Source organism: Pimephales promelas, chromosome 3, assembly GCF_988280905.1.
Source record: "Pimephales promelas chromosome 3, fPimPro1.hap1.1, whole genome shotgun sequence".
In the NCBI taxonomy this organism is placed as follows: domain Eukaryota; kingdom Metazoa; phylum Chordata; class Actinopteri; order Cypriniformes; family Leuciscidae; genus Pimephales; species Pimephales promelas.
Genome location: NC_142771.1, coordinates 3,114,298 through 3,178,407, shown reverse-complemented (window position 1 = coordinate 3,178,407; position 64,110 = coordinate 3,114,298). Strand labels below are relative to the sequence as shown.

Genomic DNA, 64,110 nt, shown 5'->3' with positions numbered 1-64,110 from the left:
GAGCAAATGAGCTTCCCTCGGGAAACCGCTCGCTAGGACCGTCTGCGCCCACCCTCACAGGCAGGTTCAGCAGAACGGGTCCCTGAGGGAGCACATGTCCCAGGGACAGGAACCAAGGTTCTTTCCACATAGCCAGGGCACGGAGACAACGTCGCGTGACCCTGATCTTGCGGAGCGGGTTTCCCCTCGGGGAGAACCCCTTGGTCCTGAGCCACCACTTCAGTGGTCTCATGTACAACAGGACGCACGGTAACACGTTGGACGCTGCTGCCATCAGACCCAGAATTTGATATTCTTTTACAGTGAGCGACTGGCCTAACTTTGCTTGCTTGACAGCTGAGAGAATTGAAGCTATACGAGCAGGCGACAGATGTGCCTGCATCGTCTTCGAATCCCAAACCACGCCCAGAAAAGTGGTCCTCAGTACTGGAGAAAGCACACTCTTCTTGGCGTTGAGTCTTAACCCCAACCTTCTGATATGGGCGAGAACGACATCTCGATGCCGCACCGCCTGAAGCTCCAAATGAGCCAGGATCAACCAAACATCGATATAGTTTAAATGCGAATGTGCATTTCGTGAAGGTCCGAGGAGACAGCTAGGCCGAACGGAAGAACCCGATATTGGTGCGCTTCGCCCCCGAAAGCGACCCTCAGGAACTTCCGGAGTTGTGGAAGGATGGAAAAGTAGAAGTATGCATCTTTTAGATCTATCGTGACAAACCAGTCCTCGGACCTGATTTGTGACACAATCTGCTCGAGAGTGTAGCAGTTTGAATCTGAGCTCCTACAGAGCGATTTAATAGGCGCAGATCTAAAACTGGACGTAACCCCCCCCATCCTACTTTGGAACAATGAAAAACCTTGAACTGGGTCGTGTACCGTACTCGATAGTCTGCAGGACCCATTGAGATATATTTGGAAGACTCTTTCACTCCACCAAAAATTCCACTAAGGGTACCAGTCTCTCAAGACTGGCCTCTGGAGATGTTTGAATAACAGACACAGTGCCCTGTAATGGTGCCCTGGCAGGGAACAACTGGCCTGAATATTCTATATCGCTTCCTCTGAGCGAGTGAGCGTCCCTCGGGAAATACTCGCTGGGACCGTCTACGCCCTGATACGTAGGCGGGGTTGGCAGAATGGGCCCCTGAGGGCACCGAGAGAGAGCGGGCACCTTATTCAGCGGTGAACACCTCTCTCTCGCGGTGGCCACCCTCAGCTTTTTATTTTTTTTTTCCTAAGCGAGCGTCCCTCGGGAAACACTCGCTGGGACCGTCTACGCCCCACCTTACAGGCAGGGTTGGCAGAACGAGCCCCTGAGGGCACCGAGAGAGAGCGGGAGCCGTATTCAGCAGCAAACACCCCTCTCTCGCGGTGGGGACCACCCTCAGCATCCTGACGCCAATAACCGTCCTCAGATCGGTTTTGTCCCGGGAATATCTCGCCTGAGAGCGCCGCGTCTCGGCCCAGTTTTGCTGAGGAGGAGCGCGAGACGCAACACTCTCCTTCTGCTGCGCCCGACGGGCGGGGCTGCTCTTAATATCTAAGTGGCTTGGAGGGCAACGCCGGTGTTTTAAAAGACAATGCCGTATCAGGAGAAAGATGGCTCGCCAAAACTTCCTCCATCCTCGGCATCGCCTCATAACCCTGTCTCTTAGACTCCACGATATTAGAATACATTGATGTCTGATGCGTCAGAATTCTCGCTGACACCGGTCTAATCCACGATCTATACACCTCAGTGTGCAGATCGGGAAAGAAGGGCGAACACCGGCGTGGAGGTAGAGAGTGAGATGGTAAAAATCTCTCGCCTAATTTGCTCTTCACTCTAGACTCTTGTTTTTCAACTGGCCATTCAATATTTAATTTTTCTACAGCCCGAGTCACAACCTCCATAAGCTCTTCACTCGCGGGAGACTGATATGGCGAGTCCCCGATCTCCACTGAGTCAAAAGCCTCCATATCCACTTTCAACATCCACACTTTCAACATCCAGTTCCTCGGAACTGGATAGCTGAAGTGATGGAGCCTAAGCCCGGGCAGGAGAAACCGCAGCGCGGACCCCCGCACCGAGATCTGAAGCGCTGGATCTATCAGGTAAGGGCAGAGAAAAGGCAGAGCCCGTCTCCATCCCCGCTGATAGATCCATTTGCGATCCCCACGACGCAAGCCTTCGCTGTGCCTTGGCAGCAGCGGGACCTGAACCGCAAGAAACGCGCACCGAACCACTCTCCTCGAAGAGTGCCCGGCGGGAGCGGAGCGTCTTCATGGGCAGACGCTCGCAATGCTCACAGCCAGCCCCCTCGAGAGCCGACTGAGCATGCTGCACTCCCATACAGACAACACACAGATCGTGTGTATCCCCACCCGTGATGTAGCGAGGGCAGGGATGCACACACTTTCTGAACTGCTGCTGTTTGCTCGCCATAATACATTTTCACAATACTTTTTGGACAGACAAAAGGATTTTCATACATAGAGCGCTTGCTGAAGACTCAGAAGCTGTTGCGCTTGTGTTTTTAGGGTGCTTTATAGTTTCCTGGTCGATACGTCACCCCGCCTACGTTCCGTCTCGCCATTGGACTGATTTCATACGTGCTTCATGACTCATCACGCAGGGGCGTTCCCATTGCGGTTACACGCAGCTCGAAGTTCCCTGAATGGGAACACTGAATTTCTAAACGGTTTGCAGCAACTATAGCAAACATTTATTGGACAGGAAAAAGTTGAGCAATTCAGTTGTAGAAAAGAAGATGAGCTGTTTTCTGAATGTGTGAGAGCTCACACTCGTGAACCAGTGCGGTCAAACTAACTAGCATTAACACGAACACACACACGAAGAAGCTTTAGAGCTTAGATCTTTCCAATAGAGTCAATAGAGTCCAAACAAACCTGACTGACCGACACAGAAGACCATCATTACTGTGGACAGCAGGTTCGGTCCGACTACGGCATATTCATAAAGGAGTCTGGATCTGATCTATTTCTGAGGCTGGAGAGAGTAAAGCTCAACATTATAATCATGTGTAGAAACTCTTCCTGAAGGCATTTAAGATCTGCTTTACAGACACTCATGAAGTGTGTGCAAATACTTTCTGTTCCACAAAACTGGCTCGTCTCTTCACTGGTGTTGATTCGTCGAAAGAGACGTGATGAAACTCAGTTGAACTGATGATGATCATCAAAATACCTTAAAAACTGTTTAGAGTTCATTTTCTACGAGTGAGTCACGGATAGTGGAAGAAGAAAACTAATTTTATTACTAATGATGCCATTAATTTATTTCTAGATTTTAAAGTCATGCGGGAAACTGCTAAAATAAAGAAGTGAAACTAACAGTAATGCTCTCGTGTGCAAAAGTAGATATAAACTGTTCAGATCAGATGTGGGTTGAGCCAGTGCGGTTACCAGTGTATGCACTTCTCAGACATTTCACACACACTTAAAGCAACACGTCACTGTCACTATAGCAACTCTAGCAGAATTAATAACAAAAAAATAATAACCAGAGGAGGAGCTGATGATGTTTAAAGGAAGAGCTATACTTATATATAATAAAGAGGAAGACGGACAGAAACGGACAGAAGCAGAAATGTCTGATCAGTGTGATCTGTGTCTGCTGGGACTGATCATTCTCTCTTCACTTCTCACAGGTAAAGAAATCTGTATTTTCTCTAAACACATTTAGTGGAATTAGTCTGGAAAGAGTTGATTTGAACATGCTCAGTTTATTCTTGCACACATTCACGTTGTGATCTCAGAGTTGTGTATTGATACACACAGATCATACTGTATTATTCCTGATACTGGACATAGTGTCACTCAAACATCTGATGATGAAGAATGATCTTCATATTAAGAGTGTGTCAGTGATTTGAACAGCTCTCTGATAAACACTCATAGTTTATTCTGGAGAGTGTGTTGATTGCTTTAAATGAGGAAAAACACTGTGATTGAATCTTCTGCTTGTTTTGCTGGTATGGTTTATGTTTTAATTTATTAATAAATATCATAATGATCACTAGCCGCGTTTCCACTGCCGGGCCAGGGCCGGGCCGTGCTAGTGCGTGCCAGGGCCAGTCGCGTTTCCACTGTCACTTCCGGGGCTTGATCGGGGCTTCCTCAGGGCCAACGGCCAGGATTTCTGGCCCGTCGAATACCTTGGGCCAGAGGGGGCCAGCTCGGGCTAGAGGCGTGCTCAAGGTAAAAGGCGGAGTTTATCGGTGTTATGGAACGTTATGATCTGAAGCAAGATGCACATAGGGGTGTCCATGTTTAACCGATTAACCGTTTAAAATTGCATAACATTTTATTTTGAACTAAGGCCTATGCCAAATGCTGCGCAAAAATATATAGGCTATATATAGGCTACATATCGACGAATTTTCAGATATTTGTTTGATTTTTTGCCCCTTAAACATTTAAAATATTTGACAAATTAATATGAAAAAAAAAATATATAGTTTACTGGTTTTCTGAGGCCAAATTAGAACCTGGAAATGATATTTTCCCTGCAGTGCTGAATGAGAAGAGGCGTAACCACAGCCTACAGAAAGGGGATTATAGGTGATTTATAGGCTATAATAAATGTGTCTGATAATAAAATAATATAAAATAACGAGGCATTAATTGTTTATTAATAAACTATTGTTTTCTAAATGATTTTCGTCTAAAACATATCTCCATCTCCGGATGCACATTTAGAGAGAAATAATTAGCTACATAATTACATAGTCAGAAAGATATTGGCTTTCGATTCGAATTTGTTCGTTTTAAATTGGACATTTAAAGCTTTAATCTACAAGACTAAAGCTTTAAATGTCCAATTTAAAACGAACAAATTCAAATGCGGTGGCTGTTTCAGGTCTTGCGCTTCAGTTCACGGAGATCATGAAGCGCGCCTTGATTAATTGTTAAAGCACAACGTTTTCTTGTTATTGTGAGTTTACGCAAATAAATGTATTTGCGAATAATGTATTATTATTTTCTGTATGACCAGAAATGAAAGAGTATTTTAAGTTATTTCCACTAAAAGAAATGCAATGAAACTGCAAGTGTTCACATGGGCGTCTCGCAGCCATCAGTGCGTGCTCCACACACACTGGATATGCGCTGATATGCGTCAAAAATATTGTGTTTATTTGTGCTCTGTTCCTTTTTTGGATAAAGGCGTCTTCTACATATTGTAACGAGTAGAAATATGGTGTGACCCCTTTAAGAATCTGTGACGGGTGATAATAGGGTGTGGCCCCTTGAAGAGCTACGCGCTCCTGTTAGATAGTCGGCATTATTAGTATTCTATGTGATATATGCCGTGTGCCGCGAACACCCCATGTGTGTAATTTCTGTTTGATGCCGACTTTTATATTATTTTTACTTTGCTTGTTAAGTAACGATGTGGACGGGAGGACGTGCAACAGATAGTTATATGCACGAGTTCGATGTGGAATAAAGCACGAGTTTTCAGATGCATATCGACTCCGTGAATCTGTCTGACCTCCGCACGTAATATCTTCAGTCGTGAGTTATCCATCTCCTTCTTCCTGAAGCAGCGCGTTACAAGTGGCGCCCGAACATTTTATCTCTGGCCTTGGATTTAACGCGAGGACACGGACGACGGACCGGTTTGTAACGGACGGCTCCGAAAATGCTGTGAACATCCAGCCAGTCATGTGTGAGTTTATACGAGGAAAATTTCACTGCGTATGCGTGTAAGGCCCAAGTCGCTTGAAGCTGGAGCGGACATTTTGTGTTGCTGACGCAGTGGATTTCTTCACATTCAACTGGATTTAAGTCGTCACGGACGCATTATTTGTGAATTTGTACTGTGCACGTTGTACTGTGTTTCGTTGAGGAGGTAACGTTAACCTGAAATTCAACTGTTGGTGTACTTTGACTGTTTCAGTAATTCGGGCCTGGTTTCTACGTTCATTTGTGGCCATTTGCTGGAACTAAATGGTGAACTGGTTGAATTAAACATGGAAATTTCTTCGTTTTTTTTAAAAAAAAAAAGAGACATCCAATGGATTTTTCCTGAACTTCTGTATTTTCATTTATCGTTGGGTAATAACTCCTCGACGCCCACGCTGTGATTGCTCGTCAAAAAAAAAAAAAAAAAAAAGTGACTATATATGGTTATATGGTTAAATTTTTTTTAAAAAGAGTGTCCAATTGTTTATTACATTTGTCTTGCTTAGTTACTCACATACAGTAAGTTAAGGCAAGTTGGATTTATTGGTTGCATGATATTGCTGTAATTCATTATTTTGAGTTTCATATTGACTGATTTTGTTATAATGGCCAGACGTGTTGATGACGAGACTGATTTATTTGACCAATCTGCCTGCTTTGAATTTCCGGCCAGACGGAGAGCACCAGTGGCAGTGCCGGGGTCAGGAGAGCGCCTGGAGACACAAGTTAAGTCGTTGAAGGAGGAAGTGGAAATGCTGCGGAGGTGCCTGAGTGAGTCTCTGGATCTTCAAAGAGGTATTATTGACCGTTGCACAGAAAACTTGCATGTACCTGATTATTACCAAGTGCCTTCACAAGTCAGGCCTGTTGCTTCATCTACTCCACATGCTCAAGCACCAGCTGGTCACTTACAGGAGCCTTGGTCCTGTGAAGTAGGAATGAACGTCAGAAACGAAAATGCGTTTGGCCTGGCTCAAAGCTCTCACGATTTGAATAATGCCACCAGAACTTTGGCCTCCGTCTTGCACCAATCGAGACTGGAGCCCCCAGTGTTTGAATATGATGAGAAGATTCAACCTGATGATTGGCTTATTCTTGTGGATGCCTATAGAACTTCTTTGGCTCTCAGCGATGCTCAAATTTTGCTTGAATTACCACGGTTCTTGGCTAAAGAGCCCAGGAAGTGGTTTGCGGTACTGAGTTCACATGTCACATCTTGGACACAGTTCTGCACCCTGTTCAAGACTGTGTTTCTCCCAGCAGATATCCAAGAGCGTGTCTGGAGGGCTATTCTTGACCGTGTACAAGCTCAAGGAGAACCATTTCCAATGTTTGTAGCACACATGTTATCTGAATTCAAGAAACTAAAGTCCCCCCCACTAGAACAAGAGCAGATTAATCTTATCTGCAAGCATGCACTTGAGCGCTACAGAGTTGCACTGTACGGCGCACATATTACTTCAGTCATAGACCTTGTGATGTGTGCCCATGAGCTGCACTCCGCTCTCGGCCCTGCCAGCCGTAATGAACCAGTACTGCCGAAGAGCAAAAACAAGCAAGAGCCTTATTGTTTCAGATGTTCTGCGCCTGGTTTCACTTCAAGAAACTGTCCGAACTGTAACTTTACACAGCAGACTGTGTCTTTTACAGCCAGGGATATACGGACAAGTCCAGGCTCGAATGAGCCACAGAGCGCTGAGGAAGACACTCAAGCTAGGACATACGAGAACAGGGAGGAGCAAAAGCACAATTCGGTTCGGCAGAAGGTAAACTTCAAAGGGGGGAGGACGTTTCACCGAGGCAATCCTCCCTCCATGAAGATAAATGCGCCTCACCCTTGTCTTATGTCCCCACCTGAGCCGCTTGTCCTCGGCCATGTGGAGGACCGTACTTCTCCTTCATTTTGGAACACACCGTTTATGATCAAGGTCAATCTCTTTCATAAAGCCAGCGACGCAGCACTGGACACCGGTGCCTCACTGTCAGCTGTTCGTACAAATATGATTTCTGATGACTTACGACATTCTCTGAAGGTTCAGCCTTGGACTTTTCCCCCGATTCAGCTCGCCAACGGTGCTGCTTGCACTCCGACTGGTGTTGTGTGGTTGAACATTGGCCTCCAAGGGAAAAAGTTCTACCATCGGTTTGTCATTGTCCCTGATCTATCCTCTCCAATCATCTTAGGGATGGATTTTTTGCTGCGGGCGTCAGTCAGCATTCACATACCATCAAGGACGGTGACCCTGGGGGAATCTACACCACAAGAGGTTCTGAGTGAGTGGTTGGATGAACCTGAGCTCGGGAGTTTAATGTTCTTAAATGTCTGCCCGTCTGCCTTGGATGAGAAAGTTGAGAGCGCTTGTCTGAAAAGGGAAGAAAAAGGGAAATTGTTGGACCTTCTTAAAGACTTTTGGAGCCTGTTTGATGGACACTTGGGGCACACTTCATTGGGGTAGCACGAAATCAACACGGGTGACGCAAAGCCAGTTCACCTCCCACCGTACCGGAGCTCACCAGCTAAAAAGCAAATCATTGAAGATCAGATTCAGATGATGCTGGAAGAAGACATCATCGAACCATCTTCCAGTCCATGGGCTGCGCCTGTGGTAATTGTCAAGAAGCCATGTGGAGACCACAGGTTTTGCGTAGACTACAGAGGCCTTAATCAACTAACACGTAAGGATTCGTACCCCCTGCCCAGAGTCGACGAATCATTGGATTTCCTGGCTCGTGGAAAATTTCTTACTACACTTGATTTGGCTCGAGGGTACTGGCAGGTGTCGGTAGAGAAACAGTCAAGGCCAAAGACAGCATTTGCATCACACTGTGGCCTTTTTCAATTCAAAGTCCTTCCTTTTGGGCTTAGTAACGCACCAGCCACTTTTCAGAGAGTAATGAACAATGTCCTTGCTGGATTGGTATACAAGTGCTGTGCAGTGTATTTAGATGATATTGTCATCATGTCCCCAACCTTTGAACAACACTTGCAAGACCTCCGGGAAGTCCTTTCTAGACTTGAGTCAGCTGGTCTTACTCTCAAGCTAAATAAGTGTCAGTTCTGCTTGAGTGAGCTCATCTTCCTAGGATACAAGGTCACTCAGGATGGTATTTCTCCTGATCCGAGGAAAGTGGAGGCGGTCACAGAGTTCAGAACGCCGACAGACGTGAAACAAGTGAGAGGATTTCTCGGCCTCACAAGCTATTACAGACGGTTCATTCCAAATTATGCTCAAAAAGCTGAGTCACTTTTTAAACTCACAAGAAAGGAAACTCCATTCACCTGGGACAACAGTTGTCAAGCTTCGATGGATTACTTGAAAAACTGCCTAACGTCTGAACCCATTCTGTGCCTTCCGGATTTCACACGCCCATTCTCCATCCACACTGACGCTTGTGACTTGGGCCTTGGTGCGGCCTTGATGCAGAAGGATGACATGGGGCGAGATGTGGTGGTAGCTTTCGGGAGCAGGACGTTGCACAAAGCGGAAAGACCCTACTCAACACCTGAGAAGGAGTGTTTGGGAGTGATTTGGGCTCTGGAACATTTCAGACCTTACATCGAGGGCCTTCAAGTAACCATTTATACAGACCACAACAGCCTGAGGTGGCTAATGAACCGTCCCAACCCCTCTGGACGACTGGCGAGATGGTCCTTGCGCCTACAAGATTTTGATTTTAATATTGTCCACAGGCCAGGAGTTCAGAACAAAGTTCCAGACGCTCTATCACGCAACCCACTGCCGCATTGTGAGGGCCCTATTGACATTCTTCCTCCGCATGCAGTCATCGCTGGGTTGGATCTGCGCAGTCTCTCCTCAGTCCCGATAACAGACAGAGAACAGTTGACGCAGTTACAAAAAGGCGACCCAGTGGTTGGCAATCTTCTTCGAAACCTTGAAATGGGCGGTACGGACGAAGAACATGTCATCCATGATGGTCTGCTCTATTTCAAGGACCCTAAGATAACCTGCAGTCTCCACCCAATGAAGCAGCTTAAGTTATATGTCCCAACAGTAATTCGATCCACTGTACTCAGATATTTTCATGACCATCCTACAGCTGGACACCTGGGGGTGACAAAAACGCTGGCCAGGCTGAAACAAAGGTTCTTTTGGCCCAAAATGGGGACAGATGTGAAAAGATACGTTATATCTTGTCCTGTGTGCCAGTTGACGAAGACGAGCCAAAGAAAACCAGCAGGGCTGATGATTCCGATCAGACCGATGAAACCCTGGGAATACACAGGAGTGGATTTTGTTGGTCCGCTTCCACGTACTCAGAGTGGCAATGAACATTTGATTGTCTTTGTTGATTACTTTTCGAAATGGGTGGAAGTGTGTGCAGTGCGGTCAGCAACAGCTCAAGTGGCAGCGAGCAAGTTTTTGAGTGAGATATTTGCTTGACATGGTGCACCAACCTACCTCATATCGGATCGTGGGACACCGTTTGTGAGCAATCTTTTTGAGCATGTGCTTGGGGTCCTTGGTACTGAACACCGGCTGACAACTGCGTACCACCCACAAACGAACGCCACTGAGAGGATAAACCGCACACTTAAGACTGCCATACGTGCTTACGTGGAGGACAAGCACACTTCGTGGGATAAATATCTTCCACAGCTCTGTTTTGCTCTTCGAACTGCTTGCCATGAGAGCACTGGACCATTTCGCATCTCTAAGAAACTTTCAAGTGTTAATTACAGACTTGCGAACGTGGACACTGGAGAAGATGCTGGCGTGTTTCATGTAGTAAATCTGCAGCCTTTTCATTCATGGGACACGGCCGTGCCCACAACAAGTTCCTATGCTGATGTTGAGATATCACTACCTTTGGGTGAGGACTTTGATTATCAAACAGGCAGTGAGGAGTCGGGTAATGCTGACCAGAGTGTTGGTATTGACTACTCAAACGAATCTTTGAATCGACACTCAGATGAAAATTCGCCGGAACGTTGTACTGGACACTCACTTGACCTTACTCCTGACATTATTGACGGGGTGGGGGTTTCTGACTCTCATGACTTGACATCTGAAGCAGTTACTGCAGAACCCGCAAATCAGGGTCTGAGTCGTTATGTGCTGAGACCGAGAAGAGTCCCTAGGGTTACTTCTGACTGGACGGTGAATAAGTGGACTAATCCCTACCATGTTAAAAGGTTTGACTTACATTAAGGATGACAGGCTGCATTAGACTGTTGTTCCAGAGTGTTAATTGTTATTGTTCCTGTGTGTTCGGGGGTCTCAGGGAAGGAAAATTGAGCGTTTCATTTTTGGGTCGTGATCAGACTTTTCTCATGTGTTACTGAACTAAAGTAAACTGTGCTAACATGTATGTTCGTACTGTTTGTACTTTATCTATCCCTATGTCTTGTTAACTTTTCAAATCAGTCATGTATGAGTGGTTGTTAAGTAGAAGTCTTCCTTTGCTGTGTACGGCTGAGGACAGCCTTTTTTTGGCCGGGGGAAATTTGTAACGAGTAGAAATATGGTGTGACCCCTTTAAGAATCTGTGACGGGTGATAATAGGGTGTGGCCCCTTGAAGAGCTACGCGCTCCTGTTAGAGAGTCGGCATTATTAGTATTCTATGTGATATATGCCGTGTGCGGCGAACACCCCATGTGTGTAATTTCTGTTTGATGCCGACTTTTATATTATTTTTACTTTGCTTGTTAAGTAACGATGTGGACGGGAGGACGTGCAACAGATAGTTATATGCACGAGTTCGATGTGGAATAAAGCACGAGTTTTCAGATGCATATCGACTCCGTGAATCTGTCTGGCCTCCGCACGTAATCCATCTCCTTCTTCCTGAAGCAGCGCGTTACAATATGCAGCCTAATAAAATGTTACAATAATGATGATGATGGTTATTATTATAAATTTGCAGACACGGAGTTTTTGTGAAATGGACGTTTTGCTTATTTTCAATTGGCAATTTCAGTTTAAGGATGATGGAAATGCGGCTTTAACTGCTCCGTACTTGCTGCGTTTTATTTCTATAAATTAATTTCGTTTCAAATGGGGTCCAATCAGTTATTAAAGGTGTTTAAAAATTTAACTCTGTATCTCGAGGTTGCGGCGTTTGTTATTTGTTAACAGGCGGCGTTTGTTAACAGGCTGCGGCGGTTCCGCAGCCTGTTATATCGCGCAAAAAATCGCTGCTTGAAATGGAGAATCGCCTGTACTGGTCTCGTGACACTATTGCAGCCACTACGGCAGGTGAGTTAATAATATACATGCTATCTTCCTAATTTAAAAAATAAATGAATTCATAATACCCGCTGAAATGGGTTGGGTTTTATGACGTTTGATCCAGAAAGGCGTGTTAGGGGTGGGGTCTGGGGCAGCGCTGTGGGGCTACTGGCCCGGCAGTGGAAACGCAAGCCCGGTGCTTGAGGCCCGAGGCCACTAGCTCGGCTCGCTGTTAGCTCTGGCCCAGCCCTAGCCCGGCAGTGGAAACGCGGCTACTGAGATCTACTGTGTTTCAGGCACCAGTGGAGTGGATTATGATCATGTGTTCATCAGTTCTGGTGTAAATGTCCGTCTGTCCTGTAATAAAACTCTTTCTGACTGCAAATCAACTACATGGATCTACAGCAGATTCAGTAATTCAACAGTTGAACTGATTAATTTAGGGATAAAGAATGAAGACACAGAGAGACATGAGAGACTGAGTCTGGAGTCTGACTGCTCTCTGAACATCAAGAACGTCACAGAAGAAGATTATGGATCTTACATCTGCCAACAATGGATGGATGTGAATGGAGTACACCAGAAACAAGGAACTGATACACGTGTTTATCTGCATGTTCTTCATGGTAAGTTTATGATTATATGGTCAATTAAAAATTCTCCCTTTAAACTCAGATGATGATTTATGAGTCAAGTCATCTTCATTTATATAGCGCGTTTAACAATATACATTGTTTCAAAGCAGCTTTACAGTGATAATAGGAAATTACAGTAACAGATTTAGACTTTACAGCAGATCTAGAATAAAGTTATTGTCCAGCTGAAGTTAGATTTGATTGATTCACTTCCGTCACTTCACTTCCTTAGGGACCGCTAACATGACACCGTTTTAACAGAAAACCGGTTTTAATGATCTGTTCATCCGCACAAGCGGCTCGAGAACGCAAACCTTGAAATAGTTTCCAGGTACAAGTGTGTGTGAGTGTGAGTGAGTGTGTGTGAGAGAGAGTGTGTGTGTGTGTGTGTGTCCAGGCGCAGGTCCTTCATCAGATCTGGATACGGCCTGCAGTAAACCTCAGGATAATCAGAGAGACTAATATTAACATAGACGCCATCCTCCTTATGATGAAACGAGTACATCAGGATTTACGGGACGTGTTCCCACTTCCGGCTGATCTAAACTATGCAGCCGAACATTGAGTTATAGAAGTCTATAGTGTGTTATGTGTCTAATAGACCATAGAGATGTGTTTTTAGTCTAGATTTGAACTGACAGAGTGTGTCTGCTTCCCGGACAATGTTAGGAAGATTGTTCCAGAGTTTTGGTGCTAAATAGGAAAAGGATCTCCCGCCTGCAGTGGATTTAGATATTCTAGGTATTATCAACTGGCCGGAGTTTAGAGATCGCAATAGACGTGAAGGACTATAATGAGTTAAGAGCTCGCTCAAATACTGCAGAGATAAACCATTTAGTGCTTTATACGTAATTAATAAGAGTCTGTGATTTGTGTCTTGTGTTCAGTTTCAGTGTCTCCATCATCATCATCATCTTCATCATCATCATCAACATTACCATCAACATCACCTTCATCATCATCTTCATCCTCACAGACTGAGATCAGTCCAGGCCACTCTGTGACTCTCTCCTGTCAGTTGTATTCATATATTAGATACTCCTGTGATGATTTGGTTCGTTATGAGGGAGTTGAGCTGTTGTGGGTGAATCAGGCTGGTGTTGATCTGAAGACAGACTCCAGATATCAGATATCATCATCATCATCATCATCATCATCAGATCAATATCACTGTATCATCACTCTGACTACAACACTCCTGGATGAAGATAACAACAGAGAGTGGAGATGTCGGCTTACTCTCAAAAATCAACTCCAGACGTCAGTCACATACACTGTCAAGTATTCAGGTGAGAAACACTGTTAAAGATCCTCATGATGTCAGGAACACTGAGGTCTATCAGTATCACTGAACCAGAAAAAACTGAGGGAACAAAAGCTGCTTTGACTCTCACAGAAGAGAAACTCAAAGCTTCGCTTCAAACTAATGAACTGCAGTGAAGTCACAGTCCCAAAAGTGATGCTGGAATAATAAAGGAATTGAAACTGGACAGCAAAAATGTAACTTTTTATTATGTGACAATCAAATTTATTAAAATAAAGTTGACTTTTTAATTTTGTTTCTTAAAAGAAGAGCAATGAACAATAAATAAATCTTGGCGCATTAATCTACAGTCAGAGGAAGATCAGAATCATTTGAAATGTCATTCGGTGTCGATGGCTTTTGCATTTGTCTATAACTGTCCTTAATCATCCTTTTCAGCTCAAGCTGATACACCAACAACAGGCACAAACTCTCAGGATATTTCGACTACAATCACAGGTTCATAATCACAGTCTTTTGTCTATAATTGTCGTCAGTCTGGCCTGTCCGTCTCTGACTCTGAGCTCGATCTCTTCTTCAGTCATAGGGATTTCTGTCGCTGCAGTCGCTGTTCTCCTTCTTGCTCTTCTCTGGCTGATCTGCAGAAAAACAGCTGGTGAGATTCAGATTTACTCCTTTACAACAATTAAAAACAGTTCAGATGAGCAAACAAACACATCATGTTCAGACTATAAGTACATGTGGATTATATGAAATTCTCAAACAGAAGTTTATTCCTGATACTGGTCAATCTCAACAAGTTATCAAGTCAATCATTTTTATCATTCATTTTAATGCTTCAACAAAATCTGATTTAATTTCATGATGCACTTGTTTTCAGATAATAAAAGAGGGACTGGCGACTCTGCGGTGAGTTCAGTAATGCAGTGATTTAGATTTGATTAGTCTTTAAAGCTCAATAAAGTGTCATTCATGAAGTTTTAATCGTTTGTTGTCTAAAGGTCAAAGATGAGAATGAAGATAAAGGGACGTATGAGACGATCAACATGTCCATTCCTCCTGCTGCAAGAGCCGATGTGAGTCTCTAAATCATCAAATATTATGTTCACGTTTGTGTTATTCTACATATTTTAGTGAGAGAAATGTCTGTTCTGTGTGTTAAACTCGACTCTCTGCATGTTTGCATTGATGTTTAGGAGCAGACAGATGATGTCACTTATTCTGAGGTCACTTCTTCCAACACAAAGCCAGTAAAAGCTCTCGATGTGAGTAGATACAGCTCATGCTCTAATAATAATAATAATAATCGCTGTGGTTCAAACATTGATGGACAGAATCTGTTCTTTCAGGATCATAATGATACAGTGACTTACGCTGCCATCAGAGGAAGAGAAGATAAACCGCAGGATCAACTTTACGCCACTGTGAACAAGAACAAGTAAATGCATTTGCGCCCATGGCCTGGTCTGAGTACGAGGTGTGTGTTCAGGCGCATTGTTATTTTGAGGAAAATGAAATAGACTGAGCCGTTGACCAACAAAAACCTGTTTAAAGTCAATGGCGCAGTATTTTTTTATTATTTAAAGAGTCCGTTAGTAATGTGTGCCTACAGGAGGGTCCACAACACACACACAATCTGCTTATTACACACACAGGGACGGCAACAGCACACAAACATGCCAAATATTACAATTAAAGGATTACAATGCAAAAGATTATTATTGTGTAGAGAAAGTTACGATGGAATCCGGCTTGTCCCGTAGATCGTCTGCTTTAACCTTACAAAACACACACTCACACACACACATGCACACACACAGAGAGACCTTATCCTTGCGCACACACACACAGAGCTTTATCTTTGTACACAAACACACACACAGAGCTTTAACCTTGTGCACACACACACACACACACACACACACACACACACAGAGCTTTAACCTTGCGCACATGATCGTCCTGCGTTCAGCTTGTATATCTGCTGCTTCTTTTATCGAGAGTCGTCCGTCTGAGAATTACATCAATGTTTGCTCACATTATATTTTCATAAGATATTCGAAACTTTGACTTTGTGTTTTGTATACAGTATATGTCACGAAATTAAATATCAGTATTTTCTTTATTTTTTTTACATGTGACAATAAAGAGCATGAAAAAGGGGAAAGTTTTTGTCTCTTCCATTCCTGTAAAAAACACACATAACTAAACTTGCTCTTGTTAGCTGAAAGTTTCACGTTTTAAATGAATACTTGTATGAAGGTTCAAGATTAGCAACATTCGAGAGCTTGTAGATTTGAATTTGAGAACAAAATATACATATTTATGAGCTGAAGTTTATCCTAATAGTTCTGATGTGAAAGTCTGAATGTTTCGATTCACACAGACAATAAACTTTAGCCTGGTAATACCAGACTCTACTTCACTTTGCTTCGTAGACACAGTCTGGAATGGCATAATAGAGAAGTGTTTTCTCTCTCGCAAGGGGGCGCTTCTCTGAAGTTTAAAATCATTGGTTACCCGTAAGCCAATCAGATACGTTTATTTATGACGTATGTTATGCGCCGACACGGCCGCATCGAGACATTATGCATCGAACTCAAATCTATGATCGAACTTCCACTGTAAACAGGGAGCGGCGCTTTTGTAAGGGCTGCAAAATGTGTGCCAACCGGGAATGAACAATTCACAAACTAGGTTATGAATTACTGAGTTGCGGACGCCCCGCAGCGCCGGCTTGCCCCGCTCTCACGAGTCTGATTTAGCTTCCGCCGCAGCGCCGCGATCGAGGGCGAGACCGAGCCGCTGCTCTCGCGAGTCATGAATAGGAAGTTCATTTTACATTTTAAGTGTTAATATTTGTCCTTGTTATAATGATTTGCAAAAATAAAAACGGCTGCATCTGTGTTGATGAGAGAATCAAAGTGAATGCGCGTTGTGCAAGCTACATAATGGCCAAGCATGCTGGTTTTTGCAGGTATACGTTTCAAATAGAGGGGCAGCAAAATAGTTTTTTGCCTAGAGTGGCAGAAGTGCACGCACCGGTCCTAGCTGTAAACACTGATGATGCGAGCAAAATACCGGAGTGAACACGGCTGTAAACGACTTTTGCTTCAGTTTGAAAATCCCTGGAATGTTCTCCATAACAGAGCGAATTGCATCCCGTGTCTTGTTTCCCATTTCTGTGGTCGTTTCGGTTTTCGATTTCTCTAACCTACAATGTAAAACTCGGCGCTTAGCGTCTACGTTGCGGCTCTCAGCCCGCCCTCTGTTCGTTGATTGGCCGGCTGTTTTCAGGCCGGTGGAAAACTGAAAGATATGCCGCTATCTCAGACTCACTACAGGAGCGAAATGAAATTAGCGGAAGTAGGAAGTCTGACGTAGTCAGGCTAAATAAACTAGTCACCGGCTGAACATTTCGACACCATGTTTGCAGTCTCTAGACACTTCCTGAAATCTGCTTTATCAGCGTTTTAATCTATTTTGAGAACAGAGCTATACTCTAAATGTGTTCAAATGCGTCCTGCAAAATCTCCATCATCTGTAAATCACAGATTGCTCAGCCCGTTCTCATCCCAAGGCATCATATACTGACGCTTTTGCCTAAACGTAGACATCCAACACACATGGCACCCTTTAGCGTCAATATGAGACGCAGATATATACATGTTGCAGAAGACGCCTCCTAGTGGTCTAACCCTAACCTCAGAACTAAACCTGCCCATACTCTGTGCGTGTTATATTGACGCTAAAGGGTGCCGTGTGGAAAATCCTGGAATGTTTTCATCAAAAACCTTCATTTCTTTTCGACTGAAGAAAGAATGACATGGACATCTTGGATGACATGGGGGTGAGTAAATTATCATTAAAGTTTTTTTAAAAAGTGAAGTACTCCTTTAAGCTCAGCTTCTCCATGCCCTGGATGATGCAATCATTCTGTTGTAGGCGTTTCAGTCTCTGTAAATCAAGCTTCATAAACCGGATGTCCTTCCTTTGCTGTCTTTTAGCATTCTTGAACATTATATTTTCACATCGCAGACATTATATTTTTTTATGAAATTTATTTGTTTATTAAAGAACGTGAGTAATGGAACTTAGACTAAAATTGAGATTAGAGTATTTTATCAATTCTGGACAGATTATTATCTTGTGGCCTATGGTATTAATATCATAAAATTATGATCGCTGAATATAAGCAAGGAAACAAAATCTACAATTAAAGACAGTAAGTTGCACAAGACACTTGTAAAATCAAGCAAGACTTTATTGAACTACTCTAATACACACAAAGTAATCAAAAGAAAAACACACACATTAATTAAAACAGTGACAGGGAAAAGTGATGATATTAATAGAGGATGAATGGTGTCCCAGATGTCTAGCGTTAGACACGATTACTTTGAACACAATGAGAAAAAAATTTTGAAACCATCATCACTTTCTCAAAACATTAAACACAAAAACAAACCAAGAGTCTTCTGGCAAAATCAAACAATTGCCTAAAAACTTTTTTATCCGTGCTCAAAATCAATCATCAAACAATGATGTCAGATCATACACACATCAGTCAATATCATAAACACTACAGATCATTCATTACATTAGAAACTACATAAAAAAAAACAGAATCCAGAGCATATATTACAGGAAAAAGTATATTGTAACAAAGTAAGCTAATTTTGAAATGATTAGCATCCATTATTTGTATCAACATTCAGTGTAACATTTTCAGTCAGTTTTGGCACCCTGAACTTTTATTATGTACAGTTGGTTTGGTCTCATCAAAAGTGTGAAGTTGTGAACATTAGAGTCGTTGTATGTAAACGATGATATGTAAACGTTGTATGTAAAAGACGGTTGTGTTTGACTTTGGCAAAACTTCATTTAGACCCAGGTTCACCAAGTACCGCCCCAAAGTTCCTAGTTCCTGAGGAAAGTTCCTGCGGTGGAAACGCAGCTTAAGTATGTTTAAAACCATGAGTGGGTTAATTATGGTCTCTGTTTTAGGAGGTTGGATGGGACAAACACGTGCCATCGGGCAGAAAGAACAAGATTGGAAAGAACCAAGAAGCTCAACCAATCAGCATGTTCACCGCACAAGTCCCACCCCGAAAGTTCCTGAACTCTGAAACAGTACTACAGTACCTCGCCAGCAGGGACTTTCAGAGGGGGAAATTTTTACCTGGAACTTCATTTAGACCCTTGTTCCTGCGGTGTAAACACACCGAGTACCCCCCGAAAGTTCCTAGTTCCTGGAGTGGGTTAATTATGGTCTCTGTTGGTTTTAGGAGGAGAGGTCTCTGGGATGTACTGCTAGAGAGAAAGGTGTCTGGGAGGATGCGAGATGTCACTGGTTAAAGTCTGTGGTGATTTTGGGCCATGGATCCATCATCACAAACCTTATTTTCCTGACAAGAATGTGGGGATTATGCATTGGGGTCACCACACCATTTCCTGGCCATTTGCTCTTACGCTTGGGGGACAAACTTGCGTCACTGGTTTAAGATTAGGCAGGTGTGGGTGAAGACGTCTCCTTTAGCCATCTCGGCACCATGGATGCATTTTATGACTTACTAATGAAACTAATAATAATAATAATACTAAAGCGTATTCAGAAAGCTTGTAATGCTAGACATAAAAGTAGACACGTTTGTAATCAGCTATAGTGGACATTGACCGTGAGATGGATGGGACGAACGCGCGCCATCGGGCAGAAAGAACAAGATTGGTAAGAACCAAGAAGCTCAACCAATCAGCATGTTCAGCACACCAGTCCCACCCCGAAAGTTCCAGAACTCTGAAAAAGTACTACCTCGCCAGCAGGGACTTTCTGGGGGGGAATTTTTACCCGGAACTTAATTTAGACCCTGGTTCCTGCGGTGTAAACACACAGAGTGCCGCCCCAAAGTTCCTAGTTCCTGGGGAAAGTTCCTGCGGTGGAAACGCAGCTTAAGTTTGTTGAAACCATGAGTGGGTTAATTATGGTCTCTGTTGGTTTCAGGAGGAGAGGTCTCTGGGATGTACTGCTAGAGAGAAAGATGTCTGGGAGGATGCGAGATATCACTGGTTAAAGTCTGTGGTGATTTTGGGCGGATCCATCATCACAAACCTTATTTTCCTGACAAGAATGTGGGGATTATGCATTGGGGTCACCACACCGTTTCCTGGCCATTTGCTCTTACGTTTGGGGGACAAACTTGCGTCACTGGTTTAAGATTAGGCTTACGTCTCCTTTAGCCATCTCGGCACCATGGATGCATTTTATGACTTACTAATGATTCGGTGGGGGATCTCTCCGAACTGTAGCATACGGTGTTGTGTTCTTTAAATGGGTTTGTTCATGGATAATCCTACATGTGCAAGCTGTGCGGCAAGGTTAAAACGGATGGAAAGCGTACTATTCTGGGGATGAAAATGTGTCATGTACCCACTGTACCTTGTGTAAATGTAGAAATAATCTGAAAGAGTCTGGAAGAGCGGACAGAATGAGGCAACACTGGTAATACAATTCACGGAAACAGGTGGCATAGATTGAGTACAAACAACAGGTGATTGTTCTGGATGAAGATCAATTGAATAAACGTAGCTGGCTAGTAATTGTCTCTTTGAGGATGAAGAAGGTGAGTAGTCTCAAACGTGAGATGAACAGGTAAGGAGCTGGTTAAGTTGACCAGTGTTGAACAACAAGACCAGATGATTGTGAAGTGAGAGGTGACTGCTGATGAACTGGTGACGGTGTGCTGAATTAGTATCCAGGCGAAGCTGATCGAGGTTGTGGAGCTGGTGTTGATGATGGTGTTGCATCTGTGACGTTGTCTCTGTATTCCACTGTGGATCATTTAATGTGTTTTTCAGTCATGACGACTGACTGAATCTCGCCGCAGTGTGAACACTTTTAAGGTTTTTCTCCAGTGTGGATCTTCTCATGTTTTTTCAGATATGATGAATCACTGAATCTCTTGTCGCAGTGTGAACACTTGTAAGGTTTTTCTCCAGTGTGAATTCTCTGGTGCTGTTTTAAACGGTTGCTTGAAATAAAAGTCTTCTCACACTCAAAGCACATGAACTCTTTCACACCAGTGTGCATTTTCTCATGTCTTTGTAAACTTTGCAGAAATGAAAAAGTCTTTCCACACACAGAACATGAATACGGCTTCTCCTTCGTATGAACTGTCAGGTGTTTTTTCAGGTTTGATGACAGCAGAAATGTTTTGTCGCACTGATCACATGAGAACGGCTTCTCTCCGGTGTGGATCTTCATGTGAGCATTAAGATTTTGTCTGTGAGCGAATCTCTTTTCACACCGATTACACATATACTGCTTCTCTCCAGTATGAACTCTCATGTGAAGCTCAAGCCATGGTTTTTGTGCGAAACTCTTCCCACATTGATCACATGTGAACGGCTTCTCTCCAGTGTGAATTCTCATGTGAACCTCAAGATTTTGTTTGTTTGAGAATCTCTTCTCACACTGATCACAAGTGAAAGCCTTTTCTCCAGTGTGGATTCTCATGTGACTCTTAAGGTATCGTGAATCCCTGAAACTCTTTCCACATTTATCGCATGTGAACGGCTTCTCTCCGGTGTGGATCATCATGTGACTCTTAAGGTTTGATGATTCTGTGAAACTCGTCCCACATTTATCACATTCGTACGGCTTCTCTCCAGTGTGGACTTTCATGTGTCTTTTAAGTTTATTGGAATTCATGAAGCTCTTCTCGCACTGATCACATGCGAACGGTCTCACTCCGGTGTGAACCCTCAGGTGAAGATCAAGACTGTATTTGGTTGAGAATCTCTTGTCACACTGATGACACATGAACGGCTTTTCTCCCGTGTGGACTCTCATGTGACTCTTAAGGTGTGATAAATTCGTGAACGTCTTCTCACATGTATCGCAAGTGTACGGCTTCTCTCCAGTGTGGATCCTCATGTGAATCTTAAGGTGTATTTTTTGTGTGAAACACTTCTCGCACTGATCGCAGGTGAACGGCTTCACTTCAGAGTGAACTCTCATGTGAACATCAAGACTTCGTTTGTATGGAAAACTCTTCCCGCACTGATCACATGAGAACGGCTCCTCTCCGGTGTGGATCCTCATGTGTTCCTGAAGATGTAATTTTAGTGCGAAGCTTGTCCCACATTGATCACATTCATGCGGCTTCTCTCCGGTGTGGATCATCATGTGTTTCTTAAGATTTGATTTTTGTGTGAAGCTCTTTCCACATTGATCACAAGAGAACGGCTTCTCTCCGGTATGAACACTCATGTGTTCATTGAGATGCTTGGTTCTGATACTCTTTCCACACAGATTGCAGGTTGTAGATTTCTTGGCTCTTCTTTTTTAAAAAAATGTCTGTTTAGTCTTTGAGCGACTCAAAGGTTTTTCTCCAGGTTTGACATGATGTTCCTCCTCCTCTTCACTCAGTTCTTCACTCTCTCCGTTCTCTTCCATCAGCTCTGACACGAAAGGAAAAAAAAAAAGATTAGTTTCATTTTCAGTAAATCAAATTAGTTGTGAAATAGAAGTGAAAGGACATAAAAGTGAGCTCTGATGTAACTATGGTTGGGTATCGTTTCAAATTTGAATGATTCCGATTCCTTGTTTCGATTCCGATTCTTTTAAGTCAACAAATCTTAGGATATTTTAAACGAGCTAACTCAACAACGCTCTTTCTGAAGGAAATAGTCTGACCTTCTTTCTTTTTATGAAGTTTACTATGAATTTCTCACGGGGCTGTTTTCAAGTAAAATATAAATATCAAATCTATGGACTTTAATTTAAATATGATAAATTATGAATATATTTTCACAAGGGTACACTTTCTTCAGCTTTATTTTTGAAAACCTCATGAAAACACACTTACACTTGAGTGTATGATGCTGTAGGTAGTTGAAGATGTTACCTGCTAACCTGCTGCAGAATGGCAAATAAACTATAGGAAACAACTTCTAAAACCTTCGTGATCTGGCGAGGAGACAGCAACCAGCCAAATAACCTGATTTCTGAACAGTCTCGAGAGCACTTTTGGAACATATCCATGTCTCGGTTTGATGCTGCGTTCACACCAGACACGAATAGAGCGTCTGACGCGAGTGATTTCAATGTTAAGTCAATGCAAACTAATTGCGTAAATTTTGTTTCAAACTTTGTTTTTTTACACGTGTCAATTTCGCTCTTAACGCGCGAATGGATTCAAAATTTTCCCACTGTATAACTAGATGCGGTAGGTGCGAATTTGACGTGCTATTCGCATCTGATGTGAACGCACCATTAGGACGACTCAAGTTGCTTCGCTCGGTTATGCCAACGCTTTTGGTGGACGCTTCTTAATTGGTATTCAGTGGTTTCTTTTTCCGGTCGACGGACTGTGAATCGAAACTAGGACTCGAAATTTAAACTTTTGAACGATTACGGGAAAATCGTCATAACATATCGCTGGCGTTATATGAATATGCTAAGATTTATCTGAAAACCAATGCTTGTAATTTGTTTATTAAATTCAATCCCTATTCATAGATCGCATTAAACTTTAGTTTGTGTTTATGCTCACACAAAAATCGCTGCAAAAGATGCTTTCCAACAGGTTTTATCGCAGTTTTTGTACCAAGTCGGACATGTTAATATGAATATTAATAGTTTTGTGCAAATAAAACTATTTCCAAAAAATATAAATTAACTAAAATTGATATTTGGCCAGTGGAAAAGATTGAGAAAAACGTACACTATTTGATTTATTTATTCAAAAAACAAGGCTAGGCTATGCAATTATTTTTATTAATGACATCCGTATTTCATATTTTTGTAATGTCTTGTTCCATTAAACATGTTATGATGTGGATGAATAATCCATATGGAAATGATAAGCAGATGAGGATATTTATAGTAAAACTAGGTGTTGTAAGCTCCATATAGTTATTTTGTGGAGACGGATGTGCACGCAATCTTACACTGACTGTGATTTATAAAGTGAAAATCTGCGCAGATTCTGTCGTACACACGCTTTTAGTCTGATTTTTTTTTTTTTACGTACAACATTTTTGTCTTTCGGGCGCATTTTTGTCTTGCCTGCAACCACATGGAGCACCTTGCACAACTCAAGCACTGAAGAAATATGGCATACTTCCTCTTTTAAACAGGAAACCATAGGAAAACTAAGGAAAACTCAAAAATAAGTATAAAAAAAAAAGTCCTTGTTTAAACCGAAGTGTAAAGTACAGCAAGGATATTACGCAGAACTTAATGAGACCATAGATCATAGACAAATTATTTTATCACATATAGAAACGACTAGCATAACAATAAGAATAATAAAAAATATTATTTATTTTATTTTTAAATAATTCCATTTATTTATTTATTTATTAGCAGAACCGATAATATCGGAGCTTATCGAAACTGCAGTATTTAATAATTTAGCCCCAGGTCACGTTTAATACTACTACTTCTACTACTAATAATAATAATAATAATAATAATTTTTTATTTAGTTGTCTTTCGTGGCACTCAAGGATACCTTACAAAATCCATAAAGCAAAGACATGAAACCAGTACAGCATCAAACATTAAATCACATAAAGCCTGCTCATACAGATACACGTTTTAAGATGAGATTTAAAGACCGAAAGACTAGAACTGTTGCAAATTTGTACAGGAAGTGACTTCCATTATATCCAAAAGCTCGTAATACCATTTTCGGTACCCATCAGCCATCACTATACTTAAGACAAAAATCTTACTGTGAGCGGCTTTATGCAAATGGGTTTACAAACTTTACTTAAAAGGTTAGTTCACAAAAAAAAAAAAAATAATTCTGTGAATTTAATTTTATTTTGGAATGTATGTTTTATTATTTGATTGTAGTTTTTATTTGTGTATATTTATTTATTTAATACCAGTTACATTATTATAATCTTAAAGGAAGCACAACAAGACTCAAATAAGATCCTGTAATTCTTACCTTTTAGTTCATATCTTCATAATTTCAATATATGCAGGATAGATTGAGTGATCCGCATATATTTGTAATCAATGTACTTATAGTGCACTTTTTAGAAATATGTTAAAAGTATGCTTGTTTTTCAATATACTTAAGTACAATTATTTTAAAGTGTGTTAAAAGTTTTATTGTGAAAATAGGTAAAAAGCATGATGCTAATATACTTTTAATATATTCAAAGATAGTACAGTTTTTGTTAGTATATGTGCAATGTACTATCGAAAAAGGGAATATATTCAAATACAATAAAGTATACTTTTTTTTCACTAGGGCCAGCTCTCAGATTTAATCACAAATATCTACATTTGGGGTCCGACGATGAACAAAAGTCTTACAGGGTTGGAACAACAACACAAGCCTGAGTAATTATTGACAGATTTTTTATTTTTGGGTGAACTAGCCCTTTAAAAGTTATCCTTACAACCCTGTCAGCCATTTTGGAAAGATGATATAGGACTACTTGTTCATGGTGTTTTCAGTTATTGTTAAAAAATAACAAATCACATAGCTGTAGCCTAAACTATATTGAGAAATGTCCAAAATTTTGGTAATAGTTGCAAAAATATTGAGAAGCAGATATATAAAAAGCAAACTTATATATTTCAGCATCACGAATGAATGACGAATAAACACCAACCTCTTTGTTCTTCAGGATCTTCAGTGTGTTTCATTCTGCAGGGTTCTGGATCACTCATGTTCTCACTGTCCTCTTTAATAAACTCAGTCTTTGCAGATTTCAGCTCTTCCTGATGCTCGTCTTCACTTGTAGCCGTTGGGAATATTCCAGCATGTGCGGAAGAGATCAAAAAATCAAAGAGAGACAAAATCAAAAATATATAAGTTTGCTTTCATTCTTCTGGAGAGCAATAATTTAATGTCAATTCTTGCAGTAAAAAAAAAAACAAAAACAGTTGAACATGTTGTGGCAAATTCAAAGTTCTCTAATAAATCTCTGAGTCGAAGTTTCAGGTCTCAGGAGAATAAACTTCATTAGACAAGCAACAAAGTGAGCAGCAGCTGTTACAATGGCCAGCCTTCAGCCTTATCTTATCGCCAGGGAGCCAATGGGAGTACACTTATCTTTGGGTGTTCAGAGTAATCTGGGTAGTTTCCCATGTGTTTCCCAAACCCTGTGACCTAGTTTCTGCTTATACAGGCTTTTGCATGAGACAAAAGAAATCACTAAAAAAAAAAAAAAAAAACCTCTGTCTGTTGACACCAACGAAATTAGCTTTAAGTGGAAACGTAGATCATTCGACACCAGCATAATACAGTGATGTGAATAAGTTTGGACACCCATGCTAAAGTTGCCTAAAAAGAGGAATAAAAAAATCATCTTTTGGATGTTGATCTTGATTTGTCTAAACCCACGTGATGGGTAGGTTTAGGGGCGGGTTCAGGGGTTGGTCATTCGTACGAATTCATACGAATTGGCCAATTCGTAAAGTATGTACGATTTAGCAAAATCGTACTAATTCGTACGAGTGAGGTCATACGAATTGTTACGAATTAGCCACTTTTTAATCATTCGTCGAATTCGTGCGATTTGGTCGTGAGATCGGGTTGGTTTACAGTTATTGAACTGAATGAACACTGAAGTGACTTGAGCTGAATATCGGGTGATTTTGAATTTGTTACAATTGTGAAGCTGCTGTAAAACATTTTATATTGTATATAATAATAAAAGCCAAAATCCCTGCTCCAGTGTGTGCAGAAACTACAGGGAACGTATGATCTATGTAATTGCAAACAAAGGTTTCTGTACCAAATATATCAAGATCTGCTTTTCTAATGTATGAAATATTTCTGTCATGCAATAAAATGCAAATTAATTACTTAAAAATCATATAATGTGATTTTCGGGATTTTTGTTGTTTAACCCTAACCCTATGCTAAAAATGACAGACTTCTACATAAGTGGGGAAACCTGCAAAATTGGCAGTGAATCAAATAGGCTACTTTTTCTCCCTTTTTGAATAGTAGGGAAGTGGACCTGGACCTAGGATCAGCACAGTCAGACTTGGGTCTCTCAAACTTGTAATAAATTATAGTCTGCTCCAATCCAACTTCCACCCATAGATATATTGAAATGTTCCTTCACTTATAAGAGCTTATTTATCATCGAATCAATTCCTTAAAATCTTAAAAGTATCACAGAGTCACGTTTATCACCTATAGTGTGGGAGTGACAGCGGGTATTCGAGAACCATCTTGATTAGGGGGCTTCAAAGAGATGTTATCACCTTAAACATTTGGCCATTGTTATTGGAAAGAAGATTAGAGATGTGGGCACAGAGGGAGCACTTTTGTTGTTATCCTCAATTTACATTTCAGACAGAGCTTCAGCAATACTAAAATAAATAAAAGTTTTTTTTAATTTAGAATGTCATAGTGTGCTAATTTATCTAAATATTTTTATTATACGTTTAAGATAACTGTATTCGCTTTGTTACTATTTTCACAAGTCTTAGTAAATAAATCCGAAATGATAACACGTGTAAAAGAGCTTCAAAACCTGATATCATGCTTTCATTACAGTAATACACATTTCAGTCCACATAATCATTGTTTCAAACATAAATATATGGACGCATGTTTTCTCAGTCCTCCTGTTACTGAAAATCATGTGTCATTTAAAAAGCAAGTTTAGAAGCATGTCAATTAATTCTTTTGTTTTCCCCACAAGAAAGTGTTTATGTGTGTATATGTTAAAAAAATAAAAAATAAATAAAATAAAATCACTATTAAAGCAAGGGGTATTTTGATAAAAAAAAAAAAAAAAAACACAAAGGCATTTTTACATGTTAAAGATGACCGAAGCCTCAAGCTTATTTATTTTTTAAGAATTGAGTCATTAAATAATTGTATAAATTATGGGCCAAACAAAACTGATAAAAATAGTGGTTTAATTTTATTTTTTAGAAAAAAAAAAAAATAGTAACAGGACTGAAAGTAACAGGATTGAGTTTCAAAAGTTATTGTTTTTTAGCATTGGGACTAAAATGTGTATTTTATCTAAAATATTAGATCAAATGTTTTTTCTTTTTTCATTTTTAAAGCAGTTTGGATATAAAGTCACACAACAATGCAAGAAAAATCTGATTTCTGAATGATTTTAATCACAATATTTCATGGTAAAATGCTATTTTTTTGTGTTCTGTGTGGTTTTTATCAATGTTTTTAATTATACGTTTTAATTATAAGTTAATTTGCATGCAATTTCATATTTTTGGCTATTTATGCTTTTATAATGGCTTATTGATCTTTAAAACTGACACCAATAATAAGAGACAGGGTTGTGTCGTTTTATAAATATTTTATTTTATTATACATACATTCTTTAAACTTAATGTAGGCCTAGATTTATAATAAAATAAAATATTCTGTTAAACATCAGTTATAATGTTTCATATTTTTAAACAAAAAGGTTGTGTATATTGTGTTGTTAATAAAGCTAGGTAAGCACGTTTGTGTAGCCAAGTTGTTTTTTTTTATGAAAAGAGGGAGAATAGTGCTTTATATCTTATTTAGTGTAGAAAATCAGAGAGTGACTGACGCGATCAATCTCTGCTGTTCCGTTGCACAAGTGTACAAAATTTGTTAAAAAAAAAATATGGTTTTGAATCAGTATTGAATTGGGACAACATTCGTCGCGCCGCTGTGACGCAATCACACTTTAACTGGAAGAGTTTCAGCGTTGAGTCTTCTGAGGTGAGGAGAGCAGTTCTCGGTATTTCTCATATTTACACACCCATCACACACACTCATACAGTTTGATTAAGCGACAGACTCATTTCTGTATTGTTTTCATCGATCACAGCGATACTTTTGCGTCTTTTCTGGCGTCTTCCTCCTGAAATACACATTTAGTGCAGCAGCAGCAGCGAGCCTGAGGAGAATATGTGGAGTTCATTCAGACCAGAGCGAGTGTGTGTTCGTTTGAGTGAGGTAAATTTCGAGATATGTGAGGGGAAACGATCTTATGTGTCGCTGCTGCTGTTTTATTTACTATTTTCACAACTTTAGCAACGGAAAAGATCCTGATTTAAAAACTTTGTAAATAATACATTGAGCCAATAGGGAGCCACGCGAGGCATAGATAACCATCGATACAGTTTGATATAGCAAACAATATTATTTTGTGGTAGCTAAGTTACTCTTTGTTTTAATTAAGGTGTTGTGATCATTTCTGCACAACTGCAACACGTTATCTATTGCAATGATGCAGTTATTAATTTTTTAACTATATTTATATGTGTAATATTGTAACAAATAATAGTACTGTCTTCTAATACAGCTGTTTTTCCAATAATATTTCAATAGTGTCATAGACACTAGTCATATGAGTCATTTCATTTGTCATATTGACTCAAATTAATGTTTCTAAAAGTAAACACTCAGAATAAAGTGAGATGATCTGCTGATGATCCTGAATGGCTTGTTGAATGATTGTTGATAGTCTGAGGATCGTCAATATTAACAGATCTGCTGAAAACACTCTTTATTTCATGACAATAGTTCCTGTTTTCACCTCATTTAGTATGCTGATGTTCACATCTTCTGACACTTAAAGCTCATTTCATTGGCGTCGGCAGACTGAGGGGATTTGTTGGTGACAAATCTGTAGATTTAGGCTACTTATGTTTTTGCTTACTGTTTTTCTTACCATTGTCTAGGCTATACATTGATTATTTTACACTTTATATTCCGTTGTCCATGAGCATAAAAACAAACTCAGTAACTAATGTATATTTTTGATTTTGCTAGATCAGCTCCTCACACACTGTAATTCATCATCATTGCAGCTCCTCCCATTATAATTCATCATCAGAGAAGCTCCTCCCACTGTAATTATCCAATAAATGCTGAAATATTCCCCTCAGCTACAAGTATAGACGAGCATGAAAGCATCAGGAAGAGCTGAAATCTGTAAAGACTGAGTTTATTAAAGAGGACAGTGAGAACATGAGTGATCCAGAACCCTGCAGAATGAAACACACTGAAGATCCTGAAGAACAAAGAGGTTGGTGTTTAGTCTTCATTCATACATGATGCTGGAGAACATTCATGTTAGAAACATTTAAGAACTTCATCAACTAGCCTATGAAATGGTACAGTTTAATTTTTGGTTTTCAAAAAAACCCAAAAGTGGGTTTAGTGGGTAATGACCCCTAGAATTCATATAGCATATTATTATCACTTATTAGGTCTATATTAATTTAAAGATGAGCAAAGTATGCCTAATCAATGACTGTACCACATATTCTAGATATGAAGGCTATCATGATCATTTTGCCAACAATGAACCATGGATTTATTTAGTTTATAATTTTTTTTAGTTTAATTAATCACACGATCAGCATGGCTATGTTTTCTCCTAAATAAAAGCTCAAGAGTTTATTTTAAGTGTAGAAATAGGACAAAAGTATTTTAATTTTTCTATATTATAGTGTAATGTTGATTAAAATATACTTTTGAAATATTAATTTTCATTTATATAGTAGCCTATATTGGCTATATGGATTGTACGTCATAGGAATACATTTTATATAAATCATTATTACATTATTATAATAATTGTTTGGCTTCCTAAAACACCATTGATAATGTAATGTAGTAGACTTAGACTCTCATAACTAAAAAGATGTTTGAGCCCTTTATTGTCCTAGACTGATGAAAAAAAATTCTTGCGGGGTAGCAGTCAGTAAAACATAAGATTATCTTTTAAAATCGATTAAAATCGGGGAACAGTTTTTCCTGTGAGTGAGACTGGAAAACCCGTAGTGGACGAAATCAGAGTGATAACAGAACGCTTAGAGTGCAGAGGAATGTGCTTGGACTCCAGTCCTGGTTTTGCATCCGCGCCGTTAGAAGCTCAAGCTTGCAGGCAAGATCGCTCTAGATTAGAGGATATTTTAACTAATTTGCGGTAAAACTACTCGACCACGAGTGGAGTGGCTTAACTGGTGAGGTCTTCATTCATAGTCTGTCTGAGATATATTAGAAGATGTGTCTGTCATCGATTTGCACTGAACTGATTCTCAAAAATACGGAACAAAGTGTTCCGTGTCAGTTCAATACGGAACAAGACTTTTATGTGACAAATACGGAACGATTCCGTATTATACGGAACGGTTGGCAACCCTAGTCAGAACACAATCACACAGCAGGATTGTGTATCACCGACAGGTCCAGATCAGTGATGGGAGTAACGGCGTTACTTTTTTCAGTAACGAGTAATCGAATTGATTTTAATAACGCCGTTACCGCTACTGCCAAAAAATGCGGCGTGTTACTATAACTGATGAAGTTGTGTTTTTTTTTCAGACCAACTAGATCTCTGAGCGAGAGGCAAATACTTTTTTTTACTGTTCTTCCTTGGTTAGTGGGCAGAGCACGAGACAAGCGCTTAAATGCTGACGATTGGCTGAGGTAGAGTTGGGTGGGTGTTCGAAAGCACGCATAGTAGTGATGGGAATTCGGCTCTTTTGACTCAGCTCACTGAAAAGAGACGGCTCTTTTGGCTCACAAACGGCTCTTTAAATGACTTTGACTATAATATTTAAATTTTTATTACATAATTATTTAATTTCTATAGGATAAATTTGTAAAAAAAAAAAAAAAATAGAGTTGGCTCTTCAGATATGCGAGCCAGGCTCTTAGAGTCGGCTCATTCGCGAACGAGTCGATCCATCGTCACTAACGCTCATTCGCAAACGACCCATCATCACTAACGGCTACGATCATTCGCGAACGAGTCGATCCATCATCACTAACGCTCATTCGCGAACGACCCGTCATCACTAACGACTAACGATCATAAATTGCTGACGACCCCATCATAACGCATAGTCGGACAGGACAGGACACACAAGGAACAACACAAGCCAGTCAGTCAACGAGAGACAGGTATGTCGATGAGCCCAGGTAACCCAAAAGTAGCCTTCTCTAATGGTATATTGCTTAACAAGCTTAATTTAATTTTGCCCAGTTGTGGCCTGTTGAGGGGCAATAAATATCAAAAGTTCCAAAACATCTATTGTGTTATTTGCGTTGATCCACTATAAACATAATATCTACATACATGGCATTTGATATGTGGCTAGCCTCACTTTGTCCCACTGCACCATTTTTGTGTACGTTTCATGTTTCTGTTAAAAATAAAATAAATAAAAAATAAAATAAAAATGCCTTCTATATTTCTGTTTTGCTTTTCACTCCACTGTAATACTCGCTGCCATTGTTGGTTTGATTGGTTTGTTTAATACCATCAGGTCCAAGGCCAATCAGAGTCAGATGAGGGCAGGTCTATTTGCGCGTGACAGGATGTTAGCATCTTTGTTTCCATAGTTACGAGTCTAGAGAACATGCAACGTAAAGGGGAAATGAAACGTCTATGTTTTGGCACTGTTAGTAGCTACATATATTAGAAAAAAATCACTTTGCCTAAAATGTCATTTTTAAAAAGTAGTTAAAACCACAGATATGACAAAACCATTTTCATAATTTCTAGCTAGCTCTGTAGCTAGCGTATCGCCATATTGCAGTGACGTCACAGCCTACGTAGCAGGGTTGGTTGGTTCCGTTGGTAAATGTCCAGAGAGTGAAGTGACCCTGGACTGGACTGAATATGCACTTGACTTGAAATGGAGGAAGACAAAATATTAATTTGTGTTTCTCTATAGATTGGATATTTATATCCGCTGCAAAGGTTATAGTGACCCAGATAGCAAACTGACATTGAATCAACGTGGAAACATGACATCGAAACAACGTTGATCTGACATTGTTTTGCTCATCGAATTAACGTTGAACCAACGTCAGACGCGTCATTCTTTCAAAACTAAAGGAAAATCAACTTGAAATCAACGCGTTGTTTCAACGTTATGAAAGCAAACCAATTTTCGATTTTCATTTAGCTTTGAAGAATGCCGCGTCCGACGTCGGTTCATCGTTAATTTGATGAGCAAAACAATGCCAACGTTGTTTCGATGTCATGAGAGACGTCGTTTCCACGTTGATTCAATGTCAGTTTGCTGTCTGGGTACGGCCCGTTCAAATGAACGTTAAACGAGTCATTTGCTCAGCCGTGTAAGTGATTCTTTAAAGATTCCCTAGAAATCAATGAATAATTCCTTTTCAGCTAAATTGGCCTTCTGGCCCCCTTAAATACATATTATTGTATATTATTAATGTTGATACGCTACAATGTTAATAGTGCCAAACGACAATATTATGTTTTCTATGACTTCCTCTCAAAAAACTCAAGGGGCTTGTTCACTAGATTCGTGTGCTTAGTTTCAATGTGATGCCGAAGTTTGCATGGTCTCATGCAGGAACTCCTTGCAGACAGGTGCCGTCTCAGACGCGACCAGGTGAATCCTAACTTTAAATTCTCAGGATCATATTTCCAAATTTTTTTCGCTGGGTCCTGTCTCCTCCCTCAGTGGCGCAAAAAGTGGGTATGCGCTATATGCGGCGCATAGGGGCGCAGCACAATGGGGGGGCGCAAAAGCGATGGTAAAAAAAATAAAAAAAAATATATATATATATATATATATATTGTATTTCTATATGTAGCTGCTATTGTGCGTTTCTAAATCTGCAATCTGCAAATTACTGCATTCCTTCAATGTTATATAAAATTTTAGAGGACTAACAGCCAGCCTAGAGTAGGCGCCCTCATGGAGAAGGGGGGCGGGTAATATCGCGAGCGGGCGGGGGCGCCGTGAGCGCTGAGCGAGCAGGTACGAGTAGTGAGTTGTCGTCGAAAAAGATGGATAAAACAAAATGCTGTGGGGCTAAAAATAGAAAAAGAAAGAGAGAAAAGGAGATGGCATGTCAATTGAGGCGACAGCAGCTAAATTTCAGCCGATACATCTCATCCTTTTTTTTATTTATTTGTCTTAACGGCCCACAAAACTCATACATCGGCGGCTAAAATTGTTGCTGCATACCCCTCTGAAACTGGGTAGTTGCTATGCATTTTTTAAATCTAATAAACGCACAATTACCAATATCGTGTCGCACCTCACCTATTGAAAACCGCTGCAATGGATTATATTTTAATCGTAAGAATCTGCTGTAAATAATGCCTATTTTCTACGATCTGTGTATGTTTCATGAAAGTATGAGCAATAAATAGCATGTGAAATCAACCTTTACGTCCTTTCACTTTATATTTCTCTCTTTAGATTATTTTGATATGCTGAAAATTAAAACATTTTCTTTCATTTCAGACCTGATGAAAGTGAAGGAAGAGAGTGAAGAACTGAGTGAAATGGAGGAGAAACATCATGTCCAACCTGCAGAAAAACCTTTGAGTCGCTCAAAGACTAAAAATAAAGTTTTAAAGAGAAGAAGAGCCAAGAAATCTACAACCTGCACTCAGTGTGGAAAGAGTTCCTTAAACACACGTAATCTTGAGCGTCACATGAGAGTTCATACTGGAGAGAAGCCGTTCACATGTGATCAGTGCGGGAAAAGTTTCCCAAGGAAAGATAGTCTAGAAATTCACATGATGATCCACACTAGAGACAAAGGTAGTCTTGAGCAGCACATGAGAGTTCATACTGGAGAGAGGCCTCACACATGTGATCAGTGCGGGAAGAGTTTCACAACACAACCTCATCTTAGCCGACACATGATGATCCACACTGGAGAAAAGCCTCACACATGTTATCAGTGTGGGAAGAGTTTCGCACAATTAGTACACCTTGATGTTCATATGAGGATTCACACTGGAGAGAAATCATTCGCATGTGATCAGTGTGGAAAAGCATTTCGTAGGGCATCAAACCTGAAGGCACACCTGATGGTTCATACGGAGGAGAAGCCGCATTCATGTTCTGAATGTGGAAAGAGATTTTCACTGCGGCATAGTTTACAACTACATCAAAGAATTCATACTGGTGTAGGAGTTTATATGTGCTTTGAGTGTGAGAAGATTTTTACTACAGAACAATGTTTAAAACTGCACCAGATAATTCACACTGGAGAAAAACCTTACAAGTGTTCACACTGTGACAAGAGATTCAGTCAGTCATCAACTCTGAAAACACATGAGACGATCCACACTGGAGAAAAACCTTACAAGTGTTCACACTGCGACAAGAGATTCAATCGGCCATCATATCTGAAAACACATGAGAGGATCCACAGCAGAGAGAAGCTGCACACGTGTGATCAGTGTGGAATGAGTTTTGCTTTAAAAAGTCCCCTGAAGCTGCACATGAAGATGATCCATGCCAAGGTTTGTTCAGTTATCATCTTTGTTCACTCATGTGAAAAACAATCACAGTCTGAAATCACAGTAAGTGGTTAATTTTATGTGTTGAGAAATAGTTCGATAGTTTCTTATCAGCCATAATGAGCGATAGAGATCAGTACCAACTGTTTGTGATCCAGCTTACAGTCTCCGGTAGGGATGGGAATCGAGAACTGGTTCTAAGTTTTATGAAGCTGCGACATTATATGCCCTCGACGTTAACGATTCCACTTATCGATGCTCCTGCACCAAGTCCCAGCCATAGGATATACAGACTGTGAGCTCACAACTGTCCCTTTTGTCCTTTATCGGGCACCATAGCATGGCGTCCTACGCATCTGAGTCAAAGCAATTTGAGCAAAGGAGTATTTAGTGTTTAGTTAGTATCCTATCCTAATAAAAGTCTTATTTGATCGCTGAGTAATGTAGATGAACTGCTGTGCTTGTGACAGGGTGTATGTTCATGTTAAACTGAGAGGACACACACTCTCTCTCTGCGGAGCCGGGCAAAAGTATAAACAAGGCCGTCTTCAAACTAAGCGATGTTTTGCTCTCTTTCCCTCGTACATATTAATCTAAATAAATCGGCACAATGGTAAAATTTCGGAAGACCAAAGTTTCATATGGAGTATCCTGATTCCATTAAAGTGCAAAAGAAACTACGAGCATTAAGGCCTGTTCACACCGAAGTCTAACGCCTTGTTTTTTTGTTTTTTTTGGTCCGACCAATGAGATTGGAGCTTTTGCTCACATGTCTGGAGCTTCTGAAGTTACAGTAAAACACAACTTGGGGGCGCTCAAACATAAAACGGTCTTGCCGAGCACACATACGTAGCGGCGAAGAGATACGCCAAGTAGCGTCTACACTGCCGGGAAGAAATAAGATGAGGAAGGTGCAAGGCAAGATGAATGTAGACCTGCTGGTCTCGTTGGTGTCAGAACATAAAGAACGAATGCTGACGAATAACGTGCGTCGATATTCGTCCTAGTGTGTACGACCCCTCATGGGTGTGTGATATATATCGTCTGCGATAATATCGTAATTGTTTTAACAATGTGCGATTTGACATTATCGAGTACAGCCTATCCCTTACACATACACGAAAGTTCAATACGAATACATGTATCGTTACACCCCTAATATATATATATATATATACACTCACCTAAAGGATTATTAGGAACACACACTAATTCTGTGTTTGACCCCTATCACCTTCAAGACTGCCTGAATTCTATGTGGCATTGATTCAACAAGGTGCTGAAAGCATTCTTTAGAAATGTTGGCCCATATTGATAGGATAGCATCTTGCAGTTGATGGAGATTTGTGGGATGCACATCCAGGGCACGAAGCTCCCGTTCCACCACATCCCAAAGATGCTCTATTGGGTTGAGATCTGGTGACTGGGGCGGCCATCTTAGTACAGTCAATTCATTGTCATGTTCAGTAAACCAATTTGAAATGATTCGAGCTTTGTGACATGGTGCATTATTTTGATGATAATACATGTGCGTGATAGGGTTTATGGATCAGACTTTAATGCACACTTCTTTTATTCACCTTTTGCTGTTATTTTCTGGAGTAAAACTGATTCTTTATCTTTTGTGGGATGTACAATAAACTTCATCAAACTCATTAGTATATTTATGCCCAACATTCAGACTGGGTTCTCTACAACAGGCTTGCATTAATAGAGGATAAAAACAGAAGACAAATAAGTTATAACTCCGCTACTGAGAGTTATGCTCCGCCCTATTACTAAAATTACCTATTACCGCCCTAAACTGTCATTGATGACAGATCACATGTTTGGCTTGCTTCATCTAGAGTTTCATGATCAAACTAGTGATCTATAACACAAATCATCTCCACATTAAAATAATCATAATCGTGCTCAGCAGTTGATGACCAGATTTGATGGGATTAAAATGACAATTGAACTCACCAGATCTTGACTTTTGGCTTCACTTTTGATTCCACATTTGTCTCTCATTTGAAATCTCACTTGATTTAATTTTTCTTTTAGACTTGATGGATGTGAACGAGAAAGGAAAACAGAAGCCAAACATCCGTCTCCTGCCCTCAGTGTAAATCAAGTCTGAAGACTCACATGAGAGTTCACACTGGGAAGAAGCGGCTCAGAAATCACTTCTGCTTCTCATTCTGGAGAAAGAGCATTTAACTGTGATCAGTGCGGTAAACCCTTTCATTGGGCATCAGAAACACCTGAAGATTCACACAAAGGTGAAGATTCATTCATTATATTACAGGTAAAAGACACGACGGTGTGTGTTTCAGTGCAGGAAGTCCTTTTCTACAGAAGATGAACTGAAACACACACTCGAAAAGAGGCCATACCACTTTTAAGAGAGACATGAATCTTATATTCATTATTTACTCATTCTTCGTTGTTTGATTTTCATTAGAACATCTTATTTTCTATTCTACTTCTACTCTTCCATGCAAATCATTAACACTCATTAGTTAACATTAGTTAATATATTAACTCACAATGAGCTATGCATTTGTTACTTTATAAGTCATTGTTCATTTTGGTTCACAGCATTAACTATTGTTAACAAATACAACTTTAGATTTTAATAATGTATTAATTGATATTAACTTAGATTAATAAATGCTTTAGAAGTATTGCTCATTCTTAGTTCATGTTAAAGGACAACTCCGGCGCAAAATGAACCTTTAGTCTAATTACACATTGTTACCTAGTCAACCGTTATCTGAGATTTGTTTTCATGATTGCCGAATGTAAATAGTTTTATCTCTAAAAACAGTTTAGCCTATAACACTAGTATAACGCTAGTATATAGGGCATAGAGTAATGACAAATAAAAATCGCTTGTTATTACCACTAACAAGGCTCAAAATAGCCCCACAGTAACACGACAGCATAACAAGGGTCCCTACATGCAAACCGAAGCATTGAGAACTTTGTCAGTGTCCAAACAGTTTAATAAGAAGATATTTTATACACACAGTCAACTTCGCGAATACAGGAAGAAGCCATCTTGGAAAAATAGTCTCTACCAGTCGATCTACGAACGCCGATCCAAGTGCGCTGGTGAGATGTGAATAAGGTGATAAAGTGAGCGCGAACAGTAGGCTACGTGTACATATTGAAGAGAAGAAAACGGTTTGTGTTTGTGTTTCTTGTGGAAACAACGGACCATATGAGATTCTGCACAGTTCAGCGCACATGGATCGGCGTTCGTAGATCGACTGGTAGAGACTATTTTTCCAAGATGGCTTCTTCCTGTATTCGCGAAGTTGACTGTGTGTATAAAATATCTTCTTATTAAACTGTATGGACACTAACAGCGTTCTCAATGCTTCGGTTTGAATGTAGGGACCCTTGTTATGCTGTCGTGTTGGTGTGGGGATATTTTGAGCCTTGTTAGTGGTAATAACAAGCAATTTTTATTTGTTATTACTCTATGCCCTATATACTAGCATTATACTAGCACTATAGGCTAAACTGTTTTTAGAGATAAAACTATTTACATTCAGCAATCATGAAAACAAATCTCAGATAACGGTTGACTAGGTAGCAATGTGTAATTAGACCAAAGGTTCATTTTGCGCCGGAGTTGTCCTTTAACTAATGAACCTTATTGTGTTACCTCGAATCTGGACACTTCTTTTCTCTTGAGATGCTTTGGCTCTTATAAGTCAGTAAAGAGAGAGATCTGTCTCATTCACTTTTAGTTGATGTTTGTATTTGCTTCATGTAGAGATTGATTAAACTCATTACTCCATATCAACACCTTGTTTTTTTTGTCCATCTTTATTTTCTGTTTGAATCAGGAATAATTTAGTTCTGAAAGCCAGGAAGCTTTCCAATGCCGTATACATTATATTCTACCCACACATGACTGATCTTGACTGAGATTGCTGTCTGTCTACATTATTAACAGTTTCACACTTGATATCCAGTATCAAATAGGGATGGACGGATACCATATTTTTCAGAATCGACCAATAACAGTTGCATCAAATTATAGCTACCATGTTCAGGACTCTTCATGCATTTTAAATGAAGTTATTATAATTTTGTATATACAATTAATTAATTACCATTTTAGAATATTTTTCGAGTTTGGATTTTCCATGAAAGATAGCTTTTATAAGCAACTGAAAAAAGCACAAATGTCAGGACATGTCAAAACATCTCAAGGACCCCAAAAACACCTTAGATCCCAGAGGATTAATTTATTTGAACAGATGTAGACCTAACTTGGGATTTTAATGGCAGTTCAATGAATGGAAAACATTGAATATAGAGATTTGCTCAGACTCCTATTCAGCTTTAATGAGTATAAAAACAAAGTCAGCGTCCAGGCAGGATTTAAAAAGAAAGAAAATAGAGAGAGTATCTAAGGGAAACAGGATTGGCTAACAGAATGTAGTTTAATAGATTTTTTTTATTTTTTTTAAATCTGCTTCACTCGCTTTACACTCCTGTCCAGTTGGTGGCGGTAAATGGGCATTTTAGCTGGTTTGCCAACCGCCATAAAACTTCGACAGAAGAAGATTTGTCCTGTGCAAAAATATGAAAGACAGTACTTAGATCAGAAGTATTTATCATGGGTGAAAATATTTACTAATGAGTCTAAGGATCCTATATCTGGAAGAACAGCAGCTGCTGTATATTCCTTAGTTTCAAATAAGTATCAAGAAAAGAATAACTGACCATATCTCCGTATTTGTAGTAGCATTAGTTGCCATAATGGTTGCACTCCATTGGGTAGAGGACGTAGCTATGTTCTGATTCGTTTGCAGCAATCACAAGTCTCGTAAGTTGAAATAAAGTATTAAGGCAAGACATTATATATGAGAGACTTGCTAGTTTGCTAAGAATAAGTAGTGAAAGCTTAATAGTGTTTGTATGGGTTCCTGCTCATGTGGGGCTGGAGGCAAATGAAGTGGTAGATAGAATAGCAAAACAAGCAGTAAAACATAATGAAATTAATGTGCAAGTGACATTGAGCAAAAATGAAGTAAAAGTAAAATAAAAGAATTCATAAAAAAGAAATGGCAAGAACAATGGGATAGTGAGGGGAAGGGTAGAAACTTGTATAGTATTCAGAAGCAAGTAGGAAATGGAAGAAGTGTTTTTAGGAATAGGAAAGGGGATACAATTTTGTCTCGTGTTAGAATAGGGCACACACGATTAAATCATTCCTTGTTAAAGATAGGAAAACATGATACGGAAAAATGTAGTACTGTGGTCAGGCAGAAACAATTGAACATGTTTTAATTAAATGTGAAAAATATGGAAAAGAAAGGTTAGAACTTAAGAGGATAAGGAAATTGGGTGTGGGAGTATTAAGTATGGAAAGTTTATTGGGAAAGCAAGTAGAACAAGTAAAAATATATAGTGCGATAATGAAGTAGGCCTATCTCAAAGAAATAGGAATAGACAGGAGAATTTGAAGTATAGAAGATGTTTTTGTTTGTTTGTTTGTTTGTTTGTTTGTTTGTTTGTTTGTTTGTTGATATTGTTTTCATTTTTAAGTGCTTCACACTCCAGTCCAGTTGGTGGCGGTAATGCACCGAAAGTTGGTTTGCCAACCGCCATAAAACACCAAACGAAGAAGAAGATTTGTCCCGTGCGCGCGGAATGTGCGCTGTGCTTCGGATGCCGATGACGTCACCGTTCGCGCCGTCTCTTCCCTCATTGAGTTTTCAGCGTCGAGTCTTCTGAGGTGAGGAGAGCAGTTCACGGTATTTCTTTCATATTTACACACCCATCACACACACTTTATACAGTTTGATTAAGCGACAGACTCATTTCTGTATTGTTTTCATCGATCACAGCGATACTTGTGGGTCTTTTCTCCTGAAATACACATTTAGTGCAGCAGCAGCGAGCCTGAGGAGAATATGTGGAGTTCATTCAGACCTGAGCGAGTGTGTGTTCGTTTGAGTAATTGTCTCGATGTTTGGAGTGAGAACTCTAACTGAATGTCAAGACAAAGTTTGAGATCTGTGAGGGGAATTGATTTGGAAGTGTTGCTGTTGCCATTTTCATGCGTTTACCTTTATTTCTTTGACTAGCTACATATATCTTTGGCAGATTACACATGGGTAGTTGACGTGATGTGGCTTTTTCACCATCACAGAAGATAAAATAAAAATTATTTGTGTGATTGTCTCGATGTTTGGAGTGAGAACTGTTACTGTCAAGTTAAAGTTTGAGATCTGTGAGGGGAAACGATCTTATGTGTCGCTGCTGCCGTTTATTCTCACAACTTTAGCGAACGTGTTGGAACAGATCGTGATTTAAAAACTTTCCCAGATAGCACAAGGGTATTTGATGTCCTATTTACATCTGGAAGACATATTTTTAAGCGTGTTTGCTCATCTGCAAGACGTCTATAGAACGTTTCCTGTCAGATGTCAAATAGACGTTTATAAGATGTCAGTTTAACATGCATTCTAAATCATTACATCTTAGAGACAACTTCTAAACGTCTATTTGACAAATGCAGGAAATTTCCTATAGACGTCTTGCAGATGAGCAAACACTCTTTAAAATACGTCTTCCAGATATAAATAGGAGATCAAACAGCCTTGTGCTATCTGGGTTGTAAATAATACATTGAGCCAATAAGCCACGCAAGACATTTTAAACATAAATAATATACTAGCCTAGATAACCATTCATACAGTTTGATATCTACACAATATTATTTTGTGGTAGCTGAGTTACTCTTTATTTTAATTAAGGTGTTGTGATAATTTCTGCAAAACTGCAACACGTTATCTATTGCAATGATGTAGTTATTACAATTTTTAACTGATACTTATGTAATATTGTGAGAAAAAATAACAGTACTGTCTTCTAATACAGCTGTTTTTCAGTAATAATTCAATAGTGTCAGAGTCATTATTTGTCATATTGACTCAGATAATGTGTTTCAAACAGCAAACACTCAGAATAAAGTGAGGTGATCTGCTGATGATCCTGAATGGCTTGTTGAATGAGTGTTGATAGTCTGAGGATCATCAATATTAACAGATCTTCTAAAAACACTCTTTATTTCATGACACTTTATTTATTATGCTGATGTCTTCAGATCTCCTGTGAATTGACACTTAAAGCTCATTTCATTGGTGTCAGCAGACTGAGGAGATTTGTTGGTGACAAATCTGTAGATTTAGGCTACTTATGTTTTTGCTTATATATAAGCAAGGGTTAGATATAGTTGTTTTTCTTACCATTGTCTAGACTATACATTTATTATTACACTAAGTCAAGTCAAATATATTTATAAAGCGCTTTTCACAATACAGATTGTATCAAAGCTGCTTCACAGTATCAATCAAAACAACTTAAAAGTGTTTGTTTATTACTGGAAAAAAGACATCCAAGTTTTTTTTATATTTACTATTTATATTCTGTTGTCCATGAGCATAAAAACAAACTCAGTAACTAATATAGGCTATCTTTTTGATTTTGCTAGATCAGCTCCTCACACACTGTAATTCATCTTCAGTGAAGCTCCTCCCACTGTAACATCAAAATACACTGGTACGATTTGTCACTTTAACCTACGCAAAAACCTGGTGACGCCTCTGGGCATTTTCTCAAGGGAATCAAATCTCTTAACTAATGCTGTAAACTATGGGAGTCTAGTTGTAGCCTACTAGGCTTCATTAGCCTAATATGAAGGTAATAATTAACTGTTTTGTAGCTATACAAAGACTTAAATTACATAAGAAGTATGTAATTATAATAATTATTATTATAATCGTATTATTATAATAAGAAGATTAAACGAAATATAAACATTTAAATGGTGGCTGTCATAAAAACTTGCCAGATTTATTCAAATATGCATTAAATATTGAAGAACATTAAGATTATAACGTAATATGGTGTATGGTTTTATGTAATATGGTGTATGGTTTTCCATATGTAATATGGTGTATGGTTTTCTGAGGTAAATATGACGATACATGACATTGATTACAAGCTGTTTAACTGACGTCTTTCCACGGTTGAAACGCTGATTGAGCGAATCAATGTGACATGATACGGATTTCGATAATTTTATTTTATTTTATTTTAAATTTATTTTGCGCTGTAACTGCTATTATTAACCCGGAAGAGAGATCAGCGCTGCTGCTTCTCTTGAGCTGCGCCAGAGCGATCTCACGCCACAGCGCCAAAACGTTATTCATGTTTTTGAATTTCTAAAGAAAATGGACGTAGTTTGAAATTTGTCTTAAGTTTTTAGAATAAGTGATTCGTTTTGCTATTATCGGTCCTGTGAAAGGACTCCTGTCTATTCATTGTCAACTGTTTATTCAGCAAATGCATGTTCTGTTTAAAATGTAGGCCTACAATGTTCAAATGCAAAGATAGCATGTCGCAAATTAAAGCCCTTTTTTGTGGGATTTAGTATCATATTTGGATATTGCCATGGAATAATAAATTAAGTTGCTTTATCTTAAAATAATTCACATATTATTCAAATATTTAATTCAAATAATTCAAATATTTCAGGCATTTGTTGGCAATCTCCAGAAACCTGTCGGCGAGCGAAATTCAGGCCTTAAATCGTTCAGCGTGACCTCGTCATACAGCAAAGTTTGTGAAATGTCCATATGGATTGTCAACATTAGGTCAAACTAATTATTATACCATTTGCAGCCTTGTTACAGCTCATATACATACTGGTATATCCTTTGCCCTAAACAGCGCATCCCGTTTTGAATCATCCCGTATTTCCGAGTTGTTTTAAACGCATTATCCCATGCAAATCTTTCCACCCGCATTCTGTGAACTCTCGTCCTATTCTGCCCTTGATTGGGTAATACTCGCTGCCATTGTTGGTTTGATTGGTTTGTTTAATACCATCAGGTTCAAGGCCAATCAGGGGTGTGTTTCCCGTACGACTCAGTTCGCTGCTTCACTACCATAGTACGATGCATCGTTGGAGAAATCAACTAGCTAGTCACGACTGTTTCCCGAAACCCATTGTCGCAAAGTATCATTCAACCACGTTGGTTTATGACATCTCGCACGTGGTGGAGTAATAACTACTTTTAATGAAACTGTTTGAGATCCAATTAACGCTAGATTTTTTAATATAAATTACAAACATGTAATCTGAGGACTATTTCTAATTGTTCTCAGTTATTTTGCTTCATTACCAGGCTCAATATTTGTCTCGTTCTTACATAGTAGAGCACGTTCACACATGCGCACTCTTCAAACACGTTACTTTAAATCTTTTGACAAACTAAAAGACGTAAATTACATTTGTATGTATTCTAAATAAAAGCCACCGGTTGTACTGAATGTCAGCTTGCTTATTTTGCTCAAGATAAGGATTTATTACCTCCAAATATAGGAACGATGCCTCTAACCACAGGTCGAGAGCTGTCGTTCAAACCACACAACTTTGCGATGCTATTTGCGAATGTTCGTTGGAACGATGGTTTCGGGAAACACCGACTCGTTGAACTTAAATGAACTCACTTTGCCTAAAATGTTATTTTTAAAAATTAGTTAAAACCACAGATATGACAAAAGTATTTTCATAATTTTTTTTAGCTAGCTCTGTAGCTAGCGAGTCGCCATATTGCAGTGACGTCACAGCCTACGTAGCAGGGTTGGTTGGTTCCGTTGGTAAATGTGCAGAGAGTTAAGTGTTCCTGGACCGGACTGAATATGCACTTGACTTGAAATGGGGGAAGACAAATAATAAATTGTGTTTCACTATAGATTGGATATTTATATCCGCTGCAAAAGTTATAGTTACGGCCCGTTCAAATGAACGCTAAACGAGTCATTTGCTCGGCCGTATAAGTGATTCTTTTAAGATTCCCTTGAAATCAATGAATAATTCCTTTTGAGCTAAATTGTGGCCCCCTTAAATACATATTATCGTATATTATTAATGTTGATACGCTACAATGTTAATAGTGCCAAACGACAATATTATGTTTTCTATGACTTCCTCTCAAAAAACTCAAGGGGCTTGTTCACTAAATTTGTGTGCTTAGTTTCAATGTGACGCTGAAGTTTGCATGATCTCATGCAGGAACTCCTTGCAGACAGGTGCCGTCTCAGACCCGACCAGGTGAATCCTAACTTTAAATTCTCAGGATCATATTTTCGTATTTTTTTTTCGCTGGGTCCTGTGTCCGCCCTTAATGCTGACTTCTGTTGACTTGGGACAAGGAAGCTGCATTTTTTTTTAATCTAATCAGTAGCGGAGTGGCAATCGGGAGAGTCGGGAGTTTTCCCCGTGGGCCGGTAGTGTTACGAGGGCCGGCCCGGTCTGATAAAATGTATTTATTGGAAGTTCGCCATGGCCCAGGCTAAGGGAAGAAAACATTTTTTTTATTTTTATTTTTTTTTACATTTTCTATAACGGAGCATATATTTGCACTAAGTGCTCGTCTTTACAGCAAAACGACACCCGTCTCGAAACAGCTTCAGTGGCGTAGGTCGTAGGGCGTGAAGTACTTGAAAGCAGCTTTTTGATGCGCTGAACGCGAGTTCGAATCCGCCTTTTGCCGAACTCTCTCTTCTCCCTTTTCCCAACACAGATATGTAAAGATGTAAAATGTAAAACCTAACATTAAGGTCTCTAGCGTTATATTTTGCCAACAAACTAAAATTGAAACCATGAATATATGGCGTTGCGCCATTATAATAACTGACATTAGAATAGCATCCAGTTTGTGCTGCGTGATTACTTTGCTCATGCGATCATCTGGTGTTTTCTCCTAAATAAAAGCTCAAGGGTTTATTTCTTGCAAGTGAAGAAATTAGGACAAAAGTATTTTAATTTTCCTATATTATAGTGTAATGTAGGTTAAAATATACTTTTGAAATACTCATTTTCATTTACATAGTACATTTATAGGCTATAAATGAATTTTACAGTACGTCATAGGAATAATTATAAATCATTATTACATAATTATAATAATTGTTTGGCATCCTAAAACACCTTTGATAATGTAATGCAGACTGAGACTCTCATAATTAAAAAGATGTTTGAGCCCTCTTTATTGTCCTGGTACAAATTAATGTTTTTCCTTTGTTCAACGAGCAGTTCATGGGTTGAAGCTCTTAAATGTGATCTCTCAGAGAGCACGAGATCGATGCATTATAACCTTAAAATGTCCAAAATTTTCTTGCGGGGGGAGCATGCCCCCGAACCCCCCTAGAGGCACAGAGTTCTCCCAACATAGTTTTACAAATTACTATGGGAAAGAACGACCATTTATGAACTTTACTCCAGCATACTAGTACAACAAAGTTCCTTTTAAATCAGTAAAACTGTAAATGCTATCGGCTATTAAAATCGTGCCGGCGACGAGGGCCGGTGGTCTACAAAATTTCCCCGTAGATTTTTTGGTCCCACTCCGCCCCTGAATCTAATAAACGCACAATTACCGATATCAATAGAGCTGTATCCTAGTTTATTTTTATTTTTTCTTGCCGTGTCGCACCTCACCTATCGAAAACCGCTGCAATGGATTATATTTTAATCGTAATAATCTGCTGTAAATAATGCCTATTTTCTACGATCTGTATATGTTTCATGAAGGTATGAGCTATAAATAGCATGTGAAATCAACCTTTACGTCCTTTCACTTTATATTTCTCTCTTTAAATTATTTTTATATGCTGAAAATTAAAACATTTTCTTTCATTTCAGACCTGATGAAAGTGAAGGAAGAGAGAGAAGAACTGAGTGAAATGGAGGAGAAACATGTCCAACCTGCAGAAAAACCTTTGAGTCGCTCAAAGACTAAAAATAAAGTTTTAAAGAGAAGAAGAGCCAAGAAATCTTTCACCTGCACTCAGTGTGGAAAGAGTTTCTTAAACACACGTAATCTTGAGCGTCACATTATATTTCATACTGGACAGAAGCCGTTCACATGTGATCAGTGCGGGAAAAGTTACACAAGGAAAGGTAGTCTAGAGATTCACATGAGGATCCACACTGGAGAGAGGCCATTCTCATGTGATCAGTGCGGGAAAAGTTTCCCAAGGAAAGATAATCTAGAGATTCACATGAGGATCCACACTGGAGAGAGGCCATTCACATGTGATCAGTGTGGGAAGAGTTTCAAAAACAAAGGTAGTCTTCAGCAGCACGTGAGAGTTCATACTGGAGAGAAGCCTCACACATGTGATCAGTGCGGGAAGAGTTTCACAGCACAACCTCATCTTAGCCGACACATGATGATCCACACTGGAGAGAAACCTCACACATGCTATCAGTGTGGGAAGAGTTTCGCGCAATCAGGACACCTTGATGTTCACATGAGGATCCACACTGGAGAGAAATCATTCGCATGTGATCAGTGTGGAAAAGCATTTCGTAGGGCATCAAACCTGAAGGCACACCTGATGGTTCATACGGAGGAGAAGCCGCATTCATGTTCTGAATGTGGAAAGAGATTTTCACTGCGGCATAGTTTACTACTACATCAAAGAACTCACACTGGTGTAAGAGTTTATATGTGCTTTGAGTGTGAGAAGACTTTTACTACAGCACACAATTTAATAATGCACCAGAGAATTCACACTGGAGAAAAACCTTACAAGTGTTCACACTGTGACAAGAGATTCAATCAGTCATCAGCTCTGAAAACACACGTGAGGATCCACACTGGAGAAAAACCTTACAAGTGTTCACACTGTGACAAGAGATTCTGTGAGTCATCATCTCTGAAATCACATGAGAGGATCCACACTGGAGAAAAACCTTACAAGTGTTCACACTGTGACAAGAGATTCAATCGGCCATCAAATCTAAAAGTACATGAGAAGACCCACAGCGGAGAGAAGCTGCACACTTGTGATCAGTGTGGAATGAGTTTTGCTTTAAAAAGTCCCCTGAAGCTGCACATGAAGATGATCCATGCTAAGGTTTGTTCAGTTATCATCTTTATTCACTCATATGAAAAACAATCACAGTCTGAAATCACAGTAAGTGGTTAATTTTATGTGTTGAGAAACAGACTCTATAGTTTCTTATCAGCCATAATGAGCGATAGAGATCAGTACCAACTGTTTGTGATCCAGCTTACAGTCTCCAGTAGGGATGGGAATTGAAAACTGGTTCCACTCGAGAACCGTCATAAGTTTTATGAACCTTCGATATTATATGCCCTCGACGTTAACGATTCCTCTTATCGATGCTCCTGCACCAAGTCCCAGCCATAGGATATACAGACTGTGAGCTCACAACTGTCCCTTTTGTCCTTTATCGGGCACCATAGCATGGCGTCCTACGCATCTGTTTCATGACATCAAAGCGATTTGAGCAAAGGAGTATTTAGTATCTTATTAACCAATAAAAATTATGCTGTTTGCAATAAGAGTGGTGACCGCCAAAGCATTTTTTTTCACGCCAAAGTCTTATTCGATCGCTGAGTAATGTAGATGAACTGCTGTGCTTGTGACAGGGTGTATGTTCATGTTAAACTGAGAGAACACACACTCTCTCTCTGCGGAGCCAGGCAAAAGTATAAACAAGGCCGTCTTCAAACTGTTTTGCTTTTTCCCTCGTACATACTAATCAAAATAAATTGGGAAAAGGTCGGAAGACCAAAGTTTCATGTGGAGCATTTTGATTCCATTAAAGTGCAAAAGAAACTACAAGCATTAAGGCCTGTTCACACCGACGTTTAACGCCTCATGACTAAACAAAGGGCACCAATGTGAGTGTGCACACCAACACGCGTAAAAGCGTCATTAAAAAAAAAAAACGCCTCTGGTTCGTTTTTTTGGTTTGACGCGCCGCATCAAAAACTATCCGACCAATGAGATTGGAGCTTTTGCTCACGTGTCTGGAGCTTCTGAAGTTACAGTAAAACACAATTGGGGGCGCCGCTCAAACATAAAACTGTCTTCCTGAGCACACATACGTAGCGGCGAAGAAATACGCCAAGTAGCGTCTACACTGCCGGGAAGAAATAAGACGAGGAAGGTGCAAGGCAAGATGAATGTAGACCTGCTGGTCACGTTGGTGTTGGAAAATAAAGAACGAATGCTGACGAATAACGTGCGTCGATATTCGTCCTAGTGTGTACGACCCCTCATGGGTGTGTGATATATATCGTCTGCGATAATATCGTAATTGTTGTTTTAACAATGTGCGATTTGACATTATCGAGTACAGCCTATCCCTTACACATACATGAAAGTTCAATACGAATACATGTATCGTTACACCCCTAATATATATATATATATATATATATATATACACTCACCTAAAGGATTATTAGGAACACACACTAATTCTGTGTTTGACCCCTATCACTTTCAAGACTGCCTGAATTCTACGTGGCATTGATTCAACAAGGTGCTGAAAGCATTTTTTAGAAATGTCGGCCCATATTGATAGGATAGCATCTTGCAGTTGATGGAGATTTGTGGGATGCACATCCAGGGCACGAAGCTCCCGTTCCACCACATCCCAAAGATGCTCTATTGGGTTGAGATCTGGTGACTGTGGCGGCCATTTTAGTACAGTCAACTCATTGACATGTTCAAGAAACCAATTTGAAATGAGTCGGGCTTGGTGACATGGTGCATTTTCCTGCTGGGTACATGGTGGCCATAAAGGGATGGACATGGTCAGAAACAATGCTCAGGTAGGCCGTGGCCTTTAATCGATGCCCAATTGGCACTAAGGGGCCTAAAGTGTGCCAAGAAAACATCCCCCACACCATTACACCACCACCAGCAGCCTGCACAGTGGGAACAAGGCATGATGGATCCATGTTCTCATTCTGTTTACGCCAAATTCTGACTCTACCATCTGAATCGAGACTCATCAGACCAGGCAACATTTTTCCAGTCTTCAACTGTCCAATTTTGGTGAGCTCTTGCGAATTGTCGCCTCTTTTTCCTATTTGTAGTGGAGATGAGTGGTACCCGGTGGGTCTTCTGCTGTTGTAGCCCATCCACCTCAAGGTTGTGTGTGTTGTGTCTTCTTCACAAATGCTTTGCTGAATACCTCGGTTGTAACGAATGGTTATTTCAGTCAAAGTTTCTCTTCTATCAGCTTGAATCAGTCGGCCCATTCTCCTCTGACCTCTAGCATCAACAAGGCATTTTCGCCCACAGGACTGCCGCATACTGGATGTTTTTCCCTTTTCACAGCATTCTTTGTAAACCCTAGAAATGGATGTGTGTGAAAATCCCAGTAACTGAGCAGATTGTGAAATACTCAGACACCAACAACTATGCCACGCTCAAAATTGCTTAAATCACCTTTCTTTCCCATTCTGACATTCAGTTTGGAGTTCAGGAGATTGTCTTGACCAGGACCACACCCCTAAATGCATTGAGGCAACTGCCATGTGATTGGTTGATTAGATAATTGCAATAATGAGAAATTGAACAGGTGTTCCTATTAATCATTTAAGTAAGTGTATGTTCAATGTAAATTGTGTTCATCGTACTTAATAATGACAATTATGATTTTCGTCATATTCGTGCAGGCCTTACATATATTTGTTTACTTTGTCTCTCATTTGAAATCTCACTTGATTTAATTTGTCTTTTAGACCTGATGGACGTGAACAAGAAAGGAAAACAGAAGCCAAACATCCGTCTCCTGCCCTCAGTGTAAAAAATGCTTTGCGTGTTCATCAAGTCTGAAGACTCACATGAGAGTTCACACTGGGAAGAAGCGGCTCAGGCTTTCTCTCTGAAATCACGTCTTCTTCTCATTCTGGAGAAAGACCATTTAACTGTGATCAAGATTCATTAGTAACATTACAGCAGAATAGACATTGGGGTGTGTGTTTCAGTGCAGGAAGTCCTTTTCTACAGAAGATGAACTGAAACACACACTGGAAAAGAGGCCATAACACTTTTAAGAGAGACGTGACTCTTATATTCATTTTTGACTCATTCTTCTTTGTTTGTTTTTCATTAGAACATCTTATTTCCTATTCTACTTCTACTCTTCCATGCAAATCATTAACACTCATTAGTTAACATTAGTTAATATATTAACTAACAATGAGCTATGCATTTGTTACTTTATAAGTCATTGTTCATTTTGGTTCACAGCATTAACTATTGTTAACAAATACAACTTTAGATTTTAATAATGTACTATTAATTGATATTAACTGAGATTAATAAATGCTTTAGAAGTATTGTTCATTCTTAATTCATGTTAACTAATGAACCTTATTGTGTTACCTCGAAACTGGACACTTCTCTTCTTCTCTTGAGATGCTTTGGCTCTTATAAGTCGGTAAAGAGAGAGATCTGTCTCATTCACTTTTACTTAATGTTTGTATTTGCTTCATGTAATAATTGATTAAACACATTACTCCATATCAACACCTTGTTGTTTTTGTCCATCTTTATTTTCTGTTTGAATCAGGAATTATTTAGTTATGAAAGCCATGAAGCTTTCCAAGTTGTTAATTTCTCCATAGAGCTTTTAAATGGTGTATACATTATATTTTACCCACACATGACTGACCTTGAATGAGATTGCTGTCTGTCTACATTATTAACAGTTTCACCCTTGATATCCAGTATCAAATAGGGATGGACAGATACCATATTTTTCAGAATCGACCGATACCAGTTGCATCAAATTATAGCTACCATGTTCAGGACTCTTCATGCATTTTAAATGAAGTTATGTTTTATAATTTTGTATACAATTAATTTATTACCATTTTAGAATATGGTATATGGAATTTTTTATGAAAGAAATAGCTTTTATAAGCAACTGAAAAAGCACTAATGTCAGGACATGTCAAAACATCACAAGGACCCCAAAAACACCTTAGATCCCACAGGGTTAATTTATTTGAACAGATGTAGACCAAACTTGGGATTTTAATGGCACTTCACTGAATGGAAAACGTTGAATATAGCGAGATTTGCTCAGACTCCTATTCAGCTTTAGTGAGTAAATAGAAAGTCAGCGTCCAGGCAGGATATAAAAAGGAAAAAAAAATGGAGAGATTATATAAGGGAAACAGCATTGGCTAACAGAATGTAGTTTAATAGATTTTTTTTTAATCAGCTTCACTCGGTTAACGCTTAACACTCCTGTCCAGTTGGTAGCGGTAAATGGGCATTTTAGCTGGATTGCCAACTGCCATAAAACTTCGAAAGAAGAAGATTTGTCCCGTTCGCGCGCAATGTGCGCCCGTGCTTCGGATGCCGATGACGTCACCGTTCGCGCCGTCTCTTCCCTCATTGAATTTTCAGCGTCGAGTCTTCTGAGGTGAGGAGAGCAGTTCACGGTATTTCTCATATTTACATACCCATCACACACTTTATACTATTGATTAAGCGACAGACTCATTTTTTGTTTTCATCGATCACAGCGATACTTGAGTGTCTTTTCTGGCGTCTTCCTCCTGAAATAAACATTTAGTGCAGCAGCAGCGAGTCTGAGGAGAATATGTGGAGTTCATTCAGACATGAGCGAGTGTGTGTTCGTTTGAGTGATTGTCTCGATGTTTGGAGTGAGAACTGTAACTGTGTCAAGGCAAAGTTTGAGATCTGTGAGGGACATTGATTTGGAAGTATTGCTGTTGCCATTTTCATGTTTACTTCTTTGTCTACATTTATCTTTGGCAGATTACATATAGTTGATGTGATGTGGCTTTTTCACCATCACAGAAGATAAAATAAAAATTATTTAACATTTTCATCATTAGAAAACTGTAAATGGTTAAGCAAAACCCTTGCTATGCTATGTTGGTGTTGTCAGCATGTCCTGAAAAATATTGAAAAACCAAATAAAAAAAATTACATTTAGAGATAACTTAAATAAAATCTTAGAATTTCTCATCTTGACAAACCTTGTTTATCACTGACCCAAATATTAATGAAGACTGACAGGAAACAGCGTAATTTTTTAAGAGTTTTATTATCATTGTCCATTTCTGTACATACAAATCTGTAACATGTTAATGATTGAATTAATTGCAATTAATAGATATTATAAAGTCAAACTATAGTTATTTGCCTGTAGAGGTTAGTAAATATATATTTTAATAAAACCTTTTCTTCTGTTATTGATGATTTATCCATTTTATATTGTGAAAAATAACAGTATTGCCTTTCACTAGAGCAGTTTTACAGGCTTTTCATATCCTAACTCAAATAATGTGTTTCTAACAGTAAACACTCGGAATAAAGTGAGATGATCTGCTGATGATCCTGAATGTCTTGTTGAATGAGTGTTGATAGTCTGAGGATCATCAATATTAACAGATCTGCTGAAAACACTCTTTATTTCATGACAATAGTTCCTGTTTTCACCTCATTTATTATGCTGATGTCTTCAGATCTCCTGTAAATTGACACTTAACTCATGTCATTAATGTGAACAGACTGAGAAAATTTGTTGGTTACTATAATGTAGCTTATTTTATGTAGCTTATAATGTAGCTTGTTTCATTTTCTTATCATTATTTAAATTTGGAAGAATTATTTTAATCTGTTGTCTGTGAGATTAAAAACAAATTCAGTAACTTTTTTGAAATTTTGGCAGATCACATCATTATTGAAGCTCCTCCCACTGTCATTCTCCAATAAATGCTGTAAATTCCCATCATCTACAAGTAAAGACGATCATCAGAGCATCAGGAAGAGCTGAAATCTGCAAAGACTGACTTTATTAAAGAGGACAGTGAGAACATGAGTGATCCAGAACCCTGCAGAATGAAACACACTGAAGATCCTGAAGAACAAAGAGGTTGGTGTTTATTCTTCATTCATTCATTCATTCATTCATTCATTCATTCATTCATTTATTCATGATGCTGAAGAACATTCATGTTAGAAACATTCAAGCATATAATAACTTTTAGATAAACAGATAAACTATGAAATGGCTGCAAAAGTAGTTTTTTTTTTCTTCCAAAAAATGGTCAGTAAAGTTTCATATCAATTGTCAACATCAAGTCAAAATAAATAGCTTTATTTTACATGTATTTTATATATGGTTTACAATTTGTTAACAATGTTATCAGAACGTTGACCTAAACTGTGCAAATTTTTACAGACTTGTATAACAAATAATAATAATTTCAAAATGTACAATCTATTCTGCTTTTCTGCAAACATTTGTGTTCTTTCTCGCAGTAAAATTCAATTGATCTTTTGTTTCTCGAACGGGCCTTAATAATTCAAACGTTTTAGAAAGATTTTAATGTAATTTAAATATCAATCTGATGGTGTCAAAATATTAATCAAAATATGCCAGTGTATTGTGTATTTTAAAGGAGAACTCCGGTGCAAAATGAACCTTTGGTCTAATAAAACATCGGTACCTAGTCAATCGTTCTCTGAGATTTGTTTTCATGATAATCGAATGTAAAGAGTTTTATCTCTAAAAACTGTTTAGCGTATAACGCTAGTAATGGGGGCATTTACTAAGTACAAAGAAATCGCTAGTTTATACCACTAACAAGGCTCAAAATAGCCCCACACTAACGCAGTAACATATTGGGGACTCAAACATACATGCAAAACGAAGCATTGGAACTTTGTAAACAGACCGTTTAATAAGAAGATACTTTATAAAGACAGTTCACTTCGTGTATACAGGCGGCGCCATCTTTGGAAAACAGTCACGACAAGTCTACCAGCAGGGCTCAACATAAGAAAAAAATCCCCACTGGCCCCCGGGGCCAGTAGATCAGAGTTTTGCTGGCCCCTTCTATATTTTGACTGGCCCTGAAAGAAATAAAAGGAAAAGCACTTTTCCATTAAACTGTATTTATTATATACATTAGGATTAATCAAAACAGTGAAGGAAGTTCAGGAATTAAGAGAGAGACCCTGGAGACATGCAAAAATAACCTAATTTCAGCGTCCAGTAGATTATTTGTCAATACCTGCTCTCTCCTCATCTCGATCTCTCTCTCTCTTTTTCCCTCAGTCTCCTCATCTTACTTATTAAAGCTAAAGTTATTCATTCAAGAGCAGTGAGTGATTTTCTTTTTGCCTTTAGTTGTTTGATTCGCAGTAATGTCGCAATCGTCCGCATATTAGACTGCTTCCCCTTTAAGAACGAATGCAGATGTAAGTCTACTACTGATGCACCATTTTCTCCCAACTATTTCCATAACTGCATCCATTTTAGATATAAACTGTTTAAGTGAATCTCCAAGCCAGTCATTTTGACACATTGTTGTGTACATTTGGTCGTTTAGACGCGCACATGAAGCCCAAAGTATATACTTATCTCGCTGCGGTCCGTTTCGGAGCGCGCGCCGCATCGGGAACAGCATCTCTTGCGCTTTTTGTGCTTTTAATAGCTCTTTTTATTATTAAACGCACCCCGCAATTTAGCAACAGAAATGACTGCATTTTACAACAATCACCGATCGTGCTGATTCTGTATTAAAGTTTGAGTTAAGGAGAAATGGCAGCGTGCTACTGTACTGCTGTGATGGGAAGGACGTTGCGCTAGACAGAATGCAGTTTTTAGTGGTTTTACCTCAAATATATTCTATAATCTTTGGAAGCTGAAATCTAAAATAAAATCATATTATTATATCACAGATCTAAAGTGTAATCATAACTTGAATGTTTAGTTCTGTCCTCCGTCAGGTGTTGTGCGCGCTGTGGCACCGCATGAGCTATCTCTCTCTCTCTCCCTCTTCTGGACTGCGCGAATAGCAAAATGCATCACAGACAAATGGTTTAATTGTATTATATATAGGCCTAGACATGGCTGGCGACTCAGCGAGATGGTTAATTTTTTATAGCAATAATAAATGATAGCCTACATGTATTTCTCCAGCGACAGCAATAACAATAACGTCCGAGCTTATCGGTCTTCTAAAGTTCTTTGGCATTTTAACATTGACACTCTTCGTGCCACATTGTGTATGACGTTTGCTGTATGTTTAGCTGATCGCCAGTTACTGGCCTGCGCGGGCAAGTGACTGGCCAATCAACTAGCCCGCATACTCTTTTACTGGCCCCGGGCCATCGGGCCATTGCTTATGTGGAGCCCTGCTACCAGCACTACCAGACTGATCTCATGAAGTAGCGTGTGTATGACACGCCAATTCGTAGTTCCATTTTCGCTTAATCGCTTTTCAGTGTGTTTATGAACGCCGTTGACTTAACGTTATTACTGTATATATAAATATATGACTTACCTCAACCCCGTCCCTAAACCTACCCGTCACTGGGGTTAATGGCATTTATGACTGTTCCTTTACCATCCAAGGGAAAAAAAAGATCGCTCCCCAGATGTAGATCTACATTTTGCTTCGTTTCGTGCGAATATTTGACGGCGTGTACAGACACGCGGAATCACTCGGACGTTAATGGCGTAGACATACACGCGGATACACACGGATAGCTCAAAATGCGTAGAGATATGTTTACGCAAAAGTCATGATGTCATATTGGCACTACACAGTTTGAACATACATATTCACGTAGCCTTTCGCAAACCGGGACATTCAGTGTCCCGGGAAAGTGCTTTCATTTCCCGGGACAGGTGGCAACCCTACTAGCAACCCATACTTCTGTTTGTGGCTTGACTATGGAGAACGACCGGGAGACTGAGGAGGTGGGAAACCATCAAATTCTTGATGGACCGCATGCATTTACACTGAGCATAACTGTTATACGGAATAAAATAAATAAAATTCCTGAGCAAATTAATTAATGTAATTCAGAATTACTGTTAGATATGCAGGTTCTTTAGGGACACATAATCTGTAGCTCCGCCTATGTAGTTTTTTGTCAGGTCAACGGCCCAGTGAGTGAGTCAGAGATAGCAGCACTTAGGAAGATTATGGCGAGTGCTGGCGACCCACAAGATTCAGAGGACCCGCCGGCCTCTTTAAGTTTGCAAGTTTGGGAAAACTTCAGTTTTCAAATCAGTTCCAATTAAATCAAACTAAATTTAACCAACAAACTTCAAAATTAGGTTACTCACTTGCACGCGTAAATCTGAAAAATTAATCTAAAAACATTTCGATAGAATTGTTAGCCGACTTGCCGTTAGACTAACTGTAACTCTTGGCTTGGAGTCCCTTTTATTACGTCACGCCCAGCCTAGTGGAAGGGAGGGGAGTATAAAGTACCAACGTTTCATAATATACCCACCATTTTGGTATATAAAAAACACGGCGGTTCTTCTCTTTGTTTAGTAAGGACATTGTATTATCTTTGTGAAAAAATGTAACCTGCAATTAACACTTTAATAGTTCTCAATACAGAAACATGGGATTTTTGTCTGTAATGTTCAACATAATAACTGGAAGATGTACCTCATTCTTGGGAAGTTTCAATGTATAAATCATTTATAAAAATACATGAATTATTTTAGTAGTTTATAGCAGTTGTCTGTTACTTCTGGGATATTTTTTATATCCATTCATATTTCTCTCTTTGAATTATTTAGATTATTTACAACATTTGAAAATTTGATTTTTTTTTTTTTCATTTCAGACCAGGTGGAAGTGAAGAAGGAGAGAGAAGAACTGAGAGAAGTGAAGGAGAGAGAAGAACTGAGAGAAGTGAAGGAGGAGAGAGAAGAACTGAGAGAAGTGAAGGAGGAGAGAGAAGAACTGAGAGAAGTGAAGGAGGAGAGAGAAGAACTGAGAGAAGTGAAGGAGGAGAGAGAAGAACTGAGAGAAGTGAAGGAGGAGAGAGAAGAACTGAGAGAAGTGAAGGAGGAGAGTGAAGAACTGATAGAAGTGAAGGAGGAGAGAGAAGAACTGAGAGAAGTGGAGGAGGAATATCATTTCAAACCTAGAGAAAACACTTTGAGTCGCTCAAAGACTAATAAGACATATTTAAAGAAAACAAGAGCCAGAACAAGAGAGAAGCCGTTCTCATGCAAACAATGTGGGAATAATTTCAGTCAATTAAGACACCTTAAAGCTCACATGAGGATCCACACCGGAGAGAAGTTGTTCACTTGTGATCAGTGTGGCAAAGCATTTCTCTGGGCATCAGACCTGAAGAGACACCTGAGAATTCATATGGAGGACAAGCCACATTCATGTTCTGTGTGTGGAAAGAATTTTTCACAGCTGTCATATTTACATAAACATCAGAAAATACACACTGGTGTGAGAGAGTACATGTGCTTTGAGTGTGGGAAGACTTTTGCAACAGGGAAAGATTTAAACATACACCAGAGAATTCACACTGGAGAAAAACCTTACAAGTGTTCACACTGTGACAAGAGATTCAGTCAGTCAGCAAATCTGAAAACACATGAGAGGACTCACACTGGAGAAAAACCTTACAAGTGTTCACACTGTGACAAGAGATTCAGTCTGTCATCATATTTGAAAACACATGAGAAGATCCACACTGGAGAAAATCCTTACAAGTGTTCACACTGTGACAAGAGATTCAATCAGACATCAGGTCTGAAAACACATGAGATGATCCACACTGGAGAAAAACCTTACAAGTGTTCACACTGTGACAAGAGATTCAATCATTCATCAACTCTGAAAAAACATGAGAAGATCCACACTGGAGAAAAACCTTGCAAGTGTTCACACTGTGACAAGAGATTAATTGATTCATCAGCTCTGAAAAAACATGAGAAGATCCACACTGGAAAAAAACCTTACAAATGTTCACACTATGACGAGATAGTAGCATTCCCGGCTGAACAGATGCAAGGTACTCTCAGGGACTGATGTTTTGAAAGAATTTTTTCCGAGTAAGTAATAGCTAAATGAATGTTGCGACAACTCAACTTTTTATTGAGCAGGCTGATGAAATATCCTTGCTTTACTGTACTGTATAAAACCTGAATGTGAATTATAAATTGTATTAATTACAACAATCTCCTTTTACAGTGCTAAATGGACTAAATGACACAACTTCACTGATTTATACACGTGCATTGGTTATGCTAACGAACCATTGACCATTCAAATGATAACGAAACATACACTTTAGTCTCATTTAGCGGACAACATAAATTGAAAACGGTACCTTGAGCCCTTTATCAGGTCAACATGACATCATGACTTTTGCACTTACACGCCACTTTCAAGTCAAGAGGTGTGTTATCTATATGTATTTTGAGCTATCTGCGTGTATGTCTACGCCGTTAAATGTCCGAGTGATTCCGCATGTATGTACATGCTGTTAAATGTCAGAGCAAAACTAAGAAAAATGTAGATCTACATCTGGGGAGCAATATTTTTTTTCCTAGTATGGTAGGGGAAGACTCGTAAATGCTATTAACCCGGGGTAGGTTTAGGGACGGGGTTGGGGTAGGTCATATATTTATATATGCAGTAATGTAACGTTAAGTCAACAGCGTTCATAAACACGCTGAAAGTGATTATGCGTGTTGATAGTACGCCAAAAATGGAAATACGAATTGGTGTGTCATACATACGCCTTTTCAAGAGATCAGTCTTATAAGCCAGGAGCTGAGAGGTAGAAATAAACGTTTTAAAGCTATGTTTTCATAGACATTTTAACAGTTCGGAAAAATCGTCTCACTTCTCAGGAAGCTCTAAGCAGAATGATGCGTCACATCGAAAGTGCGCCAACATACACACAGCGCGCCACTGCACTTCCTTACATGGACATCATGTGTGGTAAGTGACAGATGCTCTTTTAAAACAAAATAAAAATGCAGCGTCAAGATGTTGTATTCAGCGAAAACATTAATAAACCAAAACAAAAAACAAATTAAGAGTTTTTAGCTCAGGTTCAATAAGAGTCCCCTTTTTGTGAAAACTTTAATCAGTTATTCCATGACCACACCGCTCTCTATGGCTGGAGGTAAAGGTGACGGCCTATTTCAGAAATTGGGAGATTTTATGGTGTTTTACATTCCCACCAAATCATGAGTGATTTGTAGAACACTACGAAATATAAATCACAAATGATTTTAAAAAAATTAACCTTCAACTCGGATACTATGGTGAGTGAATATTAGAATTTAATTGATATGAGGAAAAGGACACACTCGGTTGTTCTCAGAAGCAGCTAGATTAGTTTCTAGCAACAGGATCAGCTTCTGAACTGGCCGTTCAATGACGGACAGCTTGTTGAGTCCACGACCATCCTTTCCCAGATTCCGGTCACCAAGGCATACCTTGACTCGTCTCACAAGCCCGTCTTTATCTGTAGTTGTCTCTGTAACACTGGCCGAGACGCTACTCATTTTTGGGCAGATCTTCAGCCTTTTCCATGACAATATCACTCACAAGTTTTTCCTTGCTGTGTCCCAGCAATGCCTGGTGGCGATGTTGGATAGATACTCCTTACGCCAACGACTCCAAAACTGCTCTACTAGATACTGAACATGACGCTACCTTTTCCTGGCATAGACGTCTTCTCTGACGATTCTGCCTGGTGGTGGTAATGCTGGAATGGATTTCATAGCAAGCAGTTTATTGGGGGTGAGAGGTGCAAGGCTGTTGGGGTCGTTTAAGTTGTCAACTGAGAGTGGTCTACTGTTAACAATCACCATCGCTTCATAAAAGAGAAGACTGTCAGAAGACTGAGAGGGTCAAGCGAAGAACATTTCTCACTGTTCTGATTTGTCTCTCCCATACCCCACCTGCATGACTTGAACGGGGCGCATTCAGGACAAAGTTGAATTGCTTCTCAGCTAAGAACACTGTCAAACGATCTGTGTCAATTTCCTTTAGAGCATTTTTCAGTTCATTCTTGGCTCCTACAAAGTTGGTGCCTTGGTCACATTTCTGCTCCCCGTAATGCAACGAAAAAGCGCAGGCCATTAATGAAGGCATCTATAGACATGTCATTTAGCATTTCTATATGAATAGCTCTGCATGTGAGCTGAAGCATGTGAAAAGGAGGCCGTACCTTTTATGTTCCTGCCGACCCTGTTTAGTGACAAAAGGACCAAAGCAGTCCATACCGCAGTATGTGAATGGTGGGGATGGATTTGTACGCTCTGAGGGAAGGTCTGCCATTCTTTGTTCTTCTGTTCGTCTACTGAGCTTACGACAGGTCAAACAGTGATGCACATGGGATGCTACTGCTCTGCTCATACCTTGTGATCTGATCTCATTTACTGTGAGGCCCTTTCCTTGGTCCTTGACATTCTCATGACATTGAGAGATGATCATCTTTGTTATGTTGTGATCTTTAGGAATGACAACTGGGTGTTTGACTGAACTGGGTAGGAGCGCATCGCAAAGCCTTCCTCTCACCTTGAGTACTCCTCCTTGATCCAAGAAAACATCAAGATGATACAGCTTGCTGCGAGGTGACAGCTGGACCCCCTTTCTCAATAACTTGATATCCCCTGAATAGGTGTTTCTTTGCAAGTCATTAATGATGATGCGTTCAGCATCTTCCCGTTCAGCTACCATACTGTGACTGCTGGACTTATCCCCTTTAGCTGGGCGAATGAGGCGAGCCACAGCTTGCACAGCTCCAGAAAATGAAGACAGCTTTGACAAGTGGTCTGAGAGGCTGACTTCTGTTGTTTCTGCACTCAGTGTCTGAGCATGTCTCACCTCAGGATCTCCAATCGTTAGTGCTGTGTTGATATCACAGGGATGTATAATTAATTTATAAAAAAGACTAAATAAATTATTGTAGTATTTTATAGAAGTTCTCCGTTACATCTGGGATCATTTTTATCTCTATTCATATTTCTCTCTTTGAATTATTTTGATTATTTGGATCATTTGAAAATGAGAGTTTCTTTCATGTCAGACCCAATGGAAGTGGAGGAGGAGAGTGAAGAACTGAGTGAAGTGGAGGAGGAACATCATGTCCAACCTGGAGAAAAACCTTCGAGTCGCTCAAAGGCTAAAAATACATTTTTAAAGAAAAGAAAAGACAAGAAATCTTTCACCTGCTCTCAGTGTGGAAAGAGTTACACATGCAAACCAAGTCTTGAGCGTCACATTAGAGTTCACACTGGAGAGAAGCCGTTCACATGCGAACAGTGTGGAAAGAGATTCTCAGAAAAAATTGTTTTGAAGATTCACGCGAGAGTTCATACAGGAGAGAAGCCGTTCACATGTGATCAGTGTGGGAAGAGTTTCAGTAAATTATCAAACCTTAAAATACACATGAGGATCCACACCGGAGAGAAGCCGCATGTATGCAAACAATGTGGGAATAGTTTCGGTCAATTATCATCCCTTATTGTTCACATGAGGATCCACACCGGAGAGAAGCCGTACACATGCAAACAATGTGGGAATAGCTTCAGTCAATTAGGACACCTTAAGAGTCACATGACAATCCACACCGGAGAGAAGCCGTTCATGTGTGATCAGTGTGGCAAAATCTTTCTTGGGTCATCAGACCTGAAGAGACACCTGACAGTTCATACGAAGGAGAAGCCACTCTCATGTTCTGTGTGTGGAAAGAGATTTTCACAGGTGTGTAGTTTACAAGAACATGAAAGAAGTCATACTGGTGTGAGAGAGTACATGTGCTTTGAGTGTGAGAAGACTTTTATCAGACTGGCCTGTTTGAAACAGCATGAGAGGATCCACACTGGAGAAAAACCTTACAAGTGTTCAGACTGTGACAAGAGATTCAGTCGGTCAGAACTTCTGAAAACACATGAGAAGATCCACACTGGAGAAATACGAAAATATGATCCTGAGAATTTAAACACAAGACTGAAACTGGACACTTTTCTTCTCTTGAGATGTTTTGGCTATTATAAGTCGGCAACGAGAGAGATCTGTCTCATTTACTTTCACTCATTTTTACCAACACCTCATTGATATTGTCCGTTTGTATTTTTTGCTGATTCTGCAGGAATCGGGAATAATTTTAGTTCTGAAAGTCATAAAATATCTTATTATGATTGCATTTCAAACTTTCCATGTTGTTAATTTCTAATTACAGATTTTATATGCTTAATAAATTATATTTCACTGCACACATGACTGACACTGAATGAGATTGATGTCTGTCTACATTATTAACAGTTTCACCCTTGATATCCAGTATGCATTTAAGAGTTATTCCTAATCATTTTGAAGTTTCATTCCCACCACGAGGTTTCATGAAGTCACAACAATTACTATTAACGTTAAACATAGTTTTTACAAGTCATACTTACTATATCTCACCACAGCTTTAGTGTAAAAAATACTTTATTGTATTTGAAATATATTCCCTTTGTCAATAGTTCATTGCAAATATACTAACAAAAAATGTACTATCTTTAAATATATTAAGTATAAGTATATTAGCATCATGCTTTTTACCTATTTTCACAATACAAATTTTAACACACTTTAGTATATAGTACTTAAGTATATTTTCTAAAAGTATATTGAAAACCAAGCATAATTTTAACAAATTTCTAGAAAGATTACTATAAGTACATTGGTTACAAATATATGATTTGTTACACTTTTTAGAAATATGCTAAGCACAAGCATACTTTTAGTGAAGTTTTAGTGCATTTAAAGAAAACACACTTAAGTTGCTCTTACCATACATTTTTGGAGTACTTTTGGAGATAAATAGAAATGTATTTATCATTTTAATATTTAAAAAATATTTACAATGTACCAACTTGTAATGTATTAGAAATAGGGGTGTAACGGTACACAAAAATCACGGTTCGGTACGTACCTCGGTTTTAAAGTCACGGTTCGGTACGTTTTCGATACAGCAAAAAGAAAGAAATGCCAGAGAAATTTCCTATTTGTTTAAAGAAAAAATATTTTTAAATAAGTGTGAGTTTTCCTAGATCTTGAAACTTTCAGGTTTATAAATGGGGGTCATCTTTGAAGGATGAACAAATAATGTTTTGGTCATCACACACTCAGAAAAAAAAAGTACAAAAGTTGTCACTGGGGCTGTACCTTTTCAAAAGGTAAACTTTTGTCCATTTCATGAGCTAATAAGTACATTTAGGTGTTAATATGTACATTTTGGGTGTTAATATGTACATTTTAAGTGTTAATATGTACATTTAAGTGTTAATATGTACATTTTAGGTGCTAATATGTCCATTTCAGGAGGTAATATGTCAATATTATGAGCTAATATGTCCATTTTAGGTCGTAATATGTACATTTGAGGTACTAA

The 64,110-nt window shown here is 39.3% G+C and overlaps 4 protein-coding genes and 1 pseudogene across 4 annotated transcripts; 4 read left to right on the top strand and 1 right to left on the bottom strand.

Annotated features, from left to right (window-relative positions):
- Positions 1 to 2,613: 2,613 nt before the first annotated feature.
- On the top strand, positions 2,614 to 15,929 carry LOC120486163 (uncharacterized). The gene is made up of 8 exons (XM_089129266.1): positions 2,614 to 3,653; positions 12,180 to 12,509; positions 13,481 to 13,799; positions 14,319 to 14,437; positions 14,663 to 14,691; positions 14,784 to 14,858; positions 14,979 to 15,047; positions 15,132 to 15,929. Exons 1-8 carry the CDS (start codon positions 3,521 to 3,523, stop codon positions 15,222 to 15,224), a joined length of 1,167 nt encoding a protein of 388 aa, XP_088985392.1. The 5' UTR covers positions 2,614 to 3,520; the 3' UTR covers positions 15,225 to 15,929.
- A 2,096-nt stretch (positions 15,930 to 18,025) lies between these two features.
- On the bottom strand, positions 18,026 to 25,762 carry LOC120486155 (uncharacterized; annotated as a pseudogene).
- A 2,683-nt stretch (positions 25,763 to 28,445) lies between these two features.
- On the top strand, positions 28,446 to 58,739 carry LOC120486160 (uncharacterized). The gene is made up of 7 exons (XM_089127475.1): positions 28,446 to 28,493; positions 29,550 to 29,805; positions 34,022 to 35,034; positions 35,127 to 35,202; positions 37,078 to 37,138; positions 53,676 to 53,803; positions 57,529 to 58,739. The coding sequence occupies exons 2-7, from the start codon at positions 29,748 to 29,750 to the stop codon at positions 58,737 to 58,739; spliced, it is 2,547 nt and encodes an 848-aa protein (XP_088983601.1). The 5' UTR covers positions 28,446 to 28,493; positions 29,550 to 29,747.
- Positions 40,568 to 51,421, top strand: LOC120486158 (uncharacterized). Its single transcript, XM_039682020.2, has 3 exons — positions 40,568 to 40,774; positions 46,757 to 47,976; positions 50,628 to 51,421. The coding sequence occupies exons 2-3, from the start codon at positions 46,762 to 46,764 to the stop codon at positions 50,631 to 50,633; spliced, it is 1,221 nt and encodes a 406-aa protein (XP_039537954.2). The 5' UTR covers positions 40,568 to 40,774; positions 46,757 to 46,761; the 3' UTR covers positions 50,634 to 51,421.
- A 2,997-nt stretch (positions 58,740 to 61,736) lies between the features above and the next one.
- Positions 61,737 to 62,947, top strand: LOC120486162 (uncharacterized). Its single transcript, XM_089129194.1, has one exon. It carries the CDS (start codon positions 61,737 to 61,739, stop codon positions 62,787 to 62,789), a length of 1,053 nt encoding a protein of 350 aa, XP_088985320.1. The 3' UTR covers positions 62,790 to 62,947.
- Positions 62,948 to 64,110: the final 1,163 nt, after the last annotated feature.

Excerpts from the sequence above, each read along its gene's own strand:
- LOC120486163 (XM_089129266.1), top strand. The coding sequence starts at position 3,521 with ATGATGTTTAAAGGAAGAGCTATACTTATATATAATAAAGAGGAAGAC. Across the intron at positions 12,510-13,480 it reads TTATCTGCATGTTCTTCATG|CTTCATCCTCACAGACTGAG; the intron begins GTAAGTTTATGA and ends CTTCATCATCAT. Across the intron at positions 14,692-14,783 it reads GAGGGACTGGCGACTCTGCG|GTCAAAGATGAGAATGAAGA; the intron begins GTGAGTTCAGTA and ends TGTTGTCTAAAG.
- LOC120486160 (XM_089127475.1), top strand. The coding sequence starts at position 29,748 with ATGAGTGATCCAGAACCCTGCAGAATGAAACACACTGAAGATCCTGAA. Across the intron at positions 35,203-37,077 it reads GATCCAGCTTACAGTCTCCG|ACTTGATGGATGTGAACGAG; the intron begins GTAGGGATGGGA and ends TTTTTCTTTTAG. Across the intron at positions 37,139-53,675 it reads ATCCGTCTCCTGCCCTCAGT|ACGATCATCAGAGCATCAGG; the intron begins GTAAATCAAGTC and ends CTACAAGTAAAG.
- LOC120486158 (XM_039682020.2), top strand. The coding sequence starts at position 46,762 with ATGAAAGTGAAGGAAGAGAGAGAAGAACTGAGTGAAATGGAGGAGAAA.
- LOC120486162 (XM_089129194.1), top strand. The coding sequence starts at position 61,737 with ATGAGAGTTTCTTTCATGTCAGACCCAATGGAAGTGGAGGAGGAGAGT.